General features: G+C 45.7%; 1 long non-coding RNA gene across 1 annotated transcript; it reads left to right on the top strand.

The window, feature by feature from the left end:
• The first annotated feature begins 16273 nt into the window (after positions 1 to 16273).
• LOC146855081 (uncharacterized) lies at positions 16274 to 49820 on the top strand. Its single transcript, XR_014980785.1, has 3 exons — positions 16274 to 16539; positions 29116 to 29181; positions 48794 to 49820. It is a non-coding gene; the product is annotated as an uncharacterized LOC146855081 (long non-coding RNA).
• The last annotated feature ends 22269 nt before the right edge of the window (positions 49821 to 72089 follow it).

The following is a 72089-nucleotide window of genomic DNA, read 5'->3' as shown; positions in this document are numbered from 1 at the left end:
CAATTGGAGTGATGGTGGCATGGGGATTTAGAATTGCCAGGGACAAGTGGTGAAAAGAAAGATGGAATGGGGATGTGGAGATTATGGGGCTAGATTACAATGAAGAGGAACTGAGGAGGGAGAGTTGGTCGAACATACAGTAGTTGAGATGGAAGTTGTGGAAGGGTGGATTAGTTAAGGGGAGATTTGAGTGGTTGTAGAGTGAAGGGGAAGAGTAACACAGAGGAGGAGAGGAATGCCTTACAGTAAGGTGAAAGCAGAGAACTGTGGCAACAAAAAGTCAGTGGTAGAGCTGGTCACAAAGTCACTGACAGGAAGAATGGGTTTTGTGCAGGTCCTAATCTTAAAACCAGGTAAGAAGATTGATGTTGGCGGTAGAACTGAAACTGTCTCGAAGGGGGTAGGAGTTGGGTGTGCCGGGGTTACAGAATTATCTGGTGTGACATAATACAAGGGAAGTTACATGGTGAACCAAGGTGTGGGTACCAATACCAAAGCTGGTGAAGTTATGAAGGATGATAAAGGTAAGGAGGTCAAATGTGGGGAAATGGAACATAAAGAGAAGAAGGGGAATAAGGAAATTAACATTAAGAAATTGCCTTACATGAGGAGTATGAAGCCATTGGGTGCTCACTTGATGGTGACAATGAAGGAGAGAATATGGAAACTGTAAATGAAGGGGTTTTCAAGCTGTTGCACAGGGAGGTAAGGGCAAAAGAGGGTTTGAAGGGAATTACCAAGAATTGGCCAGGAGACCAAGAGTCCTGTAACCTTTGAGAATTGAACAGCGGCATTTTTGATATATGGCAGTGTTTTTAAGCAAAATATATCCAGACAGATGTGTCCCATTGTCCAAGAATATTGGGGTAATAAGGATAGCACACATTATTTTGGGGGGTAATGCATGGGTGAGGTACAGTCAAGAGTTTGGACAAGGTAGGCAGAGGATGCTTAAAAGGAAATGGGGTAGCTGGTCAATGATCTCTGCTTTTGGGATGAGGGAGTACTGGGCAGCAGTCACTGGGATAAAGTTTATACTCCACTTAGGTTACTCAGACTAGATTATTGGTTACAATTTTACGACAACAAAGTGGATTCACAGTTATAGTTAATTGGTTTCCAGCAAGGTTTTACATTGGGGCACGAGAGCCCATGAGTTCTTAGGTGGTAGAAAATGTGCTGTCGTCCAATGAGCACTTAGAGGTTATGCAGGCAAAACCTGTGAAAGAGATTGGCGAGGGCAGGGTGACAGGAGCGTTCAAGGACTGGCCCTTGGTCAACTTGATGGTATGACCGATTAGGGTGGTTCCAAAAAAGGAGAAGGGAGAGCTTTGCTTGATGCAGCCTTTGCTATGAACAGAGGGCTTTTCTGTGAATTATTTCAGCTCAGAAGAGTTGACATTGGTGACATACTCTTCAGCAGATGTAGCAATTTAACTGGAGCAATAGGTTGTAGTAAGAGCTAGAATGGCAAAAAATGAGAACAAATCTATTTTTAGGCTTCAGTCAGGGCATCCAGATGATTGTGATGTGAACTACTGGACAATCTGAAGGCCAGTTTTTATTGAGAAAGCATTGCCGATGGATTGCTCTGTGCTGAGAAAAGCAGTACCTTTTTGGAGTGGTAGTTTACTTTTGCCACAGGAGTTACAGCTGTGGCTCATTTTTGGATGAGCTCTTCTTTGTGGGTACAGCCAGCTCTGCCACCAGATGCTGGTAAGTTTTAAATAGGTGATGGTGGATTTGGGTGTTACCTTGGCAGAGGTACAGACTGGGTCTTATCCTTTTTTGGAATTGATATTGAATCTGGGAGGATGGAGGTGAGGTTGATGGAGGACAAAAAGAGGGCAATGTTTAGGCTGCAATTGAGTGATGTGCAGGTGCTTTTTGGACACTTGAATTTTGGATGCAGAGTGATGAGAGCAGGCAGAACTTTTTTTTACAGGTGACTAGGTTTGTTATTGTCAGGTTAGTCGCTTCATTACCATCAGGTCTATCTATCAGCAGGTGTAAGAGCAGATCTGAGAATGTGGAGGACTTTTCTGAAGCATTTTGATAGAATATCATTGTGGGGCCTTGGTGAAAAGACAAAGTGGAATGTTCATTTTTTTACTGAAATGGCACGCAGAGCTAGTTTCAGCTTATTTCGGCAGGATAAGTGTTGTGCTGAGCAGTGGCCAGAAACATGGAGGAAGGAAGGATGGAGCATCGCATTTTTAGAAATTTTCCACCGGTGGTTGCTTTAGCACTTTGGGATAATTGTTCAGGAGCAAGAACGTTTTTTTAACGTTGGTGGAATGGCTGCGGTCAACATTTTAAACAAGCAGTTGTCACAGAATTGAAAGATGTTGAGTATGTTGCAGGACTTTGTGCTTGGCTGTTTTAAGTCCAATATTATTTCCAGGGTAATTCACAACGCAGAGTTAACAATGAAATTGTGGATACATTGTTTTGTTCCCAGTGATGCAGGTTTCATGGTCTTTTGCAGAAGCAAACGAGGAGAAGACAGTGATGCTGCAGGATATTTGGCAGGTAGGAGATCGAAAATGCTGGAGTCGGCGCATTGTTAATTGGCACAGTCAATGAGAAGAACACATGTTTGTTAAGAGGTTTTGACATCAACACCAGAAAGAAGAGGTCATAGCAGTGAATAGGTTTGGAAAAGGAGTGATGTTGTAGTGCTATTTGTGATATTGATGATTAAGAAAGGATGGTCTCAAGTCATTATTGCAGGCAAGTTGGTTGGAATAACTTTTTATGGGACGGGTTTGTGGGGCAATGTGTCATCTGAGGATAAGCTGGGGTGCAGGTTATTAGAAGGTTCAAACGTTGGGCCAGGGAAAGAAGGGATAGTGGGAGTCATTGCAGTGCTTCCTAAGGTTTGCTCCGATGTGCCTGAGTTGCTGATATTCTTGCTGTTGATAATTTGGATAGTCTTTGGATTCTTTAGGAATTCTGAGCTGCTAAGGTCTCGGGGCATGGAAGGTGTGATGAAGGAGGGCCTGCAGTGCACATCTGTGGGGCTGGTGATACAGTTGCAGAGGCCCAAAACAGATCAGAGAACAAAGTGTAGGATGGTGATGCTCAGGTGGTACCCTGTGACAACGCTGGTATCAGTGTATTGGTGGAGACATTATGGGGCTGAATTTTGTGGTGCACGGCAGTGCAGCAATTCACTTTGCTGTTTACAGGTTTCATTCCTGGTCCAGTGAAGGATTACAGGTCCATATGGTTTTGCTGCCACTCATTTTTAAATGGATGAAAGAGCAGGCAGCAGTAAGGCGACACAAGAGGCAGTTGAGTTTTGATGAGTTGTGGATACGGGTAAAGTCTTGTGGGAAAGAGGAGATGTGATGACAAAAATAGCTTCCCTTTTTTTAGACAAGATGCTTATTATGGACACATTTGGTAATTCCTCTGGGATAAAATGACCTAGTGAAGGTAAAGGGTCTTGTACTGATAAAGGTGAAGAAAATAGACTTGTCATTATTGAAAAAGCTATGGTTTGGTATGCTTTTCCTGTGGAACAAGTTGATGTCCAGAAGGGAATGACATGGGGCAGATAGGTCTGTGGCAACTGATCAAGAGAGACGGCAGGTAAATAAGGAGATGCAAAAGTACTACAGGGAGAAAGCTTAGGGAGACAAGGTGAAGGCCCAGGGATGTGATGAGGATGCTGTTAGTTAGCAATGTTTTAGGGAAAGGTGGGGCAGAAAACCTTGTTCAAAAGCATTTTTCTAGGTAGTGGGTTTTCAGGATGTTTGAGGAACAAAAAACTTTTATTGGATTTTGAGGTTGGTGAACCAGCGTGGGAGAGGGAAAATAGTGGGTTCGGGAAGTTTACAGTTCATTAGCCATGAGGTTTAATGCTTAGATGTATGTAGTGATATATGTTCTTTGGTGATCACTGAGAAGTGGGGATACATGAGGGTACAAGTTACATTGATGTGTAGTGTGGCATGTATTTAGTTTGTATCGCTATGTGCTATGGATTCATTGGCTGTGTTGCACACTTGCTTCATTATAGAAGCCTTTTTCACACTTTTGAGGGTCAGAGTAGTTCTGAGTGCTCTGTCAGGCCAAAGCAATGGTTATTTTGAGGGGTCCAGTGAGGTAACAAAGTAGAGTTTACAGTTAGAACTGTGGCTTTAAGGCAGAAAGAAAAAGTGTGCTGTAAAGGATATGGGCATACTCTATGTCAGTATATAAGTTTGTTAGGTTAGTGCTTTTGAGATTTTGAAGTGAAGGAAAGCTCTACCAGGGATTTGTTCAGCAAGTTGGTTGAGCAAGAAACACAGGAAGGGTGAAGTGGTGAGTGATGTATAGGATAGAAGAGGAGCTGGATAAGAGCAAGAAAATGTTTGATGAGAGCTTTCCATGTCAATGAGAATCTGTTGTAAGTTAGTTATATAATAAGTATACAGCTTCCAAGGTTTGGTGAGAAGAGTAATTTAGAATTCAGTAACCCCATGCAGGTGAGAGCCTTGACATACAATAATGTAATTACCAATGGTGTTTTGCTATAAGTGTATGTAGCTGGCAGATTTTTTTTTTGTCAGAATGAGACAGCAACTTGGAAAAACCATTTTGATTTCTATCCCCGCTTGTACCTGAATCACAGTTATGAATTGTGCAATAAGTGTCACACTCTCATAATTTTTCCCATAGTTTCACCTACGTGTCAAACCTGCCCAACTTTATTAGGGTCAAAGGCTATGAAAAAAGGAAAAAGATGGAATTCTATATTTTAATACTAAATTGGCATGAATGAATTAAAATTCAAATTATATATTTTTAGGAGGTATTTTCCAACTTGGCAACAGAAATGGTATGTTGTAGGTGTGGTAAATTCTTCACCCTCAATGTGCTTGGACCACCAGATCCCCGAGGACCAGGACAAGAAGAACCAGGCCCAGGCAGACCTAATCTATGAGGATCAAGTCACCAATTTCGTAAGGGAGCTGGAACAAATAGTGATAGTAAAAAACATCGGGTATCGGGACCAGGCTGAGAAGAACCAGGATGGCCAAGAGGACGAGGACGTGGACAGTGGGTTCTGGACTCAGTAAACAAGGGCCTGAAGAAACAGAAGGACAAGAGGTAGAAGGAACAGAAGGCCCTGGACCATAATTAAACCAGAACCAGAGGTACGAGGACAACCTGGGCCAGGAGTAGCAGACCCAAATAGACAGACAGAAGAGGACCAGTACCAGGAATCCAATGGAGAGAAGGACCAGAGGAAGAGGGCCAAGACCACAGACATCAGATCAAGGGGAACCAAGGGGCCTGAAGCAAAAGGACCAGGACCCAGAAGACAACAACCAGAAACCTGCAGCGCCTAGATTAGAATGACAAGGAGATTACAAATGACAAGAAAGTCTAGGTCCAGTAACACCAGGATCAGAAGCTTCACAATTGTCAGACTCAGGAAGCTCTTAAACCAGAACTACATGAACCCGGGTGACCCACAACCCAGGAACTAGGAGGACCGGTGCCAGAGGGATAAGGAAGACTAGACTCATTAGGACCATTACTAGGAGAACCATGATGGAGGGGCCCATTGTCCGACGAATCGAGAGCAAGGTAAAATAGGAAAACCAACTAGAGCTAAAAGGATTAGGATGAGGCAGGAGGAACGGGGAAACCAAGGCCAGTGGAACTAACATTTGAAGACCCGATACACGAGAGCTAGACAAAGGAGTATCAGAACAGATACCTGGACTACATGGACCAAGGTGACCAGGTCAGTAGGATTGGAAACAGGCAAACAAGCGTAATAGATAAGCCAGGGTAGCCAGACCAGGAGGACTCATGGACTAGAACTAGGGTGAAGAGGATTAAAATGTCCAGGGCTGGGAGCCTGTAAAACAGGAGACCCCAGGATCCAAACAACTAAAAGCAGGAGGACATGGAAATGGTGACCAGTCAAACTAGAACTAGGAAGCACAGGGCCTGGAAGTTCTTAGACAATCATGAACCATAGGTCAAGGAATATCAGAACTAGGAAAGGCTAGGATGCTCTGTGACAGGACAAGTAATTGCAGAGCCACACGGGCAAACAGCAGGAAGATAAGAGCCAGGAGGATCATGACCTGATTGAAGACGGCTGAGAAGATTAGGAACTGAAGGGCAATGGCCAGTATGTCCAGGATACTAGGATAAGCAGGACAGGAATTAGGAAGACCAAGGGGGCAGTATCAAGGGCACCCAGAAGTCCAGAACAGGAGGACTAGGTAAACTAAAAGGATCATGAGCAGGAAACAGTGCTAAGAGGGTAATGAAGATAAGGACCTAGGGGACCAGGGCTTGGATTATCAAGAGGGCAGGGCAATCATACATGTAGCAGGACCAGGGTGATGATGCCCTGAGGTAAGAAAGCCAATCAACATCTGAAAAACCAAGTGGAATGGACAGTAGTAGGCAGGAGGACCAGGACCAAAATGAGCAGGCTCAGGAGGACCCGAACAAGGAAAACCTGGATCAATGGCTACAGTGCCAGTAGAACTAAAAGAACAAGGCACAGATCCAGAAGAACGAGGACAACCCAATCTAGGTAGACAAAGACTAAGAGTACCAAAACACAGGAAGCAAGACGAATCAGGACCTGTGGTACCAGGGCTCGGTGGTGGATGAGGCGGAGAACTAGGACAAGGTGACTAGGACCAAGAGGACCACAAGGAACAGGGGCAGATGGTACAAAACTGAGACAGCCAGGAAAGGCCATGATGGCCAAAGGGTAACGTTTATAATAACAAGCAAAATAGGAAAAGAAAGACCAGGATGACCAGGGCCTAGGAGACCAATACAAAGATAGCAGCATTGGAGGGTGCAGAGTGGCTTGAATGGAGACTCCACACCTTGAAACATTTTTTGACTATAGGGCAATGTTCCCACTCTGGCTCCGGGTTTGGCAAGGCAATAATGAAACTCGGTGTAGAGTCAGTCTACCATAGGCAAGTATTGCCTATCACTCAGTGTAGTTAACTAGGAGGGAGTAGGATTGTTTTCCAAGGGATCTGGATCCTGAAGAAGGCCAGCGACCCACTAGGGTGAAAGGAGCAGGCCGAAACATGTTGATACTAGTGGACAGGGTGATGGAGACATAGTCTCTCTTATACACCTGCTCAATAGTATTTTTTAATCCTGTCCAGGGGCAGCCTTCTAAATAAGAAGAGGGGCTCCAGCTTTAACAGTTTTAATAATCTTTATTTTTCTGCAACTGGGCTCCCTTTCATGTTAAATTATTCCCAAAAAACATACATGCGCTCCACCTTGAGCATTGGTCTGCGCCATGGTATAGAAGCAGGCCTATGATAAAGCATGCCACTATTTAGTGAATGAGGGCAATTTTAACAACCCTATGGGTTTTCCAGTTGGTTCTCCACCTAGACTATCTTTTTGTCACAGATTCCCAGATCCCGATTAGGGTAACTGGTAGTTGATTTATTTATTATTTTTTGACCTTCCTGTTTGCTGAGTTCTATAAGATCTGGTCCAGGAGAACTAGATCCAGGAGAACCCAGATGATAAGGAACAGGATAAAGAGGATCAAGGCCAATGGGCGCAGAATCTCAAGAAGAACAAGGACTATGAAAAACAAGAATAGCATCACCTTGCCAGGAGTGCCAGCTAGCTGCGACCAGGGTCAGAGGCAGCTTGAGTCAGGAGGGAAAGTTTTAAGAGTACTAGGAGACAAAGAACTGAGGAGACCAGGAAGATATTAGCAAAGAGGATCAGGTACTTGAGTACCACGACCAAGAGGACCAGGGTAAGTTAGGGAAAGGGGGATTATGAGGATCAGGACCAGGGGCATCAGGACCAGGATTACCACAGACAGGAGATCCAGGACACAGAGCTAATAACAAGATGGCCAGAAAGATGAGCAACATGATTAGCAGGCCCTATAGGACTAGATAAAGGAGGACCATGATGATTTTGTGTAGCAGCATGAGGACAAGCAGAAGGAAGGCCAAGTGGACCAGAGCCAGATCCAGGAAGACAAGATCTAGGTCAATAGGACCAGAAGTTAGAATAAGCAAGAAAGATGAGTGTTAGACCTGGCACCTTGGCGTGAGTTTCCCTTCCACTTTTTGATGGTGTGCCTCGACTGTTTTGCTGGTGTTGTCCGCTCAGGGCACTGCGCCACGGCTAATCCGTGCCGCAGTGCAAGAGCTCCCTAAGTAAAGTGTACCTGTAATTGATGTCCACGATTGGTTTATTGGATTCACTGTCAGTCCCCAGTAAAGTGCACCAGGGGTGCCAGGGCTTGTGAATGCCAATGCTGCTGGTGGGCTTGCAGCGCTGGTTGCGCCACCCACGGAAGCGGCCTTGTAAAGTGTGTCTAGGGTCTGCCACCGCAGAGCCTGTGCGCGGTCCGGGACCGTCGCGCTGACTGCGCAAGTGCCCCCACTTGCCAGTCCCTAAACCTTCCCTTACCTACATATTAGCCACCCCTCTGGTAGGCCCAAGGGCAGGGTGCATTGTAGGCATAAGGTAGGACATGCCCTGATGTGTGTGGCATGTCTTAGTAGTGAATTACAGCCATTTCCGTTCTTCACTATTGAAGGCTGCCTGCTCTCCATAGGCCAGAATGGGCTGCCGGGATCACGCCAACGCTGTGACCCCAGTGGACTCAGAGAGCATGGTAGAAGTGTCAAGTTTAGTATGCCTGAACTCAGGATGATAAAATACTTCTTGTAGTCAAGTTTATTTTAATATCCTGGGTTTGTAAATACTACTTTTAGAAAGTTAGTATTTACTGACCTGACCATCTCAGTCCGCCTCTGCTGTGTGTATGTGTTCTGCCTGGCAACAGTAAGGAGCAGGGTTGGGGAATCCCCAGAGACAGGTTGGCTGCCAGGTGGTGGGTAGAGAGGTGACACCTGGATGGGTGGGAGGAGTACACCTTGACTCTTGAATAGACCTGTGCTCTGCCACCACAAAGCCGGCGCCACCCCCTGTGGGGCGGCTGATGTCTCTGCCCTGCTGCTGAAAGGAAAGAGCAGAGTCACCATAACAAAGTGCTCCAGAACTGGACTGAGCCAGGCCTAGGCCCCCTGGCGCTAAAGAACAAAAGAATCATGGTATAAAAGTAGGAGCCTGGCTCCTAAGAAATCAGAATCCTGTTTACCACAAAGAACCTCTGCCCGACTAGAAGGAGAAGAAGACGCCGGAGGAGCTGGCCTGCTGCTTGCCTTGCTGAGAGAGGAGAGGAAGAGACTTACTGAAAAGACGTTGCTACTTTGTGCTTGAACATTCTCCAAGGGCTTGATCTGAGCTTGCCCCCTGAACTGAACCCCAGGAACAGTGGGTTCTCTGTGCTTCTTGCTCGTCCTCCAATTCGAGCCGTGTGTGCATCCCGCTGGAAAAGAGACTGCGCCCCTCATCGCCCCTCCTAGGGCTGTGACACTCAGAAGCTCGCCTGCCTCCAACCCGTGAGAGCCCCGTTCCGTCCGGAGCCGCTCTCTGTTCCCGGGCCAGGCCGCCTGCATCCCTGTCACCGCCTGCCATTGGAGTGCGCTGAACGCGCTATCCCCCCTCCTGCCGGAAGCCGTCCGACGACTGTGATCTACGCCGGGTCATCCAGCTGCACTGACTGTGCCCTGTGACCCCGCTTCGCTATCCCCGGACATCTCAGGCCGCGCCGCCCCCGCTGTGGAGACCCTCCTGCACCGCCGTGCTAAAGGGTCGCTGGCCGCGCCTGCCTACGTGCCCACACCTGCTGATTGAGGACCCAAGAACACTTCCCAAGCTGAGAGTCGCACCGACCTGTGCCGACTCTCCTAATCACGAAAGAAGTCCAGTATCGGGCTCGGGGCCCGCAACGCCTTATTTCCCCGTTCGCAGGAACCGATCTCTGTGAGTACTGGAACTACAAGTAAAGAACCTACGAACTATCCATTTGAAACTACGAACCAAGAACATTTGCCTGCTGTATAACCTGGTGGCCTAGCGAAAACGTTATTGGTCTTGTGATAAGTCTGCTGAGATATATATACCTATTTTTACATAAAGAAGCGTATTTTTATATATATCCAAGTCTGGTGTCCGTTTCTGGGGGGATTGATGTATTTACTGTGTGTATGATTGTAAGTGCTTAACCAACAACGCCTGAGGAATTGCCTTGGCTGCTCACGCCACGCACCTAGAGGGTGAGCAAGGGTCATTCAAAAGGGGTTATCCTGCGCCCTGACGTGGAGGAGAGGGTTCCTGCTTGACACAAGGGCAACCTTGCGCCAACCAGAGATCCCCGACTCTAACAATGAGGTGATCAGTACCAAGACTACCAGGAGGATAAGAGCCAGGAGGACCAGAGCAAGGAGGATTAGAAGACCAGCACCAACAAGACCAGGAACAGGCCTAGGGGTGCCAGGGGGACATGACCATAAGAGCACAGCCCTGAGTACCAAGTGGAACAGAAATATCGGGACCTGGGGTTTGAGGGAGATCAGAGGATCAGAACAGCCAGAGCCAGGATGACTAAGGAGACTGTACCTGGATGTCTAAGAGGACCAAGACCAACATGATGAGGCCCAGATGGACCCAAACAAACAGAACCAGGAGGGCCTAGACTGTTGCGTGCAGTGCTAGAAGGACCATGAGGATAAGGTACAGGGCCAGGAAGATAAGGATGATCCAAAGCAGGAAGACAAGAGCTAAGAGGGCAAGGCCTAAGAGGGCCAGGACAAAACAGGTCAGGTAGACTGAGGGGACCAGCAGGGCCAGGAACTGACGTACTGGGAATCAGATGAGCAAGATGAGAAGGCTCAAAAGGACCAAAAAATGGTCAATGGTCAGGGAGAATCAGGAAAAAAAAGAAAGAGCTAGGAGAAGGGGTACTAAAAGGACCAATATGGTCAGAAGGCATTCAGAGACCTAAACAAGGATGACCAGAAAGAAGAGGGTTAAGTCTAGTGGCCACAAAACCAGGAAGAGAACACGGTCTGTGAGGACCACGAATAATGAGACCATTATTAGGCAAACCAGACTGAGAGTGAGGAAGACTTGGAGAAAAGGACCTGAAGAATAAAGGAGGGATGGCCAGGAAATCAGAACCAGCAGCACAAGACCTGAGAGGAGCAAGACAATGAGGACCAGTGGGACCACATCCAAGGGGAAAAGGAAGCTCAATTTACAGAGTCTCAGAGTATCAGGTTCTGACATACTGGCAAGCAGGACCAGGATGAGGAAGTAAAAGAGACCCAGGACAAGACAGGCCAGGAGTACAGGAGCCATGATGACCAAGCTGGGTGGCTAAGAATGGTTAAGAACAGGATGAGCTGAACAAGAAGGATCAGGTTAAAGTAGACAAGTTAGTCCAGGATAACAATGAGCAGGAGGACCAGGGCAAAGAGTATCATGACATGTTGAAGGTGAACCCGAACAACTAGTCAGGTCAGGAGTAGGTGGACATGGGCCTTTATGAAAAGGGACCATATTGGGGGAGATTAGGAGTACTAGAAGTATCAGAATAAGCAGGGACAGGAACAGGGTTAGGAGAACCAGAGAGATCAGAATCAAGGGACTAGGACCTGAATTTGCAAGTGGAATAGGAGAACTATTTACTGGGGATTAGAACCAGGCTAGTGATCATCAGGGGAACCAGGACAGCCAGAGCCATGAGGACCAGTTAAACCAGACTAGCACCAAAATGACGACCCAGCCCAAGATGACCTAATAAGGAGGACCAGCACCAGTGAAAGCAGTACTAGGTGGACCGCAAGGACGAGCGCAAGGAGGATCAGGATAACCCAAACCAGGAAGACTAGGAGTGCCGGCCCTAGAAGTACCAGGACAACATAGCTAGGTGGATAAAGACCCAGCAGACCAGCAGGATCAGGATGACGATCAGTAGTACCAGGATCAGGAGGCCCAGGTCGGGCTAATACAAGGATGAGCGAGGAGCAGGGCCAGGAAGACCAGGATCAGGAGAACCAAACAGTCAAGAAAAGGAGAACCTGGAACAGGACTAGGAGGAAAACCAATGCCTAAACACACAGAATGACCTGGAAGTGACGGTCGAAGACCAGGAATGGGAGTACATATATGTGAGTCTAGGTTACATGTATTAGGATATTCCTTTTGCAACTGGTTCTTATACTTGTGTCTTAAGCTGCCAACCCCTAAAAACCCCATCTCTTCAGCCCACATATTGAACTGGTAAGTATTTTGCTGAAACATCAGAGCATGCAAAGTGAATAAAAAGCCGGTACTGTAACACATTGACCTCTGAGTGTAGACGATCCGGTCTAATGCTGGCACAACAGCCTGGGGTGGATCTGATGGCATGGGACTGAGACTTGGCAGAGGAGTTTAAAGATGGATGGGTGAAAATTAGTGAAGTCGTGAATGATGTCAGAAAGGGTTTGAGAAGCTCAGATGGTTGAAGTGAGGAAAAAAGGTTACTAGCTAACAAAAGGGGGCAAAGGGAAGCTCAAGATCATAAAAAGGCTCTGCAGAGCAAAAGAGGATGTGATGGAGGCTCAAAATAGATCATCTCAGATGGCCCAAACACTCTGTGTGACCCCCCAGATATTTGTAGTGATATACCATGTGTGTGTGTGCAGCAAGGTGCAGATTTACTAAGAGGTCATGCAAAACAGGCAGTAAGACAACATGCTGCACTGCGTTGCATGACAGGGAGATAGCAGAAATGTGCAATATCTGCTAAGATATTAAGTATTTCTGTTCTCTCCCTGTGCTGAGTCACTGTGTGCTGCCTAGAGCCAACAGCATTATGAGCTGAAGAATGCAGCATGCATAGAAAGAGGAAATAACGTGGAGCAATATAGATATTTCTACTCATTACACCTCAATTAGGAAGGAGTACCATTTTGACGCAATCCCAGGTTTTCGCAGCTAAGTAAATCTGGGACTGTGTTAAAGTCCATGGGTGGGTGCATGAGAATACCCATGTTCCACCCATGCAATGCCTTCTCAATACAGGGTAATGCAAGACAGAGATGTATGCTGCCTTGCATCACTCTGGATTTACAAAGCCATGCAGGGCTAACCAAGGTGGCTTTGTAAATACTATTTAAGGCTTGTGTTGGCTGTTTCGCCTTGCTTGATGTAAGGTCAAATAAGCCCTTAGTGCATCTGCCCCTGAGTGCGTAATGGTAAGACTCCTTGTGTGATGAAAGTCTTAGTGAATGGACCAGTGGGATGCATTTTGCATGTTGTGATGGAGACTAGATACGGCTTTCTTACACAGTGGGAGGGTACTGACTGCATCCCTGTGGCTAGATGATGGAGACACAGAACTGAAGAGGGAGAATGGAGAAAAGGATGCTCCAAAACTCCAAAAACGTCTGTGAGGTAGTTTTATCAAAGGACTCCTGCTTAGTTTTTCCTGAGTGATGACATAGGGTAGATGTTTGAAGTAAGGGGTATGTCATAGGTTTCTCTTGTTTAAGGTGTCAAAGTTTCTAAGCAGGGCTACAATTTTATTTCTGCCAGAAGACTACTCAGAAAGGCTGATGACAGCCAAGTGCTTGGATCCTATGCTTCATGTTGTCTTTGTTTTGCATACATCTGCTTGGAGACAGCAGTATTGTTACTGCTGTGAGAGTCATCATCTAGCACAAAGTTGTGTCTGAGCGACAGCCAGAAAATGATATTTGAAACAGAAACACCCCAAATCAGTTCTGAAACCTCAACAGTAAATCCAATGGCCCTGTCTGGAAAACAAACATTAAAGTGGAACCGTGAAATGATCGATCAGTAGGTCACAAGATTGGAGGTAACAAAATGTTTCTGTTTATGCAGTATCTTATTTCTTACAATATTTGTAATAAAGTAAATGAATAAAAATCTCTGAATTTCTTTTCTTTTGTTTTGTTTCGATGATGCCTGTATGTCTTTCTCTGATTTAATGTGAAAATTAATTCTTATTCCAATGGCATTCAGTTCATAAATTATAGTCCCATTCCCTTGCTTGTAGCTTCTTGACAGAAGACTTTCTCTGATGGCCCGACAAGTACAGGCCATTGAAGGAAGGACTTTATTACATCTACCCTATTTAGAGTAAAACTTAGCTGTGAGGGACAGGATAAAAACATAATTGCCTGTCACTCTGGAAGAAAACTCCCAGCATATGGGCCAATTATTTGTTGTGATTTCCAAAAACAAAATGCTTTGGGAATTTTGTTTTGAAAGGCAAACACTTTTTTGACATTTGCTAGCCATCCATCATGTCTGACTATACTGTCCTTAAAACGTTTTATCCATGGACAGGAACTGCCATGACAGCAGTTCTTGTCAATGTACAAAGTTGTCCACATGGCCAGCGGACAACTCTAAATTTGGCGGGTAAATGTCCCTCCGGATGTCGGAGGTATTTTCCTCCTCCATCCTGATGGAGTGAATGCTGTGCTCAAAATTCTAAATGAAGCCCATAGTTGTTCTAACTTTTGTCATGAGATTGGAATGAAGCCTCTCAATTATACTATGTTGGCCGATTCATAAGGGGTCCTATGCAATTGTTTCTATTTTGATAAAATCACCCTAAGTATTAGATGACTCTATGTTACTTGGATACATTTCCATTTCTGTTTATTTGTTTTTACAAATCATTGTTTCCAGGTGTTTTAGTCTGATTTGTTTAATTGAACTAAACTAGAATAAATAATTTCAGAATGCGCTGATTTTCTGCAGGAACCAAGAGGTGTTCTCATAACATAGAGCCTTATATCTGGCCCTTGTATATTCGCATGACTTTGTGAGTAAGAGCGAATATATGGCTTTAGAATAGTAAACAGCTTTAACAAGTCTTGCAAAGGTTCTAATTATCTTTATCATTAGTCACACTTGCAGGTAAGTTATTGCATTTGTGCAGCAACAGAGAGCTCCATAATGGGCCTCCCAATTCTCTATGTTTTGGCACGCAGTGCCATGGAGTGGCATGCTGTGCCATGTCTGGCAAAATTGCTTGGAAACATCAAAACATTTTGCACATTTATACCTACCTGAGTGCCTGCATCTCAGCCAGTTTTAGCACTTAGGTCCTCAGGTCGCAAAATCACAAGGTTTGTGACCACGAACATAATTATCATAGCTACAAAACCCTCTATAAGAGCTGTAAATTTATTTAGACTAGTAAAAAGATGTTTGTGATAGTTTCTCAAATAAAAATAGGAGGGTTCATTAAAGGGGTTTCCTCCCTCCCCTTTCCAATTCAGTCAGGAATTTATTAATAGTTTGTGACTGCAATTGCTGTTGCAAACCGTTGCTGAGCTAACAACCTCCGAGGTGGGATGGTAACTAATTTGCAATGGAAAAGGAGGTCCCCTTAGGACTGGATGTTGGCAAAATATCTACTATTTATTCAGCAGCCAGGCAAATATTTCAGTTTTCCTGCTATTTGCACTGCCGCCAACAGGAAAGTGCAGAATCTCTACTATTTATACAGTGGCCATGTAAATAGTGAGGTCTTCCTTCTATATGTATGGCTGCTTGCCAAGTAGTTCGGAATCTCTGCTGTTTAGCCAGTGGCTGGGTAAGTAAAGTTTTGTCTGCTATTTGCATGGCTGCCTGCCAATCATGGCAGATTCTCTACTACTTGGGCAGGTAAATAGGGAAGTTTCTCTGCTATTTTCAAGGCCGCCGGCAAATGAGTAAATCATTTGGACTACTTAGCCAGTGGTTAAGTAAATAGCAGAAAAAAAGTCAGTATTTACCCAGTGGCAGGGTAAATAGCCCCTGCCATTTTTTTATCATGTGTGATCTCAGGTTTATCTGTGTTTTCAAATAAGGGACCAGTATGTTGTATCATAGCTAACATAGGCAGTATTTATTACTGGTAGCTGCATGCTCAGTTAACAGCAGTGAACCATAACTGCTAACGGGCATCTAGTTCATGCTTCAACTGGATTGTTCTACAGAAGCTACCAGCCGATCAGTCTTGCCAACATTTATCTTGGGAAAGTGCTTACAAAATACTGAGACATGCAGGTTTTGGTGCAGAACCCACCAAAAACTATTTCAGACGTACTTAAGTCGGCAGAGGCATTATTATTATTGAACCTGTTAAATTCGAATGCTGGTATCCCTGATATAAACATGCGCGATAATTAGCCAATCCGGGGCGGGTGTTAGGCGGCATAAGCAGGACCGGCCTTTGGGCGGTGCGACCGCACTGGGTGCCAAGGTCAGGGGGGCGCCGGGCGCCACAATACCTGCGCCTCTCTTACATCGGCAGTCACTGAGCCTGCACTGTTAAACAGTTGTCCCCTCTTTCGTTTCTACCATGTTAATCTTCGTAGAAATGGAAAGAGAGGAAAGAGAGGAAAACCGTGTCAACAGCTTTTGTTTTGCCCGCCCATGCGTTGCTCTGCCTGACTGCCTCTGTAAGTAAGTTTTGATTGGCCTGTAACTGAAACCTTCATCACAGGACACGAGACGCGGGCGGGCCCTGGAAAAGTCGCAGATACTGACTTCCGAATCCGGCGGCTAACGTTACTGGTGGCGCGCACTCTCCGACAGTCCACGGGATTTTTGGAAGTGGCACAGAGACTGAGTCTCCTGCAGCAGCAGCATAAAGTGAGTTAGGTGACGGTCAACTTTTTTTATTAATAAAAATTGTCCAAGTTAGTGTGAAATAAATTAAATGTGAACAAACAAAACAATATAGGGTAGTGACCTCCCCTCCTTCTGCCCCCTCCCACGCGGCGGCGGGTAGTATACTTGGACTTCCACCACGCTCCCCTTGGGACTCGGGAGCTCAAACCCCTGGTACAACTGTGTACTTTGCAGACAGTATTTCGAATAGACCCAGAACCCTCCTCAGGTGAAGACGGCACTCACCTTATAGATGCGCACTGACTTACTTTCCAAACCTAAATGAGAGAACGATCACATAATGGCCGGTTATGAAATGTCCTGCAGGCGCTGTTCGAGAATGATCCTGGAACACTTCCCAGGCACCGATACAAGAACTGGTGGAGCCCCATCATGTTTTCTGAGCCTTCAGGTTGTCTCATAGAAAGTAGTGTGGACTGATAAAAATTGCCTCACAACAATTCCTCTCATTAGGGCCGCAGGTGCAGTTGCTCTAGGCCCAGTGCAGCCCATAATTTCTATTAAAAAATAAAACAAGCAAGTGCCTAAAAATTTTTTAGGGGCCCACCTCCAGCTCCAGAGCTGAATATTAGTGCTGCTGAATACCAAGGCTGCCTTTTTCTGATTACTTCTTTCATCAAGCACCCCAGAGGCGGTTTAAGGAATAGACAAAGTGTGCAATTGCTCAGAGGCCTTGTAAAATGATTTACCACATGTAACATTAGCCAGATATATTATGCATTACTAAATCTTCTAAGTGTAGTGAATTAGCGATCTAGGGCTGGGGGAACTGGAAGTTTAGGAACAGCCACAAATGCGCGTTTGGGTCTTTGCGACAGCTATTTTCAGATGTTTCAGTGTTGTACTTATAAGGTCAAATGCCTCTTCCGTGCCCTTCACATTTTAGCCCAACTAAGCCCATTATACGCGCGGGAAAGTCGGAGTTGATTCACGTTCCTGGATAATTCGACGCTTTACCGAGACCGCTGAAGTAAAGCTGTTCACTGCTCTAAGAACAGTTTATAGTCGCTTCCTAGTTCTCCCTGCACAAGTTGGCGACTTTTAAAATGTCCTAATCGCCATGCGTAAAACCAAGACACCTCACTGGTTAGCTAACAGTGCGAAGGTTCTGGAAGCAATGGATGCGTCTTCCAGGCAACACTACAGCACACTCAGCCAATATGCCACCATCTAAGTTACATTGCTTTGGATTATGTGCAAGATCGCAGGATAAGAATGGGAAGATGTGTCAATGCAAAATATTTTTGCCCTGAGAGGTTGTGTAATCTATGTAAAATTATGCATGTGCAACTTTTCAGAAAAATGTAAGTGGAAACCGACAAATGCTTCTCTTAATCACAGGTTGCCAGGAGCAATCTGGGAGATCTTTCCGAATTTCTGAAATTCGTAAATAAATGTGTGTTCGTGCGTGGCAGTAAACAAGCACGTTTTGGAAAGTATTAGTGAATTGGGGCCAAATATAGGGTGACAAACTGTTGCGCTCTCTATATTAGCAGTTCATGTGACCATTTTCATCCCACCGTGTTCTCTGATAACGCCTAGAATGGAGTGTTTAGGGCCTGTAATGCATGTCAAATCACCAACCAAAAATCAATACATAAAATATAATCCTACAGGTGTGAAATTATAGTCAATTTGGCAATCCGTATGTTTAAACCGCCTCTTGTCAACTAACTGTTACAGTGTTAGCATTTTTAATTGGACAACCAGTGCACTTGTGATGTTCGACTTTGACCCCCCCCTCTTTTAACCTCCCCTTCTCACTATCATCTTTTTCTCTTTTTTCTCCCTCCCTCCCCCACCCTCCCATAATTATTACATTGTATAAGCACTGTTTGTTCCATTCTCTGCAATCTTGTCAGTACCTTATGTTGTGTAACTTACTTCAATAAAAATATGACGTTGGCATAAAGAGTGAATTGCACAAGAGGACACAATGGTTTAAACGAAAGCGATATTAGAACCACATTCAGCTGTAGTGTAGCAATGTATTGCAAATGCAACTTAGTGCTTGACCAACGACTAATAGGCTGCCCAAAAGCAAAAACACTGAGGCTGCAAAATCCGTGATGGATGTGTGCTATGCAGAGCCTCCACACACTCCTTCACACAACTCTTTGCAGTGGTTTTTAGCTCACCCTGTGCTCATCATCTGATAATGTTTCCCCACTGGTTGACCTTGTGAAGAGAGCCGATGTTGTGCGTGTGACACACATGGCACCATGTACATTGGGGCAGGACTGCAGCTTTGAAACACCAACTGCGCCTTGGCTCCAATACAGTGTAGAAAAACGTATTTCCTTCCACACTTGCGCTTAGAGGCACATCACTTAGATGTATCCTGTTCCCTCCTAAACAACACACATGCCACACTCAGGTACTCTTCACATTACCTGATACCTGACAAAAACAAGCATAGTACATGACCACCACCAACACAAGGCTCTCTTTTTGCACCTAAAATATAGAATTATTGCCCTTGTTATGTCGCAGCCTACCAGACAGGGCAATTGTCTAGTTTGCTAAAGACATCCTGCGGACATTCAGAGTGTTGACCAGGAATCCATTCTGCCCATTGCTTACTATATTGGCTTAGTGGTTTGTAATTTACATTTTCTGACTTTCTATTTGCTGAGTTTATTTGCTTTAGGCTGTCCAGCACTAATTTGTCCCTCCCATTGCCCAAACCTTGTTTACTGTATTCTTCCTCTATTCCGAGTAATTTCAAAACATTAGTGATGATAAGTGAATATTGTACTATTATTCCGTTCTCTCTATTGCAGTTAGTACTTTGAGAGTAGTATGTAAGTGTGACTATGAAGAGGGACAGACTTTGTGTTATCTATTCAATAATTTATTATGTACTGTTTGCACACCTAACACATTTTATTATGAAAAGATTCTCCCCATTTGCATGATCTCAGTCTGTAGTTCCCCTCTTCAACCAGGTACCCTTCTACAACTTAACCGCAAAGTAGATTGGATAATATCAATATGGATGCAATGTGTGGTGCAGTTATAATGAAGTTCAAGTTCTGAGACCCCCATCCCAATCCTACCATATTGCAATTAGCACATCAAACTGATGTAGACATTTTGTGCATTTTTTACAGCTCACTTCAGGAACTGTAATTTAGAAGACTGAGCCCAAAAAAGCTATCAGGAGCACAAAGTAGGAAGAGGAAAGCGGAAAGTGAAGCAGAAAAAGAGAAAGCTGCAAGAAGCCTTGAGAAATATTTACGGCTTGGTGGACCATCTAAAAAAATGTGTGATGAAGGAGAAGGGCCCTCGTTTGAGTGTAGGGATTCTAGGAATTTAGAATTAGAATCGTCTTTTGCTTCAACTGACAAAGAAGTTGACAATGTGGCAGCTTTGCTAAATGACCAAAATGCTAGTATCCTGTCTGCTGAGCACAATATCTTGTCATCCTCTGAGTGTCTGGATTCTACAAATTTTGTATTAGAGTCATCTTTGGCTTCAGTTGAAAAAGAAATTGAAGTCAACTCAACTGCTGCTCTAAATAGTCAAACTAGTACATTGTCAGCTGATCACAATACCTCGTCATCCTCCATATATGACACAGCTGATCCAGCACTGTGGCCAGAAAAATTGAATTCTACATTTGTGCATAATATTGTAACTTCTGGACCACCTGAAATTGAGGATATAACATTCCTTTTAGTTAAAAATAAACGTCATTTTTCTAAAATCTTTCAGATGAGGAAACTGGACAATGGTGAAATAATAAAGCGCAAATGGCTTGTTTATTCAAAAACTTCTGACTGTGCATATTGTTTTTGCTGCAAACTTTTTCCATCTGAAAAGTCACAAACTTCTCTAGGAAGTACAGGTTTTCGGGATTGGAGACACATTAATGTTCGTTTGAAGGAGCATGAAAAATCACAGGATCATATAACCTCTTATTGTGTTTGGATGGAAACAGAGGTAAGACTTCGGTTAAATAAAGGTGGGGATGTGTCACATCAGCAAATGATACACCAAGAAACTGTTCATTGGAGAGGTGTTCTAGAAAGGTTTATGTCAATAATTTCATTTTTATCGGAGCACAACTTGGCCTTCAGGGGATCCTCTGATAAGCCGTTTACGCCAAATAATGAACATTTCTTGGGATTGGTACAACTTCTTGGCAAGTTTGATGTTGTGACCCAAGAACATTTGAGACGTGTTTCTGCTAAGGAGAATACCGATCATTATCTTGGGAAAAACATACAGAATGAAATAATCAATCTTTTAGCAAACCAAGTGCTTAAGGATATTCTACTTCGAGCAAAGACAGCGCAATATTTTTCTGTTATATTAGACTGCACACCTGACATAAGCCATTCTGAGAAGCTATCACTGACCATAAGGTTTACTGATATCACCAAAAATGATATCCCTGTTAAGGAGCATTTTATTGGTTTTAAAGAGGTGAGTGACTCTACAGGTGAAGGACTAACTGAACTGTTATTAGGAGTGCCAAAAGAGCATGACTTGAATTTACAAGATCTACGAGGTCAAGGCTACGATAACAGTGCCAACATGAAAGGTAAAAATAAAGGTGTCCAGGCCAGAATACTTAGAATGAATTCAAGAGCATTTTTTCTTCCATGTGGATGTCATTTCCTGAATTTAGTGATATCGGATGCAGCCGCAGCATCTATAGAAGCTGTTTCACTTTTTGGAGTCCTACAAAGAACCTACACTCTGTTTTCTGCTTCAACTCAGCGATGGAAGATTTTACTAAATCATGTACCTACCCTAACTCTAAGGCCATTAAGTGTAACTCGTTGGGAAAGCCGAATCGAAAGCGTGAAAGCGTTGTGCACCCAAACATCAGAAATGTATGATGCTTTAACAGAATTACATGATTCAAATGCAGTAGATGCAGGTATCTGGCACAAAGCATATTGTCTGTCTCAGCAAATTATGGACTTTACATTTCTGATAGCCCTTTCTGTATGGTATGACATTTTATAGCAAATCAATATTGTCAGCAAACAATTGCAGAGCAATAAAGTAGATGTAACAGCAGCAACCACTTTAATAGAGGGCACTATACATTTTTTGTCCTAATACAGAGAGAAAGGATATGAAGAATCAAAGACAAAAGCAAAACTATTAGCCACATCTCTTGAAGCAGACACTACCTTCAAAGAGACAAACAGACGGAAAAAAAGAGGATGTTTGATTATGAAAGTGTGGATGCAATGAATAACAACCCAGAGGAAACATTTAAGCGAGAATTTTTTTTCACCACGGTCGATGCAACTTTAACATCTTTAAAGGAATGTTTCCAGCAACAAAGTGATCACACAAAGTTGTGGGGATTTTTATATAATTTGAAATCTCTACCTGAAGGTCTTTCTGCTCATTGCAGGGATTTACATGTAGCCCTTACAGATGGCGACTCTTCTGATATTAATGCATCAGACCTAACTGAAGAAATAAAACATTTTCAATTCACTCTTCCTGATGGTAAAAATACTCCTCGTGAAGCATTGCAGTTTCTTCAAGACATGAGTATGCAAGATATCTTTCCTAATATTTGGGTGGCTTTGCGCATACTTTTAACTCTTCCAGTGACAGTAGCTAGTGGAGAGAGAAGTTTTTCTGAGTTAAAGTTAATTAAAACATATTTAAGATCCACAATGAAAGATGAAAGGCTATCATCTTTGGCAATCCTATCCATTGAAAATGATATTGCACAACATCTGGACTTATCCACATCAATATTGGCATTTGCAAAAATGAAAGCCCGTAAAGTTAAGTTTTCTTGAAATTTGCAAATTGTATTATACAAAATTAGCAGTTAGAAAATGTTAATAATTACATCAACAAGATATGTATCTTGTTTTAGGCTATAAAATAAAAGTTATATTTGACTGGTGGTGTCGTAATATCTGTTCCCCATCTAATCCCTATTTAATTTACATGATATTTCAGCATACATTTTATATACTCTAAAATGTATCCTGTATATATTTAATATGCGGTTGAGAAACCATTCAACTCAACACAAAAAATGTTTGCTTGAGGGGGCGCCTACAAAGATTGTCGCACAGGGCGCCACAATCTCTAAAGCCGGCCCTGGGCATAAGATTGTAAAAAAGTCTATTTCTCAACATTTGGTTCAAAATACCTAAATACTGAGACAGAAAAGAATGTCAGTCACTCACTCACCTTTGGATAAAAAAACAATGACGCAGAATGCCGTCAATTATTTTCATATATTTCTTATGGAAAATGTGATTCACGCATTTTCAGTCCTTCGCGTTTCAGTTGTTTTTAGTACAATGAGAACTATGGGCTGTTATGCAACAATTTTATTTCACAAACGGGTTTTAAGCGGCTCTATTGAAACCATTTTAATGACACACGTAGATAAACGTACTACTTTACAAGGCATATTTGTTTTAGAAAGAAAAGCATATCGATACCGGTGCGAAAGCGCACGCCAAAGAAAACATGTCATTCCAATCTTTCAACAACATGGTCTATAACTTAATAAAATGTTAAGGGAACATGTTACTAGCAACAGCAATGGAAAGAAAAAAACACCACTTGAACACAGGAATGGAATGGTGTTTAGTCAAATAAATATTACATAACAGTTGAATTATCTTGTAAAATGATGTTTGCATAATGCAAGATGAAGCATATTTTTCGGCAGTTTAGCCAATTTGCCAAAATGTGCCATGCATTCTAAATTTGACTGCTTCACAAACGTAATCTTCCATAGTGAAGTTTTTTATAAGCATTGGCAAAGCCAATTGGTTTGCCTTTTGTGTAGTTTTCCAAACATGTATTGCCATAGATCATATAAACAGGCACATATAGAGATAGCGGTGCAGTCATGTAGGGGCATATGTAAGAAGCCCATTTCCCGTTCGCAAACGGGCCGATTCTCATCCCAAAAGGCCCTCGCAACATAGGGAATCGCTAAATTTGCGATTCCTTATTTTGCAAAAGCATTTAAGGAATCGCAAATTGCGATTCCTTAAATGCGATGTAAAAAGCACCCAAGTTTTACGATTGCTCCTTATGAAATCGCAAATTACCACCAACTTCAAGTTGGTTGTAATTTGCGATGGTGTTAATTTGCGATTTCTTTGAAAAATGCACTTTTTGCCATGTGGCACACATACATGCCCTTAGGGCATGTATGTGTGCCACATGGGCACACATGCACATTTCAGGGGTGCAACAGGATGTCCTTTTGACACTCTGGCACCCTTGAAATTGCATTCTCAATTAGCGATTCTCTAATTGAGAATCGCAAATTGAGAATGTCTCCCTATTCATTCCTATGGGCCTCTGGGCCCATAGGAATGAATGGGGAGGTATTCCTTAATTGCGAATCACAATTTGCGATTCACAATTAAGGAATATGTAGCATTCTCAAAATTATTTGCAAATCCTACACACATAGCGTTTTGCGATTCTCAAATAGCGATTCGCAAAAAATCGCTATTTGAGAATCGCAAAAGAACATTTTGATACATATGGCCCTCCGACAATTGTAACACGAAGGCCAGCACGCTTATGGTTAGACTCACACACAGATATGCAAAGAGTGACCCATGTCACATAGACCCTGACATGCAGTTAAATATGCACACTGGCCAACCGGACATATTATCACATATTAATTGCTTATGCTGTGTTTTGTGCTGATCTAATGCTTCTTCAAAGAGTTAGAGGAAACAGGAAAGCAGAAAAGAGGTAATGAGAAAGCCATGTGAATGGAATGAACTTTTCAAAATGGAGTGGTAGTTGGTAGCTAACCTTAGGCATAACCAAAGCTAACCTTAGGCGTCTGATTGGCAAGACGAAAGCAGGTTAGGAATGGAAACAGCAGGAGAGGGAAGCAGAGAGCAGAAGAGCGTAAGACGTATAACTCAAGGAAGAGCAAACAGTGCAATCTGATGGAGAGTTAGGAAACTTGGTAGGCTGTTGGAGGGATACACGACTAAACCGAGGCACAACATCTACACTGATCAGCACATAGTAAAAGACACACATACAACAAACATACAGATATAAAGACGGTCACAAAAAAAGAGAAAGGTAAATGAATAGATAGATGATGGATGGAAGGATGCTTGACGAAATTACCCACTTTGTGCATGATCTAAAGTTTGGTGGTCATCAGGCATCTGGCAAAAATTGCCATATTCTTCATCTTTCTAGCTCTTGGTTCTTCCTTTAGACTGGAAAGCCCAGTGTGTCAGACAGTGCATACAAAGCCTGTTCTGCCATTTGAAAGACCACGTCAGCTGTAGCTCTACTGACTGACATTATAGGCCTAATTGCAATGTCTGCCTGAAACTGGTGGGGAAAGGAACCGCCCTACCTTAGGTCGGGTGTTTTGACTGCAGTATTACAATGCGTCTGCCCATATGGCCAGCAGCACAAGCTTCCATTGACAAATGGAGGTTTGTAAACATCCCTGCACTGTGTGGCAGCCACCTCATGGTGCCTGCCACACGGTGCAGGGATGTTTAGTCGGGCACCATAGGTGGTCCCCCTAAGCCCCATTGCAGAGGGCCAGTGGGGAAGGGAGCCTGTTAGAGGCCCCCAATGTCACATTCCGACAGCCTTTCCATGTTGGAAAGGCCAACATGGAATCGCTGTCGGAAACCGACATCATAATCCTGACAGCAGAGCCGCAGTCATTAAGTGATTATGCTGTCTGTCCAACTCACCAGCGGGCTCCTTGTGCCCCTTTGAACCACATCAGAACCCCCCCACAGGTTTAACTCTAACCACCGTCATCCTAATACGGGTGTTGGGCTGTTAACCTACCATGTTGGGCAGAAAGCCTCCGACCCCTGGTCGGAGGCTTTCCGCCCGACATCAGAATAAGGCCCTATGTTGGAAGGCCACTATGAGAAATTGGGTTATTGGTTGACTGAGATGTGAGCCCCAGTCAAGCAACAGCCACATTCTCTTGTAGGGTGAAGCACAAAAAGTCATCAAGTTATCCTGCGTTAAACCTTGGGTAGCTCGGCACAAAAAGCACTCGGGCCTAACTCAACGGTAGTGTGTAAAGTATTTATGCAGCATACAAACAATAATAACATGAAAACATAGCACAAGAAAAAATCCCAACCAATTTAGAAAGATAAAGTAATTTTTATTGAATTACTTGACACTAAAATAACAAAAATCCAATCAGTAGAACCGGAGTTATGAATTTGTAAAGTTTTTAGTAAAAAGTAGTGTCTAGTCTCGCAAGATGGGGTCAAATTCAAAAGATATGGCTCACCGCGGTCGGATACAAGAAGTGGATTTGGCCCGGTCAGCGCTTATCTTAGGACTTAGAAGAATTCTTGAGAAAAATGTTCAGAGAAGGTAAAGCTTAGCAGAGGGAGGCTGCATGAGGTGTCCGAAGAGGCATTCTCATTGCCTTATCACCTTGGGTCAAAGCTGCAGGGAAGATTTCTACGTTCGGACTAAGGGCCTGATTTAGATCTTGGTGGGACTCCTGTCGTCCCTCTGTGATGGTGGTTACAAGTACTCTGCTGAGCTGACAGAGTATTGCCTGCCTTATTTAGATGTGGGCTGGCTGAACCACCGTCCACATCAACAGAATGTTTGCCGTTGAATAAGTGGCACACCTCCGTCGACATGGCAGACTCCTCTGCTGGCTGACAGTACTCTGTATCGTCAGGCCAGCAAGATATCGCTGAGCCGATTTAGATTTCCCTGTTGTACTGGTATTGTCCTCGCGGCACATTCCTGACAGAGTGAGTCCTTGGGGGAATGTACACTGGTAGGAACTACTGATTAATATATCAATAAACATATGTGTTTCCTTCTAAAATATAAATAATGAAAGTGTTATGCCCCTTTTTTACATATGGCATTGCACACAGACAACAGGCACCACAAGCCCAACACCCATAACCACCACAAAAACATATATATTTTTATCAAAAAGCAATACAGGTGTGTTCATTATACTTTGATAAGTTGTAAAATGAGCACTAATGCATTACACATGAAATAAAATGCATGTGGGAGCAACGTAAAATACACTCAGCCAAAGCAATTGTCAATGCACAACTCTTAGTAAGACAAGTGTAAAAGATGCTTACCTTAGATCCTGGCGACAATGGAGTTGATTACCATTGTGGTCAAGCAGACTCAGCAAAGGAAGGACCTGGACAACGGGGTTCAAGATGGAAACGGAAGTGATAAACAGAAAAAAGGTAAATTTCGACCTCATTTTTTTTTATTCCCCCAACTCAAAGTAGGAGGTACCCCCGCCACAGTTGCTTCAACAGAAAGGCACATTGTGGTTTGCCTGGCAACAATCTTGGGTGGATTCTCACCTGCAGCCACTTCTGCCTATGATGCCATTGACGCAGGTGATAATTCCTGGCAGATTCAGCAGTACTCGGACAGTCTTTCATCCACAGACCTGCCAACATCTAAATTGAGAGGGCGGTGAAACCCTAAAAAGACTGATGGCACGACCAGATCCACCAATATCTAAATCAGTCCCTTAGTCTTTGAAATGGAAGTCGAAAATCTCCAGCAGGATGAGGCAGAACGTATTCCTCAGTTTGGTCGATTGGACATCTGGCCACCGTTAGCACCACAACCAAGGGTCCAGGACTGGTGGCACGCCTCTTGGGGGTTCAGGACTCACTCAGGCAGGGTCCAGGTGGGGTTTCATGGTGGTGGGAGCCTTTTATGTCCCTGTGGCTCTGAACAGAAGGCCAACAAACTATCCCTTGGAGACACTTCTGGTAGTCCTGGGTGCAGGTGAAGTTGTATGGCTCAACAGCAGCGCTGACCTCTGAGGGTTCCAGAGAGCAAATCAGTCCTTCTGGGTGCAGCAGCAGTCTGGCAGAGGGCTCAGCAGGTCACAGCAACAGGTAGTCCTCTGAAAGTCCTCCCGCAGGTCCAGTAGTAAACTGAAGAGTAGGTCTGAAGATCCTGTTTTTGTAACCTGCTTCCCTTCTTCTGGAAGGTGGGAAATGCTTCTGGAAAAGTTGTTCGAGGTGCATGGAATTTCCTGACTCCCCTGCCCTGGCTCCAACCATGCTGCAGGGAAAATGTGTGTGTGTGTGAAGGCAGAGCACAAGCTCTTTTGTGGTAAGTGGGGCTGTACTTAGCTCCGCCACCCCATCCCGTCAGCAGATGGCCTATTGAGGCTCAGCTAATGCCTCTAGTGTGTAACTTTCTGGGATGTATTCACAAAGTCTACCTGTCAGCTACACACAGTCATCTGACCTAAGTCAGGCTGCAGGCACAATTGGCTAAGGGCAGGAACATGCCAACTTTCTAAAAGTGGTGTTTTCAAAATTGTCGTGGACAATCCAACTTAACCAATAAAGAGGGTTTATCGTTACAATTTCATAGGTACCAAACATGACATAACTACCTGCTCCCAATTTAAAATTACAGCTTAGGAATCCCCAATGTTATCCTATGGGAAGTGTAGGACTCAAGGTAGTGAAAAACTCAGTGTTTCACTACCAGGATATGTAAAACTTAAATGTACATGTCCAGCCTTTTAATTTGATGTCACCCTGCCCCATGGGCTACCAAGGGTCTACCATAGAGGTGACTTTTATATAAAAACGGGGAGTTAACAGCTTGGCAAGAAGGGTTTAAATGACATTTGAACATGGCAGTTTAAAACTGTATTCAGGCTGCAATGGCATTCTTGGTACATGTTTTAAAGTGCTACTTAAGTGGGTTGTACAATAAATAGTGCAGGCCCACTGGTAGCATTTACTGTACAAGCCCTAGTATGATATACCACTCTAGAAAAGGGACTTATAAGTAAATTAAATATGCCAATTGACTATAAGCCAGTTAAACCATGGTAAACAGAGAGAGAACACACACTTTAACACTTTAACACTGGTTACTAGTGGTGAAGTGCACAGAGTCCTAAGGCCAACAAAAATGAATTCAGCAAAAAGTGGAGAGAAAAAGGTGAAAGGTCTTAGGGTGACCCTATAGATTATTATTCAATCCCACAATGCATAGAATGGTGGAGCAGGAAAGATTTTCAGTGCCTCCCAAGTACTAGGACAAGACTCAGTGGACTAGTGCATCCGTTCCTGAGATCTGTATATTATCCCATAACAGCAGGATGGAATCCTGTTAGGTACACTGAGCCTTTCATCCTTTTGAGTCCAATTAAATAAATACCATTATGTGGGTAACAATAAACATTTCTGATATGTCAGTGGCCCAAAGAGACCTCCTCTGAGTTAATTATACAATCTTGAAATATGTTTATGTCATGTAACATTTTCTAGAAATAAACTCCCGGTTTAGGGATTTCTTTATGCAAAATAAAATAAATGCAGAATGGTTCATCATGTCCGTCAAGGTATATGGTGGCTGTGCGGTGCCCTTGGTGGCACTACAGTTGACAGATAGCAAGAAAGAAAGATCAGTATTAATAGCAATCAAATACTTTACCTTTCCTTCATAAAATCACTTCACTGGGTAAAGAATGCTCACATATCAATGTCTGTCTAATCCTTGCCTTCTTTGTTTTCATAGGTTCTGGAAGGAGGAGTGTGAGGGGTGCTGCAGCATCTCCAAAATTGCCATGCTGAAGTTCAGACGGTGAATAGCAAATAATGATGCCTTTAAATGTTATCTTTTATCCTGTCAGAGTTGCCTTGCATTCAAAGACAGAGTTCAGATGTCAGGCTGTGTCTTCTGGCAAATTGCTACTGTTTCTTTGATTGATATTTACTTTCTTTCTCTGAGTGCAAAGTGAGAGTTGTTTGTTAAGTGAACTATGCAACAATCTTGCAGGGTACTGGGAGTGTGAAAGGATGTTATTTTTTTTAAAACACAATTTAAATATCGGTGCATTAACTGAACAAGTATTTCTGACTGCATCCGCAGTAAGAAAAGAACAATGGAAGCATGTTTTTGTAATTTGGAAGTGTGATGGAAATACAGATTTCAATAGGATCAACATTAATCAATACCCTTGGTTCAAATGAAATAGTTGCTGAACCCGATTTCCACACCTTGTCATTTGTGTACTGTAAGTTTTATCAGTAAAACTTTGTGTCCTCGCAATTCAAATGGAAAATGTCTGCCCATAAGTGACAGTGAGATACCGCTCCATGATTTAGGAATATATTTGTGACAATGTGTTAAAAGATTCACCACCAGCTATGTACTATGCCCTCATTACTCTATTGCTGGATGCATTTTCTACACTTGTTCTTTGAATAACACTTCGATATTTCACAATTCCTATGACTTCAACAATGTACCATTGATGACAGGACCCTCATTCCGAAAGTTGGTCCAGGACAACTGATTTTATTTTATATACTAGCATTTCACAGATGAAGCATTGCCATGTGCACCCACAGGTTGTATCAGTCCTGGATTTACTCTTTGCAAATCATCATCAGGTGCATTGATTTAATTTAAGCAAACAAAACGAGCAACTCCCAGAATGCACTGTTCTATCCAGCTACAACAATGATTGTTGGTTTCTGCTATTGGCATTGCCAATCCGGCACAGGTGTGTGGCCAACTTGGATTGCTACTTTTATACTTCCCAGATGGCCACAGTGTTGCTTTGAGATGCAATGTGCTAACTGTAGGAAATTGGGGTACTGGTTGGCGGGGTGAAACTCTACTTGAGCAGCAACCACAATTCTTGTCAGGCTGAAACACAAGCAAACCCCAAATTAACATGCGCTTAACTCTCTGGTAGCTTGACACAAACACAGTCAGGTTTAACTTAGATGGAATGTGTGAAGTATTTTTGCAGCACTTCAAACAGTAACAAAGTGAAAATAAAACACAGGGAAAAATCCCACACCAATTCAGATAAATAGAGTACTATCAGAGACATTATTTGAGACCAAAAATCGAAAATCCAATCAGTAGAACCAGAGATATGCAATTTTAAAGATGTTAGGGAAAATAGTGCCTAAATGCACAAAGAGGCAACTGTGGTTATCTGGTCACGCTGGACCAGGACAAAGTCAGGAATTCAGGCTGACCTTGATGGATCGGGGGCCAGATACAGGGACCATCTAGAGCCAACTGAATAAAGTACCTTAAATCCGGGTTGCAAAGCATTGCAAGATCACACGTGGAGGAGGTGTCATGCAGCAGCAGTTCCAATGGACTGCAGTCTACGATGCGAGACCTGCGTTGAGGATGCCTAATGCAAAGCAATCCCATGGAGCTGAGGGGCTGCAATCCTAGGTCCTGTGTCAAGGATTTGTCACGCAGAGGCAGTTCTGAGGAGTTGCAGGGCTGCGATGCGAGGTCCTGCATCAAGTTGTCTATCTGGCGAGTGTGTGTTTCGTGGCGCTCGTACCTGCCTGGGCTGTGCTGCTGCACCTGGGACTTAGACGCTGTCTGTCTTCCCTGCCGCCGAATAGAGACCACCGGCCGCAGTTGGGGGAGACTACAGCTCCAAGGGTGCTTTGCGGCACCACGTCACTTCCCTGCTGCATCGCGCCCGGAGGCGCTGAAAAAGGAGAGGCTCCCTCGGTGGAGCGGGGGCTGTTGTCTATCTGGCGAGTGTGTGTTTCGTGGCGCTCGTACCTGCCTGGGCTGTGCTGCTGCACCTGGGACTTAGACGCTGTCTGTCTTCCCTGCCGCCGAATAGAGACCACCGGCCGCAGTTGGGGGAGACTACAGCTCCAAGGGTGCTTTGCGGCACCACGTCACATCCCTGCTGCATCGCGCCCGGAGGCGCTGAAAAAGGAGAGGCTCCCTCGGTGGAGCTGGGGCTGTTGTCTATCTGGCGAGTGTGTGTTTCGTGGCGCTCGTACCTGCCTGGGCTGTGCTGCTGCACCTGGGACTTAGACGCTGTCTGTCTTCCCAGCCGCGGAATAGAGACCACCGGCCGCAGTTGGGGGAGACTATAGCTCCAAGGGTGCTTTGCGGCACCACGTCACTTACCTGCTGCATCATGCCCGGAGGCGCTGAAAAAGGAGAGGCTTCCTCCGCGTCGCGGGACGCGCGCGGGTGTCGCCGGGAAAAGCCCTGGACAAGGGCGTGGCCGTCTGTGGCCGTCAGGGGCCGAAAGAGGATGGGACGGGCCACCCCCCTTCATCGGCGATCCTGGATGTATACCTTTGATGTGAGATACTATCATTTCCCCTGAGATCTCATTACGAAACTGTTAATAAGCTTGTGCCGCTTTGTTATGATACATTCTCATCCACATGTGTATGTGATATTCCTTGCCATATATTGTGCGACTTAGGCCCATCTGCTGTTGATATTGACGTGGTTGTAGTTATAATATACACGACACGTCTAAAAATGGCAACTTCTTTAAGGTCTGGGAGAAAGATCGTACAGGATAGTGTAGGGGGTACAGTATCTGGGACTCTAGATCACTTTATCTCCAGAGCAGTTTGTGTTCTTGAGCACGAAATTATCCTCACCGAAAAAAGATTGTCTCTGAACTTAACGGCAAAGAGATCCTCCCTGGGTAAAATAATGTCTGTTGCTTCCCCTGAGTGCTTGCCGATTCGAACCGAATCTGACCTGGCGTTAAGTACCGAGATTGTGGGGTCGGATATAACTAACCACAGCACCCTGGATACTACCCCCGATAGTATATCCATCTTAGAGAACAGACCTCTCATTGTGAAACATAGAATTATTCCTCCACTGCCCCTTGTAAAAATACCACCGGATGTTACCTTGGAAAAGGGGAGTATGACCCAGTCTACAGTTGGAAAAAGAAAACGTGCGGGAGGGATTAACAAGGGTAAACGCGCTAAAGTGTCTAAACCCGACTTTCCTCCTAAGTTAACCCCCCCCTAGTCCACTGTAATATACCCCCAGTCAACCCCAGCCCTATGTTTAACAAGACCATACCCTGCCAGTCTTGTGTTAACCCATCCACCAATGGCTTTTTGGAAACTCTCGAACAATTGTTAAAATCACTTTTGTTACCAATACTTGAGAGAGTTAAGCAACTTAGTACAAATATAGGGAAATTGGAAAGTATTGTGCTTGCCAACACGGCCATTTTGGAACAAACCCTAGAGCCCCATCCTGGCCTTGGGACTACATCACTCCCTGGTACTGCCGCAAAAGTAAAGATTGTTTCGAATGGTACTATCCACCCTACACTGTCTAGTAAACCCCCTAATTGCTCTATACCCTCCGTATCTAAAGAGCCTGCAAACACTTCTGCTTTGGACCCCGTAAGGGAAGATGCCCATACACAAATCGGAGTTGGTAGGAAGAAGTTGGCTACAAATGACTCTAATTCTGAGCCCAACATAAGAGGGATTACTGTCCCCCAGAGTGATGGTTCGCTCTCCAAACTCCCATGTATTAACCTACCTCCCGAGTCATCACCTTATACGGCAATCCTGGCAGGCGTCCCAAGGATTCCACATGATAAGACAGAGTCCCATAGAGAGCTTAAGAATAAGGTTATACATTGTCTTAATGGCAATAGGCCTCTCCCTCCCAACCTGCGCGCAGAAATTTTGTTGGTACGAAGGGTGAGCTGGTTAGGCACCAAACCTAAGGATGTGGAGGGTGATTGTATAATTATCAATTTTAGGGACCCTGAAGTAGTGAGGCACATATGTTGCCACCCTAATACTCAGAGTTCCAGAGGAATACTTACTTTTGACTTGTGGTATTTTTACTCTACCGCCCTCTGTGGCACACATCATGCTCAGCCAGTTGGGTGGGAAAGGGTTTACAGAGGCCAACAAGGTCCATCTAGACATGACTTCCACCTCCCTTTGTATAATTGTTTCGGACCACTGAGCAGCATGGAAGGGGTGGATTGACTGGCTTACAATAATATAGGCCTTGCTTGTGTAAATAAAAATGGGTATGGAAGTATTACCAGGACGGGGAAAGTAACCTGTAGTTGTTTTACGGGGGGACTCATAGGAGCTGGTGGTGAGCGATTAAATACTGCACCTTCTCTATCCCTCGTGCCCCGTAGTGAACCAGATTCTCCCTTGTTAGTCCTCGATTTCTCTGAGAGATCACAGGGTAGAAACTATCTCTGCCCTTTGCCCGCTGATCTAGTCGCAGCTCCTTATGTTAGTGTGGCTCGACTTGACAAGGTAAATCATATGCGCTTAGAACTTAGCCCCGGCGAGCCAGAGCGTTCAGTTCCCGGCAAGACCGATAATCATACTGCCCCCCAGGTTTTGTCCTCGGACCAATCGCCTGCTGACAGTGACCACCATTTCTTCACCTTGGTCTCATGGAATATAGCTGGCCCAAGGAGTAAAACCTCAATAGATGAGTGGTCTACATGGGTGGACAAATATGATATTCTGGTTTTCCAGGAAACGTGGGCAGTGGACCCGGTTTATTCACCCGGCTTCATCAACTTTTATAAAGCAGCTACTAGAGGGGCAAAGGGCCGACCCTCGGGAGGTCTTAGTATTTGGGTCAGGCAAACCCTTAAGTGCAGACCCTCTGAATTGGTTGTAGACAGCCCAGATCTCCTAATATTACTGCTGCACCTCCATGATAGTCCAGATATTATGATTATGAATGTTTACAATAGAGGTCAACCAGGAGGGCACGGCACTAATACTTTTTTACAACTAGATGGGTTTCTGGAAACAGTTAACCCCGGCATTAATGTAATAATTGTTGGGGATTTGAACTGTTGTTTTGAGCCTTTGAATACTACCGGGGATTCACTCACGATGGAAGTGGATGTTCTTTGGAACATCCCTCTTCTCGATCTTCCACCCATCAAGAAGTGGACCGAATCTGCCATCCAGTGGATGAGTCTGTGTTTGGGGCATGGCTTTAGGGCGGCAAACGGACGGACCGACTCAGACAAAATGGGTAGCGACACTTTTGTTGACGGTCTTCGCCACAGCAGAATTGATTATGCTCTCATCAAAGTGGAGTTCTGGTCTACCCTAAGAGATATGGTGATTTTAGATCGCCCTGAGAGTGACCATAACCCCCTCGTTCTAAGTTTTCTGCTCTGTGCTGATCACCGAAGCAACGAACAAACCGAGATAGTCACCGCAGACGCCTTCCTCACCAATAATCAACGGAGAGTGCGCTGGGAAAGGGTAGCTATTGACACTGAAGCATTAGCCGAAATCAGCACACAAGTTACTGGCGCTCTGGAAGCCTTGCACTCCCTCCCATCCCAAGAAGCTGTTAATAGGAAGACTACCCAAATTCATGACACTCTATTTTTGGGCCTAAAAACCTATTTCTCCAAACCCAGTAAACCAAAGAAACAAACTCAACCAAAGCGCAATCACTGGTACAACAAATTGTGCCGAGAGACTTACGGCAAATTGAAATCCGCAATACAATCTAAACATATGGCCAATATTAGATCAGCTAGGTGTAATTACCGTAAGGCCAAAACTATGGCCAAACAAGAATGGGACAATGACCATTGGCAAGACCTTTTAGTCGCCAGGAAACTTAAAAATTTGACCAAGTTCTGGCATATTGTGAAGTGGGGTAATTCCCCGAATTGGCAGGTCCCCTCTAATCATGTTGTTCCTGAGATATGGGTGGAGCATTTTGAGTCCCAGTTCTCTGGTACTAACTTGACTGATGAGACAATCCCCCAAATTTCTCTGGATATGTCTACCACCCAAAAGTTTTCGTTTGACTGTAGAGAAGTTGAGATGGCTTTAAGAAAGATACCCAGTGGAAAGCCCCGGGTATTGATTGTGTCCCGGCGGATCTTTTCAAATTTGATCAAAGCAGCTGGGTACCCTATATCGCCTTCTTGGCTACCGCTATAGCAAAGGGGGCGGTTATCCCCGAATCATGGAAAGGTGCCGAGATATTGCCCATCTATAAGAAGGGTGATCGCTCGAGCCCAGGGAACTATCGCCCGATCAGTCTAATCGACTCGATCCAAAAAATCATTGCCAGGATGATTCTGGCAAGAATTCAGTTATGGATTGAGCAGGAGGACATTTTATCGCCGCTACAGGCTGGGTTCAGATCCCGCATTAGCACCATTGACCAGGTCCTCAGGTTCCAATTGATCGTCTGGAAAACGGTCTATTTAGGTGGTGGCACATTATATGCCGCCTTTGTCGACCTTAGGTCAGCATTTGACCTAGTTCGCAGGACTAAACTATGGGGGGTACTAGATGGGCTAGGGATGCCCGCTGATCTCTTGAATATTGTGATTAGGTTGCACGATGAAAACTTTGCCCAAGTCCGATGGGGGAACCAAGGGCAGGTCACAGACAGATTTAAAGTAACACGGGGTGTCAGGCAAGGGTGCGTCCTAGCGCCAACTCTTTTTTTGCTATTTATAAATAGAGTTGTGCAGTATTTTTCATCCATTTCAACTGACGCCCCTTCCCTGGGTGGTAACAAGCTCCCGCTGCTCATGTTTGCTGATGACACCCTTTTATTGTCTCAGACACAGGTGGGGTTACAGGCGGCCTTGAACAAGTTTGACACTTTCTGTCTCGATCATGATCTGCAAGTAAATGTTTCTAAAACCAAGTATATGGTTTTTAATAAAGGAAGACGTGTGGCAGGTCATGTTACGATGAATAATGAAAAGTTAGAACATACAAACGTTATGACCTATTTGGGGATTTTCCTAGAAAGTAAACTGAGCTGGAAGCCCCAAATTGACATTTTATCCCTCAAGTTTGCCCAGCTTTCAGGGTGTTTGGTGAAAGAACAGAGACTGTCACAGACCTAAAGGATAGGTCCAGCAATAAAGATTTATAACTCCAGGATTAGTTCGGCGATTCTTTATGGTGCGGAACTATCTCCTTTGGTCAAGGTGCAAAACAAATTTTTGAAGAACCTTACGGGTCTCCCCAGTTCAAGCCCCGTGAAACCATTATTATTGGATCTTGGCTGTCACTCAATTGATGATATTGCCCGGTTCAAACCCTTGGCCCTATGGTGAAGATTGTGGACTACTCCGGAATTATCCCCTTATGCTAAGGCCTTCCTGGATGTTCGTTCTATCCTGGGTTCTGGAAATATAGCATGATTTAAGCAAGTTAGATTGCTTCTGGAATCTATGGGCTTGGGAAACCTGTGGTCTGACCCTGCTGACAACCCTTTTCCTCCCAATAAATTATTTAAAAGTTTATATTGGTCACAGTTACACCAGAAACAGTCCAACCAAATCTTGACAACGTCACTGACCGGCAAGTTCCTTGAGTGTAAAAGTGACCCACTACTAGAAGATTACTGGGATATTATTAGCAGGTCCAGCGACAGGAAACTTTACCACCAGCTAAGGGTTGGTTCCCTACCCACCAGATTGTTTACCAAAAATTGGAAGGGGGGGGTGACCGAATCCTGTCGTTGGTGTATTGATTGCAGGGAATCGGTTGGTCATATATTTTTTGAATGCCCGGCCTATGCAGCCCCTCGGGCGAAATGGCTTAAACCCATTTGCCGCAACTGGGGCACTAGGGTGGGGTTTGTGGCCCTAAGAATTTTAAGATATGACACTAGCGAACCCATTGTAATTGCTGTGGCCAAATTTCTAGGATGGGTTTGGATTATTAGAAATAGTATTTAATGGTAACCATGTGATGTGTTTTTATCTAGTTTTTATTCCTGTAATGATTTTACCCTTTTTGTATATTTATGGAACTTTTTTTATATTGTACTGTCTTTTATGATGAATTTAATCGAAATAAAGACAAATTGAATTGAGTATACATCTCACAGCAGAGGTTCCAAGGAGTTGCAGCACAGCAGCAGAGTAGCAGCTCTTTTTGCAGCAGAGCAGTCCTATTGAGTCTTCCACAGGTTTAGTGGTGTAGTGAAGATCTGGGTATGAGGGTCCACTATTTATCCTTGGTACCATCTTTGAAGTAGGAGAAGTGTCTGGATGTTTCCAGCCCCAGAGCCAGAGGTGTTTAGAAATTCCTTCCTCCCTGCCCTGGCCCGTCTTGCATTGGGGCACAAAAGACTAGTGTCAAACCCTTTGAGATGTGCAAGTGTGGTAGGTGACACCTCAATCCCCCTAACCAATCATGCCATCCTGGCAGTCAGGTTTAACTTAGAGGGAATGTGTTAAGTATGTATGCAGCACACAAACAGCAATAAAGTGAAAGCACAAAACTCGAAAAATTGCAAACCAATTTAGAGCAGAGAAAGAGGAAAGAGTAGCCAGGGCCGGCTTTAGGGCAGTGCGACTGGTGCGTCCGTATTGGGCGCTGACCTGTGAAGGGGGCGCTGACATCATGGGGGCGATGTGTTTAGCAATAACTTGTGATTGGAGGGATGAGGGGCACGTTTGCCCGTTGGTAGTGAGAGAATCAGAGAAAGCGGTCATTGGGAAGGGGGCACCAAAAATGATTGTCGCATTGGGCTCCACCATCGCTAAAGCCGGCCCTGAGAGTAGGTTGAGTCTTGCAGGGGGTCATTCCTGTAGTGCAAAGAGGTGGTCATCGCTGGAGCTTTGCCTTCATTCGTAGTCACAGATGGTCACTGTTGGCACGAAGTGTAGGTGTTGTGTTGCTGGTCGTTGCAGATGGTAAGCTTTCCAATGGCAAAGCCAGTGGGGGCACGTCAGTCAGAAAGATGATGATCTGCCCAACCCGAAATAGAGTTGGTAGATCAAGGGTTTGGCGGACAGGATATTTGGTCATGGTTGTGACAGAGAACCTTGTGAGCTAAACTATAAATTGACCCCTATTGCAAGTGAATTATAGCCTATGGCACTTGGAATATGGTGGCAGGTCCTTATCTTCCATTAATGCTGCAGAGAGGAGATCACTGAACCCTGATTATTTCTGTATTTCACTGTTCAAACAACAACCGGTGTGGGAGGAGCTATTTTCTCGCTTGCACTAGGGCCCAAGACAAACTGGCCATGCGGCTGTATAGTGGACAGGATATCCACCACACTTTGATGGAGTATCTTATCCTCTAAACTCTCATAAGTGAGAGATCAAGTAACAAATGAAACAACAATAGTAGACACCTGTGTAACAGATGTATGTTACTGTAGTTGTTTATGCAAGAAATTGGCTAAGATGTTGAAACTTGTGACATCAACCAAGGTCATGTAACTCTAAGCTGCATAAAGTACAAGGAACTTGCAGCTCACCTCACACCTAAACAAATTCAATGCAGAATCCATACCAGAAGTCCTAGGTACTCTTTGACATCTCATTGGACAATTCAATATAAAAAAGGTGAGATAAGAGCAATATTGAAATCATGCAGAATACGGATGAGAATATATTGACGCTGATTCATGATACAAAAACATAACCATTACCAATCAATCTACTATGAGAGAGCCTTGGGCACTGAAAAAAAACTTCCATAGCAACAGGACAAGGTTGGATTAGAACAGAACATATTGAAACCTATTCACAAATTTGAATGTATCTACCTGTCTAATTTTCCACTTATGCTTTGTAGTACATTTACTACTTGTGGCTTCTCACCATTTCAGAGTTTAACTTTACTACAAAGGGGCCAATTCCGATCCGGGTCGGAAAGCTCACCGACCGAGACAGATCCGGAGTGTTTTCCGACCGAGCCGGAGTCCTGCAGTCCGACCGAGCGAGTACGATGCAGTCTTATGCTGCCGGACTCGGTTCGGTCGGACATGGGCTCTCATTGACTGAATGGGTACGTCTCGCACAAGGGCGCCCCCTACAGTGCGTACACCTCGGTGCCATCCGCACCATACATGCCTGTGTTGGGGCAGGCCCCCCCACAACCCCCCCATATGTACGCACCATACCCCCACCCCCGTATGTACGCACCGTACCCCCACCACCCCCGTATGTATGCACCGTACCCCCACCACCCCCCGTATGTACGCACCATACCCCCACCACCCCCCGTATGTACGCACTGTACCCCAAACCCCTGTATGTTGGGGGTACGGTGCGTATATACGGGGGGTGGGGGTACGGTGCGTACATACGGGGGTGGCGGTATGGTGCATACATACGGGGGTGGTGGGGGTACGGTGCATACATACGGGGGTGGGGGTACGGTGCGGGGGAGTTGTGGGGGGGCCTGTATGACTGGGGAATCAGCTTTTACGGCTGTTTTTGGCTCCCATAAAAAAAGAGCCGTTCGGCGTGCCATAGGGACGGATTGTACTTGCTGGGCCGTAAAACGCTGCTTACATCCGTACGGACGGCGTGTACAGGCTGTTCCGGATCTGATTCGTAGGGTTTTTTTACCCGTATGGTCTTTTGTACGATTTGTACGTAGAAAACGCTCCGTACGACGATTCGTAGGGCCTTTTTACCGGATCAGAATCGACACCATAATAAAACAAAATTAAAAATATTACATAGCTAAGGGAATAAAATTAATATTCACACTCCAACAATTGCAAAAGTAAAGAATTTGTTGGATAGTGGGAGGATAAAAATTACTATTCCTACTCCAGTGAGTGCAACAGTAGGGAAAGCGTTGGATTGCGTACGGGTAAAAATTACTATTCCCACTCCAGTGAGTGCAACCGTAGCGAAAGCGTTGGATAGCGTAGGGGTAAAATTTACTATTCCCACTCCAATGAGTGCAACAGTAGGGAAAGCGTTGAATAGCGTAGGGGTAAAAATTACTATTCCCACTCCAGTGAGTGCAACAGTAGGGAAAGCGTTGGATAGCGTAGGGGTAAAAATTACTATTCCCTCTCCAGAGAGTGCAACAGTAGGGAAAATGTTGGATAGCGGGCGAGTAAAAATTACTATTCCCACTCCAGAGGGTGCAACAGTAGGGAAAGTGTTGGATAGTGTAGGGGTAAAATCTACTATTCCCACTCCAGAGAGTGCAATAGTAGGGAAAACGTTGGATAGCGAGAGGGTAACAGTTACTGTTCCCACTCCAGAGGGTGCAACAGTAGGGAAGCGTTGGATAGCGTTGGGGTAAAAATTACTATTCCCACTCCAATGAGTGCAACAATAGGGAAGGCGTTGGCTAGCGTAAGGGTAAAAATTACTATTCCCACTCCAGTGAGTGCAACAGTAGGGAAAGCGTTGGATAGCGTAGGGGTAAAAATTACTATTTCCACTCTAGAAAGTTCAAAAGTAGGGAAAGTAATGATTTAATATTTAAATAAGAATATATTAATTATCAATACCAATTAAAAATTAATTACAATTAATTACCAATCACAAAATATGTAATAATTAATTAATTATAAATACCAACACATCTTTATTGATTTAAAATTAATTACCTATTAATAATTAATTGCAGCCCAATTAATTTTCAATAACAAAAATGTAATAATAGAAAAAGACCAATAATAATTAATTAACAATTAATTATTTATCAATACACAAAAATAATTTCAATAATTATTTAATTAGAATTACATTACTTCCCACTCTATTCCCCTATTACCCACAACTCACTCCAAATAATACATTAATACAATGAAGATAATTATCAATTAAACAATTAATTAAAATTAATTACCAATTAATAAAAAATAATTAATAATTAAGTAACAATTAATTATCAATACATATAAATAGAAATAAATATTTACTTAATTACAATTAAATTGCTTCCCACCCTATTCCCCTATAAACCCACTACCCGCTAAAGAACTAAAACGCAAAATTAAATTAAAAATGATTAATAATTCATAAAAATGTATTTTTAATTTACTATAATTAAATTACTTCCCACCCTATTCCCCTATAAACCCACAACCCACTACGGAATTAAATTACGCAACAATTAAATAACATAAAATTCATTACTTTAAAAAAATTCAACATACATTGAAAAAATAATATATAATTTTAACACATATACTAGCATACATAACACACAAAAAAAAATCGATATTATGGAAAACTATATTTCTAAATTCGATATTATGGAAATCGATATTTCTTACCTCAAATTTTGTTTATACAACTATATTTTGGGAATTCGATATTCTGGCCTCTCTATATTTCGATATTCTGGACAGTCGATATTTCAAATACGATATTTTGGGTGTTTACCGCCTAGGTAGTCGGTGGAGCCACCCAGTGTGTGTTGGAATACATTTGGCTTTCCAATGTGTGAGAATGTTTTGTGTGGCAGTGCCCAGCGCAAGCGCGATCTGTTTTCCCCTCCTGGACTTCAAGGGATTGGTGAGTGGGTTAGGAACCCCCAACAGTACATACTCCGGGAGCCGAGGAAGCTCCGTATCTAAATACTTGTCGATTTCGTCGAGAACCTGGGTCCAGTAGGGGGTCAGATATTCACAATCCCATAACAGGTGGACAAGTGTGCCAACCCTCGCATCCTCTCCAGCAGTCTGGGTTATGTGCGCTGTCAAATTGGTGCATCCGCTCGAGGGTGTAATACCAATAGTACGCTAGCTTAGTAAAAGTTTCAGTAAGACCTATATGAGTCGCGGTATGACGCACCCTATAACAGATCCCTTCCCATTCCTTGCTGGTGAGATCACGACCTAAATCCCTTTCCCATCGGGCCCGACCAGCATGAAAGGAATGAGTGTAGTGAGAGAGAAGCATTCTGTAGAGGTCTGAAATTAGCTTCTTGTCCGAATAGCGTGTGATCAGCCATCTCTCATACTGGGTGAGATGCCTATGGGCCTGTGACTGATTCTCAGGGTGGGAGGCCCAGTGCCACAGCTGCAAATAGTGCAAGCGCTCAGATTCGGGGAGACTGTAGTGTATGCACAGCTGTGCAAAGGGCACAACACTGTCTGCATCGTACAGAGTGCCTAGCGCACGGCAACCTGTAGTCCTCCAAAGAGGGAAGGAGTGCTCCCCCACCCCCGGGCCAAAATCAGGATTGCCAAAGAGAGGCATGAGCAGAGAAGAGAAAGTCTTCAGCCCGTGTCTTCTGTTCATCTGATCCCAAACCATCAAAGTTGGACGAGTCACATGGGAAGCAAAAAGGTTGGGAGGATGATGAGACTTTCGAAGGAAGGGGATCTTCATCAGGGAAGTGCCTGCTATCACGCGGTCCTGAAAGAGCCAGTGTTTCTCAGACTCCGTCTGGCTCCACTCCACTAAGTGATGCAGCTGCCCGGCTTTAAAGTAAAGCGCGAGATCTGGGATCCCCAGCCCCCCTTCATTAGGAGGGAGAAAGCTGACCAGCCACTTCATCCTCGGCTTACGACCTTGCCAGATAAATTGAGAGAGTTCTAATTGCATCCTCTGGAGCCAGCCGTTGGGCGGCATTAGGGGAAGCATTTGGAAGAGGTAGAGGAGTTTGGGGAAAATCGTCATTTTGACTGCTGCTATGCACCCCAAGCAAGAGATGGGGCAGTGTTTCCAGCGCCGCAGGTCCGCGCCAATGTGAGAGTGTAAGATGCTGTAGTTAACTGACCTCATTGCTGGTAGTGTAGGAACCAGCCGGATTCCTAGATAAGGGATCGTGTCAGTGGACCACTGTAAGGAATGGCGAGCCTGCAGTGTCGCCAGCGTCTGAGGCGATAGGGAAAGGTTCAGAGCAGTGGACTTTGTAATGTTAACTTTAAACCTGGACGCCTTCCCAAAGGAGTCTAGCTCCTCCAGAAAGTTGCCCGGAGCCGGTGCAGGGTCTGTCAGGGTGACCAGGACATCGTCTGCATACAAGCTGATGGTGTGAGTGTCTCCGCCGAAACAGATGACCGTAATCAATGGATGTTCCCGCACTCTTTGCGCCAGAGGCTCCATGTATAGGGCAAAGAGCAGGGGTGAGAGCGGGCACCCCTGCCTAGTGCCTCTGTGGATGCTAAAGGGGGTAGATGTATGACCATTTACCCGAACTACCGCCGAGGGGCTGCAGTAGCAATTTAGGATACGGGTCCTCATCTTCTCCCGAAGGCCAAACCGAATCAACACTTGCTCCAAGTAGGGCCAGTGCACATGATCGAATGCCTTTTTGGCGTCAATAGTCAGAAGCATGTATTCTCCCGGGATGCGAGAGGCTTTTTCAATGAGATGGAGAACCAGCTTCGTGTTATCACTGGTCTGCCTTTGGGGTATAAAACCTGCCTGATCCGGGTAGATTATACCAGGCATAAAGGGGGCCAGACGAGCCGCCAGGATACTGGTATAGTGCTTGAGGTCAATACTTAAAAGGGAAATGGGCCTATATGCCCCGCAAAGTGTCTTATTTTTGCCGGACTTAAGAATGACCACTATTGCCGCCTCTAGCATAAAGGGAGGGATCGCCCACGAAGGAGCAAAGGAATTGAAAAGGCGTGTAAGAAGAGGAGCGAGTGTGGAACAAAATTGTTTATAGAAAGCCGCCGAGTAGCCATCCGGGCACAGAGATTTGGCCTGTTTTAAGCAAGAGATGGCCGAGATAACTTCTTCCGTACGAATCTCCTTCTCTATGTATTCAGCCTGAGCCTATGACAGGCTGGGAAGAGTAATCTGATCTAGATACGCATCTAGATCTTTCCCCTCTAGGTGCTGGGTATCATACAGTTGTGCATAGAAGTCATGGAACGTCTCGGCTATATCAAAGTCTTCCGTGTGCAAGTGGCCTACCTGACCTTTGATTTCCTGAACACCTTCACCAACCGGGTTTCCCGCAGTTTGTGCGCTATCATCCGGCCGCACTCGTCCCCGACGACATAAAAAGAGTGTCGCAGACATAACGCTGCATATTCAGCTTTATCGCAATCTATGGTAGCCAACTGCGACCTAGCTGCCTTCAATTGGAGCCATATGTGCGGGGCCCCAGTTAGTCGGTGGATCAGTTCTAGCTCACGAACTCTCTGGGTGAGGTCATCTCTCTTGCGTTTGCGTTTCACATTGTCTGCAGAGGAGATGGCAATAATTGATCCCCTGACCACTGCTTTCAGAGCTTCCCATCTAGTGGAGATTGACGTGTCAGAGTTGTCATTATGGGATAGGTAGTCATTGAGTGTGCGTTGAATCTGGGTCACGGTGTCCGCCTGATGCAGGAGTGAGTCACGAAAGTGCCACAGCCGATTAGGGTGCTGGACAGGGGGCAACATCATAGTAAGCACTACAGGGGCATGGTCCGATAAAGCGGCAACTAGGATGTCTGAGGAGATAGTGATGTCTCTAATAGCCTTAGTGCCTAGGAAATAGTCCAGCCTAGCGTAAGTCTTGTGTGCATAATAAGAATATTCCCTGGAGTGTCGGTTATAATGTCTCCACAGGTCTCTCAAACCCAGGTCACCTAACCAAGCAAGCCCTGGGCGGGAGATAGCACATACCTGGCCATAGCGTTACACTGACCTGTCCAGCTCATTATTAAGGACTAAATTGAGGTCCCCTCCCAGGAGCAGCCTGCGTTCAGAAGTGGCTGTGGCTTTGTGTAGTGCTTCGTGGGAAATCGCTCCTGTCCTTTGTTAGGGTAATAAATGGAACCTATAATCAGTGTGTGTCCCCCAATCAGAAACTGATAGGTGAGAAGTCTGCCTTTGATTTCAGCCTCCTTCAGTACTACTTTTCCCTGAAAAGCCCTTGAAATCAAAATCGCCACCCCAGCCAATTTAGCAGAACCAGAGGAAAAGAATTGTATCGGGAAAGCATGTGACCGGAGTTTATGACAATCTTTAGCCAGCAGATGCGTTTCCTGCAATAAGCATATGTCAGCCCCTGAGCTCTCCAGGTAAGCCAAAATTGCCCTGCGTTTGATGGGATGATTGAGCCCCCATACATTAAGTGTGAGGACTTTAAGACTGTGAGGAGGAATCTATGGCGGGAATACAGGGCTTGGAAAAACGCGCGTAGCCTAGGGCAGGGGAGAATGCACAGCGGCAGCAGCAGAGGATGACTAGAGGGCGCCTGTTGCCAATTCAGGAAGTCGATCCCAGCAATGGTAGGAGAACAATGGGGAGCGAGGGAGGGCGAAAAAAGAGAGACAGCCCCTGTAAAAGAGAAAGAAAACCCCGGCACAACAGGTGCCAAAACAAATCAAAAGTGTTGGTGACAGTCCGTCTTCCGCGGAAGATCAGAGTAAACATCTACATGGGAATTAAGTGGCCAATCGCATCCCCTGTCCCCCCTCCAGACCACCCAAGGAGCAGAAATGCTATGAAAGAGATATCTGGCTCAGGCCTATGACGAGGACTGTGACCTAGCAAGAGTCACTGGTAATGCCTCCAGAGCGTCCTGCTGTCCCTTTGCGATCTCATCGGGGTCTGGACACCACGGGTGGTTGGGGTGGCATCTGCATCGCTGCTTCCTCCATCGTGGCTGAATATCGCCTGGCCCCTGGTCCTGTGTGTCGCTGCTGTCCTCCTCGTCTGGTATCTTAATCCCCAGAATCCAACTGGCTTCCGACAGGGAGCGGAGTTGGTAAAGTTTGCCATCGTATCGGAATATAAGACGGAATGGGTGGCCCTAGGAGTACGCAATGTTGCGCTGGCACAGGGCTTCAGTGATGGGGCGGAAGGTGTTACGTTTTTGAAGCGTAAGGGCAGCGAGATCCTGGTAAAGAACCTGAGTTTGGTCTCTAAACGTGACTGGATGCTGCGTCCTGGCCTTCTGAAGAATTTCCTCTTTGGTGCGGAAACTGTGCACACAGACTAATATGTCCGCAGGTGGTCGATCCAGAGATCGGTATCCAAGGGGTTACCTAGGATGTGATTAAAGAGTTCACGCACACACATGAAGATATCGGCCGCTTCTGCATTTGGTCTCACTCCCCGAATTCGCACATTATGCCGGCGGGAGCGATTCTCCAAATCCTCCGAGTGAGTCTGGAGGTCCACCTGCTGGTCGTGTATGCGGATAAGTTCCTGCTGAAAGAAGGAGACCTCCTCATCACGTGTGTCACTTTAGTTTTGTCAAAGCCACCTTCCGGTCCACAATGCCATCCAGGTCTTTTGGAAGTCCTTAAGTTCTGCAGCGAGGTCCCGCTTCACCATGTGTAAATCATCCCGGAGGGCCTAGAACAAGGATTCCAGAAAGGCCTCCATGACTGGTTCCTCTTTAGGGCCACCCACGGATGTAGAAATAGTGCCAGTCTGTTTTGCGGAGCCTGATGGCGTTCGCCCCTGAGGATGTGCGAAGAGCTCCTGGAGGGACTTACTTTTCTTCCCCCACGTGGAGGCCACAGTGCTGCCCCAACAGGGAGGGGACGTAAGGGAGGTCGCAGGCTGAATGTCACTGGCTTGGCCGAGTATTGGGGATGGGTGGTAGGTCGCTAGTGAGCGGCCTCGTGGGGGAGGGTCGCCGCACAGGAAAGTCTCAGGGAGAGACAGATCCGGTAAAGCCGCCAAGTTGTGCAGATGACAGGGCCTCACCTCTCATCCAAAGCGGCCGCTATAATTCCCAACTGGAGCTTGCAGTTCAAAGACCCTTCACTGTTGTCGAGGCACGGGGGCCTGGGCGTACCACTAATGTCCACAAGGGTATAGTCACTGCCCTAGGTGCAAGTCTCTCCAGAGTGGTAGGCCGCTATGCGTGTTCTGGAAGGGGGTCAAGCGGGGAGCCTCCAGCCCACCACAAGCCACACCCAGACCGAGCCGGCCCCTTCCGCGTTGTGCCGGGCCCTACCCTCGGCGACCGCTTCTACCAGCTGTCACGCTCGTGCCCCCCTGTGCAGGCAGTCAACTTAGGGCCTGTGTGTGTAATACCCCCAGGGAACATTGGGCACCAGCTAAAAGATCTCCACAGGGCACTGTAAACAGGTGGCGAGCTCTGTCAGCCGGGCTGAAGGGCTCCATGTGTGGCAGTGCCATCCCAGGTGTCCCCTCTCACCTCCAATGTTCTCCAGGGGCCGTGCAAAGGTTCAGGCAGGCCCAGACCTCCTCGGCCAACTCCACCATCTGCTGGCTGGAATGGAGGCAGCGGTAGACGCGTGCGCTCAGCTGCGCTTGCCAGGCGCGGCCGCCGGGTGTTACGTAGGCTCACGCATAACTGCCTCTCAGCTCCGGAGTCGCCGCCAGTCGCAGCTCCTCAGGTCAGTGGCTGCAGCAGCGTTGTGGCGATCCCAGTGCCCCGGTTGAGAGAGGGGGCCGAGGCACCGAACTCTCTTGCCGTAGGGCCCTTCTGCCCTACGGCAGCGCTGGCTCGGTGCAGTTCCAAACTGGAGGCCGCCGCTCCACCTCCAGCCGCAGGCCGTGATCTCGTGAGCCGCTCTACTCCACCGCTCCAGGGATATTCGCCGGGAAAGTGGGTGCTGATGACCCCAGCGTGCTATCCCGGACAGGAATCTTTCTCAGCAATGGCTATAGCGGGGCCGAGCCTGGTGGATTCACGGAAGGCCAGAGGGAGAGACGAGAGGACACGTCTCACCTCGCCGCCATCTTGCCACACCCAAAAGTGGTTCATTTTAAAACATACAAGGGTATGGTAGCTTAATTAAAGTGGTTTAGTAAGTATGGGAGTAACGACCCCTGGCCTGTCTATTCTCCTCAGCAACTGTTTACAAGCTCCAGTTTCTCAGAACTCCACAAACCAGATTCTGGAAATTGAAGCCACAGTTGCTATGATACAGCTTCAGCACCAGGGAGGTTCAGAATACAACACATCCCCTTTCCTTACAAACTTTAATTACAAACTAACAAAATTGTATACAATAATATCTAATATAAACAATTCAAGAACATGATTAATCCTTTAAATTTTGGGGTATCATTCTCACACGTGTGCTTGGTTCTCATCTACCAAACTCCTGGTCAGCATACACTTTAACTGACCCCTCTGAAGCCAACGCATCCAGAATCGCAGACTTTGATCCATTACCATTGCTTAACAACTTCAACCATTCTTGCTGTTCCACTTCATTGCACACTGACACCCTTCTAGTATTCCACTACTTTCCATCAGACAATCCCAGGATAATACCTTTCATCTCCACCACCCTTCTTGGTTCAGAAAGTTTGGAATTCCCCTTCCTCACCATGATTCCTGAACACACTCTCACTAACATACCTTCCCTGAACTTCACAACAGTTTTCTTGATCTTGCCATTGTATCTCTTATCATACAGTGACTGATATCTTGCAACTCTTTCATTCAATCTACTGTGATCAATACTTTGTTGACCAAATCTCACCACCCAAGCTGGCACTGCCACGGTGCATGCCACTCTCCCTTTTAGCAAACAAATAGTGATCTCTCCAGTCACAGAATGTGGAGTGATTCTGTAGTTTCACAGCATATCCCTAACTTGATTCATCCAACTGGTATTGCTAGAGATGGCTAATTGAATGCTATCTCCCAGCACACGGTTAAAGTGCTCAACCATGCAGTTTTCCCTGCAATGATATGTAAGTGTTTTTAAAGTGTTTTAAATGTTTAGATTGTTTAAGTAACACTTGCTTTTCTTCACTTTCTTATTCCAGAGTTGTAAACAATCGTCTCGCCTAAAGAGGAGTTCATTTCACATATTTTAGGCAGAGTATGACTATCTAGACAAGTATATTTCTTCAGTCTTAAACCATCAGTAGATCTGAGGAAAATAACAACAGCTATCCAATCCAATAATTGCCTCAAAGATGGTCTGCTTACCATGATCATTTCCACTTGCTCTGCAATTGCAGATTGTAATAAGTGAAATTTTTTAGGTGTGTAAGAATGGGACCATGGTAAATCACGCATCTTGAACAATCACTCTCTACAAGCACACATTGGCACGTTGTGATATCAGAACACTGACACTCTATGGGGTCAAGAAACATGGTCTCAGGAGGCAGGTATTTCGATAATGTTATCTTAATCTTTGAAGTGACAATAAAGGGAATTACTAAGAGAGAGTTAATACATAAATACATACATTGCACCATGTTTTATATTCTGGAGTAGAGAGTAATACGTACAATACTAATCCAGATAATATGTCATAGAGTGAAGACTTCAGGGATAAATTCCCCTCATAGGGTGTAGCTATGGGTGTACAACCAACGTTTATCCTAAAACAACCTAAGCCTTTCCGGGATACTCCTGGAGATACACCCCTTACACAGCATGCGTGGAAAAAACAGCTTATAATTTACAGAGAGACCACTGAAGATGAGGAGATGACTCCTGGGCTGAAGAAACGAATCCTACTACACATTCTCATCCTTGAAGCACTTCACATTTACAATACGATGGAGCAAAAGTCCAGACCCTGTGGAGAAGATACTGTTTTCATTGATATGTTAGCTGATTTGGATGAAAATTATTCTCCTCATGCTTGCATTGCCACGAACAGTTACAATTCTTTGCACAGGAAGCAATCTACTGATGTTTATGTTTCTTTCTAAGGAGTTGGAGTAAGGAACAAGAACTACTATTGTTAATTTGCCTCTTGGATGACAGTAAAAACAAACTCACCATAGTTTCTGGTGACTCAATGCTAAAAACTATTAGTAAAATAGCCAGTATTAATCATACGTGTCTTCTTTTCTTCTAGGCTCATTTATGAAATTAAAACTATCACTGCTACACTGAGTGAATGGAAAATCTTATTAATTCCCATTATAATAACCGGAGATTTCAATGAATGCCTGCTACCAAATACACATGATTGCCCAGCAAATTGTTCACTTGATCTACACTGTATAATTTCACCAATGCAGATTAAAGGAAAATTGCATAAATCTACTAAAAAAAGAGAATTGATAACTTTTTCAATGAATTGGGTTTTAGATAATTGCATAGACGGCTCACGCAGGACTGTCCACCAAATTAAACTTTTAGGGCATACAACGCCAACGCCAACTCCATCATAGATTTCACATCTATTCATGCAGATGACTATACCTTATGTAACACATTAAAAATAATAGCAACAAAGAAAAGTGATCACAACCCACAACATCTCTGCCTGGATAACATAATGGACCCGATATAACAGCTCAAAACTACTCACTGACACCCAAGTAAATTGCTCTAACAATTAAAAACTGGCGACCACAAAGTGCTCCTGGATCCAATGGCATTCCAATAGGGGTCTCAAGCAGAGTCACCTTTTCTGGAGCACAATATTAGCTCATCTGTTTACCAACATTCTGGAAACAGGGCAATTTCCGTAGTCTTGGAAAGGATTGGTATGTTAACCACTTCATAAAAAAGGCCTCATGTGTTACCCACAAAGCTGTCTGCTAATAGTCCTCCTGGATGCAGATGGCAACATATTTGCAACGTTTTTGCAACAGAAAGAACAGCTAAATGGGCTGAAATCAAACACAAAATAAAATTCTGACAAAAAGGATTTAGACCAACATGTTCAAAACCCAGTAATATAATAGCCCTCAATTTGCACATAATGAAAACCATGAAAAGAAAGATAAATAATCTCTTTGTATACTTTATAGACTATTCCAGCCGTGACCTGCAAAGCCTGCAAACAAAATCTTGTTTCCTCTGCGACTTTACAGTATGCCCAGAATACATCAACGACACCCCTGGGGAGGGGGTGGCACCTTCTGATATTATGCAAACATATCATTAAACTACTTCTAGGTGCCTGTCATCAAACTCTGGTCTTTGGTACCTCCAGTTCACTAGCAACAATGCATCAAGTTCTGGTCAAACGAGACCTGGGTGTGGCCTGGTTGTGGTCCTGGTGTGGTTCCAGTGTGGCCTGATGTATAAGAGCATGGCACAGCAGCCCCCTTCTGTCCTTAGGCTATAAAAAACACACCCTGCACATGTGCAGGTGGTTGGCTTTCTAGTGTTTGCCTAGTAAAGGTATTCTTCTTACATACTCCATGGCTTCAGCAATGATTCCCTTGGTTCTAAACCAAGCTTCCAGTTACAGTGATCAGACTTCTGTCCCGCTCTTCTGCTCAAGTACTGCCTCTCATTGCGGTGCATCTGCACCAAATTCAGTCCTGCAAAAAACAAAAGGAACGTTAGTCACAGTCTCTACCGGTGAGCGTTATCATGCGCGGTGACTCGGAGGACGCCTTGTAATTACTAATGATATGGATGCATTATTATTGTAATGTATACCGGTTGACCTTATTTTTGGTCACGTATTTTCTTAACTCTTAAGATTTCCCTTACTTTAGCCATTTACATGGTGTGGACTTTTAACTACATATGTACTTATTTCTCTATCCTTGACATTGGACTCCATCATTTATACTTTCAATCGTAGGCCTTGAGAAAGTCTGTAGTACTGACAAGTACTGACGAAACACGTGTTGGCTGTGCTCTATCTTGGATATTGATTTTTCCAAGAAATAAAAAGAACATCCTCTACTGACATCACGTGGACCTTTTATCATATTTTGTTGGATCTTGGACTGTCACACATGACTTTTTGATATATGAAAATGCTCATTTGATTTTGAAAGACGAAAGGTCCCCATTATTTGTCATTCAGCTGGACCTTCTTACAGGATTTGTGGATGTGCTGCATTAGCTTCTGTTTTACAGTCTGATTTGAGTATAGACAACTCAGCACTCCGCATTAAAAGAAAGGAAATAATATTTTATTTCAAGAAAAAGCAAAAGCTAAAGATGATATTTATGGCTTTGGGTTCTAAAGCTCCAACCTTGCTACTAAGGGATCATCTTTAAGGACATATTGTATTTTCAGTGCGGAGGAGCAACAACCAAAGAAGGAATTTGGTGACAACATTCCTTGTGCTTAATTGCTTAAGACTTTCATGCATGAAGCAGGAGTAGTAAGGTAGCTTAGCTTTAGAATCATGCAAATTGTGATACCAACATGGAACTTTGCACAAGGCTTAATAATAAAGTAAAAAATGAGTAATGATATAGACCCCAAAAATCCTATGGCTACTTTGCCAGTATAATGTCATAAAAGAAAATGGCAGCCACTATGATTTGTATGGCACTTATGAATCTAATGTTAAGCATCCATCACATAATTTCACACATTTTCTGGCCGGGAATGCCAAAAGTGGTACAAATCCTGCATTTTAGTTGCCCCCTCACTGAGTATAAGAAATTTTTAATGGATCTACCTTATGATGTAGATAAAAAAGTATGTAATACTGCTCAAATCATTTTTTGTTACAGGTTTCTGAAATTGTGAAAAGATTATCTGCTGTCAATGAGTAAATATGTCTCCCAAAAGAAGATGTGAATTTGTAAATATTAATGAAAAGTGTATATCTAGTACACAAAGGTGCTGATTCCGATCCGTTAAAAAAATTTACCGTCCGACTCGTATCCGTATTTTTTTACGTACGAATCGTACAAGTCCCGTACAAACGGCGAAGTACGATTCGTACGTGAAAAATACATACGAATGACCTCGGGAAAAGTCTACGAGACGTCCCCGGACAGTGTTACGTACGAGTCGTAAAACTGAAGTACGAGCGCACAAGTCTGACCCGTACCAGCGTCCCGAATACACAAGCGTATGGATAATGTCCCATACTGAGCGAACTTTGTACGACCCCTACCCCGTTTACACTTGTGCCCGGAGTACGAGTCGTACAGCCCCCCCCAGCCTCCCACCCCTCCCGCGTACGTCCGCACCATACCCCCGACCCCCGTATGTAGGCGCCGTACCCCCAGCCCCCCGTATGTACGCGCCGTACTCCTAGACCCCCGTATATACACACCATACGCCCAGCCCCCGTATGTACATGCTGTACCCCCAGACCCCCGTATGTATGTGCCGTACCCCCAGCCCCCGTATGTACACGCCGTACCCCCAGCCCCCCCGTATGTACGCGCCGTACCCCCAGCCCCCCGTATGTACGCGCCATACCCCCAGGGTATGGCGCGTACATACGGGGGTGGGGGTATGGCGCATACATACGGGGGGGCTGGGGGTAAGGCGTGTACATACGGGGGCTGGGGGTACGGCGCGTGCATACGGGGGTGGGCTGGGGGTACGGCACGTACATATGGGGGTGGTGGTATGGCGCATACAGACGGGGGCTGGGTGTACGGCGCGTACATACGGGGGGGCTGGGGGTACGGCGCATACATACAGGAGGGCCTGGGGGTACGGCGCTTACATACGGGGGGCTGGGGGTACGGCGCGTACATACGGGGGGGCTGGGTGTACGGCGCGTACAACCTGGGGGTAGAGCGCGTACCGGGCCCCCTTTTCCTCGTACATCGCGGCGTACTTAGCTTTTCCGGCACTTTTTGGCTCCTGTAAAAATATAGCCGTGTGGAGTGCTGTGGGTACGAATCGTACTTGCTGGTCCATAAAACGCTGCCTGACTCCGTGCGGACGTCGCGTATGCGCTGTCCAGGATCGGAATTGTATGTATTTTTTAGCCGCACTGTGTTTTTTACGATTCATACGGAAATGGTATTTCTGTACGAATCGTACTTGCTGGTTTGTACGGTGGAATTCGCGGGTACGAGTCGTACGGAGAAAATGCTCTGTACGACTATTTGTACCCGGGTTTTACAGGATCGGAATCGGCACCAAAATGTTGGAACTGAGATTGATTAGGATCTGTATGCAAGGTGTCAACAAGATTTACCAGAAGTAACTGGCTAATAGTAAACATTCTGTTAAATGAATTGGGTACAAAAGTTGGCTTGACGATCTGCCAGCTTTTGACAAAATAAAAGGACTTCCATCAATCATCAAGACAAAATAGTGAAAAAATCATGATGTAGTTGAACAACTGTTAAATGAAAATTGTGGAAAGTTCCCTAAAACCTGTAGAAACAAATTTGACAAACACAAACTTGCACGGTTATAAAAAAAAACGAAATTAGTTCAATATAGTTTTCAAGAGAGTACTTGAAGGTGTACGTGTGCTTCATTTATAGTTGGTGAATTGAAAGATATGTGTTTCTTCTGTGACGAAGAGTCAGGGGCAGAGCTTATAAATGTGCATACACTTGAATTGAGCAATCGAGTTTGAGATGCTGCTTTTGCATTGAGTGACTCAAAAGTACTCGTCTAGTTAAGTGATGGTGATATGGTTGCGACCGAAGTGAAGTACCACAAAAAGTGTCTTGTTAGTTTTTATAACTGGCTTCGGCAAATACAGAACAAAGAAAAAAGCAAAGACAACAAATTGACAGTAATCTAAAGAGAAGATTCTTGCATTCATGCCAGAACTTACAGCTGAATCAAAAGGTAGAGATATTCTTCTAATGCTCAAAAACTATATAAGAGAATATATATTCAGCATTTGTAAACAAAATGCTCTTCAGGATGGTGTCTACCTGGCCAATGCAGCTGCTATTATTCGAACAGAAATCTTTCAACTTGAAGTAGATGGATTTAGTGGACATTTTGAGTAAAATTGCCAAGAAAAGTCAGTGGGGACCGCTATGCTAAATGTAATATGAATAATTATGGAAGGTTGCAACATTTCAGATTACAGCACAGTAAATGATAAGAGGAGTGCAGCTTTCTCAGGCTCACAGGTTGATCGGTATCATACCAGCATGTGTAAGAAGGCAAATCCTAAAGGAAACATCCCCCAGAAAAAGATAATGAAACTTCACAACCTCTTTCAATTGGATTATTGGTGCATGCTAAAAGTCTAAAATGGGAATTAGTTGACAAACTACAGACTCTATTCTGAGATTGTTTATGTGTGTGTAACAACTATGCATTTCAAAGGTGATTGTTAGCCTAAGACTCGTGAGCATTCATTGTATGTACACAAGTTCTTTGGTGTAAGTTGTTTTAGAGAAAAAACATTCAGGTGTCTGGGTTAATTACCGTATTTTATGTTTTGGTGTCTGGCAAGTATGACGGAAAGTACAAACAGGAAAGAGTCAACAAGTTGCGCATGTTTGGCCTAACAATTCCTAGAAGACTTAGAAGAGAACCACAACAGAAACCACAGATACCTTGGCAGCCCCTCCTCCCCTGGTCTGATTCCTCTCCTCAACTGTGTCTTCAGTTTAGGGTTGTGTCAGGTCAAGAGAGGAGTTGGGTTCAAGTCACTCTCGTAACTCCTGGAGATCATGGCTCTCGGACAAGGTTAATGCGAGTAGGAATTTTACAGCATTTGACAATATTCATAGAAATGGGCCTTGACAAAAATTGCAGGCCTGGTCCCTATTGACAACATTTTGCTACATGTTTAGTGGAATTGCACAAAAATCTCGGTACAAGTAAAATTATTGAAAGGGTTTGTTCTAACATAAAGAGGAGCAACAGCCAACAGACTAAACAAGGCTGCATACTACCAACCCCACTATTGTCCCTGTATGTAACTTATTTACCAAACTATCTTGATTCTTGGGAAGGTTTTTTACCAAGGCTGGCACAACATAAAAGCAGCCACCTAGAATATATAGTTGACGTGTTATAGTAAAACACATCTTAGTCTTTGACATGAACTTAATTGCCTTAATAATAAACAATTCAAAAATCGAACAGGTAGACTCATACCCATATCTTGGAGAAATCACTGATAAAGGCATAAAGTGGCAAGAACCTTAAAATAAGATGTAAAGTGACTATAATCACATTAAAAGGATTTTCTATTTAGGAAGAACTCTGGGCCAGAAATCACTGTGGCTATTTCAAAGGTGAATCCAATTCTGCTCCATGGTTCACTGATTTGTCAACCAGATTACTGAAAGTTTGATTTATTCTCATTAAAACATTTATCAAATCCTTAATTTCAGACAATCAACTCCATATAATGGAATTATATAAAAATTGAGGCTAACATCCTTAAATTCTATTTACAGCATGACTCTCATGAATTACTTTTGCGACTGCAATGCAGTGGCAGAATGCAGCCTAAAGAAATTGAATGTTTAAAAAATGACTGCTAGTAAAATACATAGCCCAAATTCAATAAAGAAAACAATTGCCTTGGCCATCAGCAAATTTAACTTACCTCCATTGGTTTCATTATTCAAACTTAACAAATGGAGTCACAAACAATTATTCTGCATGAAAAGAATATAGGGCCCGATTCACAAAAGTAATCTGAGACAAAATCCTAACATTACCACTTTCGGTATTCACAAAGGGCATTTAGGAGTAGTAAAGTTAGGATTTCGTCTCAGTTAAACTTAAATTTTGGTCTTAAGTCAAACTTAAGACCAAAACTTAAACTTAAGACCAAAACTTTGTCTTAGTTAAACCTAAGTTTTGGTCTTAAGTTAAACTTAAGACAAAAACTTAAGTTTAACTGAGACAAAATCTTAACTTTACTACTCCTAAGTGTGTTTTGTGACTACTGAAAGTCGTAAAGTTAGGGTTTTGTCTCAGATTACTTTTGTGAATCGGGCCCATAATGTTTCTACACTACAGACCTATCATTATATTCCTAATAGAGAATGGGGCTTATTTATGAGAGACCTGCGTCACATTTGCACCACGTAAAATGGTAGACACATGGCGCAGGGCTCTCATAAAGATTTATGAAGCTGTGCAAAGCCAACCTGAGTGGCTTTGAGCGGCCTTATAAATCAAGAATGAGGCAACATAGTACAAATCTCTGCCTCGCCTTACTCTGTGCCAGGGAAGTGTTCCATGTGCATTGCATTGGCTTTTCCCACACAACACCCATTGATGTTGACGCTGTCCCAGATATACTTAATCACATAAACCTAGGGCAGCGCCAAAACCTTATGCCTCCCCAGGGGAGAAATAACTTTATTTATCCTCGTTTTTTCCTCTTTCCATGCGTGCTGCATTTTGCAGCACACATAGAATGAGGAAAAAGCCACTCTAGTTTTTGCGCAGGAAAGTGCTCCTTCCTTCACAAAAAACAATCCTGTAAGCAATGCTACTATGGTGCCTGTGTTGGCGCTAGGCAGCATATTATGTGCCAGTGCAGGGGGAAAGGAAAGGAATTTGATAAATACGGTGCATTCCTGTCCTTTCATATTGGCGCAGGGCAGCTCAGCAAGACGACTTGCTGCGCTGCCCTATGCCAAATTCCCATAAATGAAGCCCAATATGTTACTGATCCAAAACTCCTATAGTCCTTGGAGAGAGTACTATCTGGAGTTCCTACTTAATGCCCACATAAATACATCTTATCTGAGATTCAAGTTGCTCTGTTTTCCAGTCCCTCAAATAGATGGCCAGTTGATTACTACAGGAAAAGAAAATTTGACTTGCCTTCCTGTAATCTGATAAATAAAACTTTAGAATATATCATCTGGACATGTCATAAACTATTGCAAATTTGAAAAAAGTAAGTCCTTCCATGTTTAGGTTTCGCCTGCACGGTGCTTGCACTTTGATTGTGTAATCTCTAATATTTATTATAGCTTAAAAGGGGTCTCTTGTCAATTCCCAATGCTGAATTACTGTGTTAATTCTCAGAATTATTATATTAATTTGCTTTTGTGTGGAACTTTTTTTTACCTTGCCCTGACTGCACACTTTTACGATACTTCTACTGAAGCTGTTCACACTGTTTAAGCACCATTCACTGTCAAGATAAGATCTCATACCGTGCAAAAGGCAGGCAGCTTCTAAAAGTATGCTGGAATGCTTGATTTGTATTACTTAGTTGTGTAAAGCAGATGCTTTAACCTTAGAACGTTTGTGGCATTTACTATTCATGCCTCAGTACCGTTCTTTGCACTTTGAAGGCATTATCGTATTGATTTTTTCAACTTAAAAAACTTGGTCATTATGATTGAATTCTAAATGTAGTAATAAACATTGTGCATTAAAAATAAAGTTAATATACAAGATCTATACTATATTTTACTACTAAACGGCCAAACACATATTGCTATATTTGCCTACTAAACAACCAGTCACAAATGCAGTTAATTTGCAGTTAAATGGGACTTGATTTGAATGGTGAAGCAGGTGCAGGGGCACCGGGGCCAAAAACTCTAGGGACCACACTAAACCCAGATTATTGCTAAAATTTAAAACTAAATAGGCAATCACAAGTGCGGTTATCTTGCAGACAACATAGTCATGATTTGAATGGTGCAGTGACAACAGGACCAAAAGCTCTAGGCACCCAAGTAAACACCTACAATGTATATATTTTACTACTAAACAGGCAGTCACAAGTGCAGTTACCTTGCAGTTGAAAGGGTATTGAGTTGAATGGTGCAGCAGGTGCAGTGGCACTGGGTCCAAAAGTTGTCAGAACTCCTCTAAACACCTAATATTGCTATATTTTACAACTAAACAGGCAGTTATAAGAGCAGTTATCTAACAAGCACTCGAGTCATGATTTCAATAGTGCAGCAGGTGCGGTGGCACCAGGACCAAAAGCTCCAGGCACCCCACTAAACACCTATTATTGCTATATATCATTCCTAAACAGGCACCCACAAGTGCAGTTACCTTGCAGACAACAGGGTCATGATTTGCATGGTGCAACAGGTGCAGTAGCACCAGGCCCAAAACTTGTTAGAATTCCTGTAAACACAAAATATTGTAATTGTAATTTCATTTATATGGTGCTTACTACCCCTGACGGGGCCTCGAAGTGCTTTTCGGCGAGTAGCGCGCTACTCGGGAACCCATAAAGGATTAGTGGTTGTGTCTGGCATTTCTTGGCATGGTTACCCCTGACTTTTTGCCTCTACCTCCTCTATTTTTGATGCTGTGATGGGTTCCGTTTTACTGGCTTAGATGCTCTGGGCACTTTGCCACTGCAGATCAGTGTCAAAGTGCAAGTGCTCTCTGTATAAAGTGTAATGGTAATTGGTTGTCCATAATTGGCATGTTTGTCTTACTAGTGAAGTCCCTAGTAAAGTGCACTATGTGTGCCAGGGCTGGTAATACAAATGCTACTAGTGGGCCTGCAGCACTATTTGTGCCACCCACATAAGTGGCCCTGAAAAGAGATCTGTTTCTTAAATTGCCTTGTTGTCCTGACAAGTGCACCCACTTGCCAGGCCTTACCCTTCCCTTTCCCTGCACATCAGACACCCCTATGGTAGACCCAAGGTACCCCCCTGGTCAGGGTGCAGTGTATGTGAAAGGTAGGACATGTACTAAGGTGTGTACCATGCCCTGACAATGAAATACTCTCCATTTCATGTTTCACTGTCACAAGGCCATCTTGCCCATAGGACAGAATGGGGGATGCTGTGTAAGATGTTTCCAGCCTATCTTCCCATAGGTTTAAGATGGAGAGGTGAAATGTAGTGTGCCTGAACACACAATTAAAAACACATCTTTTTGTGAAGGTGGTTTTTGAATTGTGTGTTTAGAAACCACGCTTTTAGAAGTGGCTGAAATTTTGTTCTAACAATTCTGGGGCCGATTCCGATTCCGGCCGCAAAACGAACCGACCGACACGGACCCTGACCGAATACGGACCGACACGGACCAGCGCCATACGACCCGTGCAGTACGATGCAACGTGAGTGAATTACAACCGACACGTACGGAATACAAGCCGTACGACCGAGCCTGAGGGAAAATAGTGATCCGGCTGGAAAACTGACGCGATTTTCACCGACCGACACGAACCCACGATGTACGATTAGCGCAGTACGATGCAATGCGTGTAAAACCAGACCGACTCGCACGGACACCAAGCCGCACGACTGACACGCACAGACAACCCTGCACACAAGCAATAGAGACCGCCGCGAATGACTCCTACCAAACACAGAAGACAGGCAGCGTGAACGAGGTGGAGAAGCCCGCACGAGACAACAGCAGCGTCCGTTTCCGTCACATGAACGTCTCCTACATGCCTACAAGACACAAAGGAAAAAACACAAAAAAAGGACCAAACAAGCAATGACTAAGCCAATAAATACCCAACACAAATTAATTGGACAAAGACACACCCACAACTACAACTATATAAAGGACTACAATCACTACCATCATCCCTTGCAAACAGGAGACACAGCCAGCAGCAAACACCAGTACACAGCAACCACAGACACACTCACAACTCACCCATCACATAACTCACACACCATCAGCACCTCATACAAAAGCACACACACATACACACAGCAAAACCAACACCAAACCAACATCACTTGCACCCTCACACACACATCCCTCACCACCACCACCACCCATCACCATGCCCCCAAAGAAGAATCCAAAGTTCACAGATAGTGAGTTAGAAGTGCTGGTAGACAAGATCATCAGAGTAGAGCCACATTTGTTTGGTACATTGGTTCAAAGGACCCCCATCTCACAGAAAACAAAGATGTAGGCGAGAATTGTGGACAAGGTGAACGCACAAGCACCAACGTTGCGCACAAAGGACGATATCCAGAACAGGTGGTATGACGTGCGCAGGAGGGTCAAGAAACTCATCGAGAAAGATCACACCTTGAGTCAGCGCACCGGCGGTGGCCCTCCTGCCAAACCAGTCTACTTCAGGACCTGGGAGGAGAAGGTGCGGGACATCCTACCACCAGAGAGCGTCCATGGCCTAACTGACATCCCAGAGACTGGTGAGTACACAAACAACAAACCCAAGATTGTTTGGCAAGGGGACAGTGAAACCATGCACCCCAAGCAAACCTACACTAACCAATAGATAATCAACCCAAGATGTGTACGCCAGTCACACAAACACAATACCTGCCATCTCATAGTGACTGGGGCCAGTGACATGACATGCACCAACCTACAAACAAATAGAGCAAGCCACTGGCACTAAGCCAAATACATCCAGCAAGACAGTTTGCCACCACAAATACACCACCTCACAGTGCAGCTGACTGTCAGGAAGGAATAGTGGGGATGCAGGTGAAGTGAGTGTAGCCAAAAGCATGATGGGGCCTGTAGTCACAGATAATGCTCCCCCTCCTCATTGGCCCATCAAGACATCTCTGAAACATGCCCACATCACAGGGAGTGGAAAATGAATGACAAGATGGTTGACACTGGCTCCTGCTAGGGGTTGTGTGCAAATCAGAAGCAGGACACCACTGACTGACATCCTGAAAGACAACTTGCACGCCCTACAATGGAAGCACGTGTCATGATAGGAAGGAGGACTGACAGCCCTGACCATACTAATCAGCATGGGGAGACACCCCCAACACAAACTCCACACAACTCACCGGGTACAGTGCTTTGACACACACCTCATTGAAATATCAGCAAAAGATCCCCCGTACTGGCTGCTGCTGTGTGAAGCACAGGGGTTCACTTGGGACTTGTAACCAAACAAACACCAGGATTTCACTGTCAGCCATCTTGCCATTGCTGTCACACCCCCTCACAGGGAAGCAGAGTCAAGAGGGAGGAAGCATGGGCATGCTGGGAAGGGGGGTGTAGCCAAGAGTATGATGGGACTCGCAGTCACAGACAACCTACACCCACCCACATGGCCCAGCAAGATCAACCTGAACCATACTCGCCTCACATGGAGTGGGAAGGGACCGACAAAATGTCTGACACTGGGCTCTGTTGTGGGGAGCACAAGGCCATGCTAGGACTGCTAGCCAAACAAACACCAGGATTCCACAGTTAGCCATCTTGCCATTGCTGTCACACCCCCTCACAGGGAAGCAGAGTCAAGAGGGAGGAAGCATGGGCATGCTGGGATGGGGGGTGTAGCCAAGAGTATGATGAGACTCGCAGTCACAGACAACCTACAGACACCCACATGGCCCAGCAAGTTCAACCTGAACCATACTCGCCTCACAGGGAGTGGGAAGGAACCGACAAGATGTCTGACACTGGGCTCTGTTGTGGGGAGCACAGGCCATGCTGGCAAATGGCCAACAACAAGATCAAACTCTGTCCGTGACAAGCTGGGAAAAAGCAGTGTACAGGCAGGCATCTGTTATCAAAGTAGAAAATGTCATGTTTGTGAACCAAGGATGCATGTAGAAACATAAATCACATTGTGTGTCTCTTCCAAACACAGGTCGTGCTGGGCAGCACTGACAAATGACGAGGATACCCAGTCCCAGACTCTGTTGGACACTGAGCTCTCTGGTCTGACTCTCTCACTGTCCTCTTCGGATGACGACGACCAACCTGGCCCCTTCGGTGTGAGCCAACATGCAGCACCAGCAGCAGCAACATCTGCCCCCCCTTTCCCCATGCCTCCACCATCTGGACACCGACAGGGCACCCCCGCCAACACGGACAGACGAAGGACAATCAATACCCACAGCACAGGGACACAGGACCCCCCGGAAGTTACAGCCAACACCACCAGCAACACCACCCAAGGGGTCCCAGGGTCACCTGTGCGTACTGCCGCTGGTCCTGCCCGTGTGGAGAGGGGTGCTGGGAGGGGTGGGAGGCACAGGGCACGCCTTGCAGAGGGGTCTGGACTGCATGATGACCCCCAACTGCCACGCATCATACAAAATGCGAAGTGGGTCGCACATCGCTCGTCATACTAGCAAATAGCCCCATAGGATTCTGGAGGATGTAGTGACAGCGGCGGGTACACCTATGCCACGAATAAAAAGTTTAAAATGCCATCCCTGGACACGTGTTTCGAGGTAATTGCCTCTCGTCAGCAGGGAGCAGGTACGTATGCGGGGTGCTGTAGACTGCCAAAAATTATCAGGCATAGTACCTCTCACGGCACGCGGGTGCGGGATCCGGGCTCGTCAACCCATAGCTCAGGGAGCTTTAAATACAAAATGCGAAGTGGGTCGCACACCGCTCGTCATACTAGCAAATAGCCCCATAGGATTCTGGAGGATGTAGTGACAGCGGCGGGTACACCTATGCCACGAGTAAAAAGTTTAAAATGCCATCTCTGGACACGTGTTTCGAGGTAATTGCCTCTCGTCAGCAGGGAGCAGATACGTATGCGGGGTGCTGTAGACTGCCAACAATTATCAGGTATAGTACCTCTCACGGCGCGCGGGTGCGGGATCCGGGCTCGTCAACCAATAGCTCAGGGAGCTTTAAATACAAAATGCGAAGTGGGTCGCACACCGCTCGTCATACTAGCAAATAGCCCCATAGGATTCTGGAGGATGTAGTGACTGCGGCGGGTACACCTATGCCACGAGTAAAAAGTTTAAAATGCCATCCCTGGACACGTGTTTCGAGGTAATTGCCTCTCGTCAGCAGGGAGCAGGTACGTACGCGGGGTGCTGTAGACTGCCAAAAATTATCAGGTATAGTACCTCTCACGGCGCGCGGGTGCAGGATCCGGGCTCGTCAACCCATAGCTCAGGGAGTTTTAAATACAAAATGCGAAGTGGGTCGCACACCGCTCGTCATACTAGCAAATAGCCCCATAGGATTCTGGAGGATGTAGTGACAGCGGAGGGTACACCTATGCCACGAGTAAAAAGTTTAAAATGCCATCCCTGGACACGTGTTTCGAGGTAATTGCCTCTCGTCAGCAGGGAGCAGGTACGTATGCGGGGTGCTGTAGACTGCCAAAAATTATCAGGTATAGCACCTCTCACGGCGCGCGGGTGCGGGATCCGGGCTCGTCAACCCATAGCTCAGGGAGCTTTAAATACAAAATGTGAAGTGGGTCGCACACCGCTCGTCATACTAGCAAATAGCCCCATAGGATTCTGGAGGATGTAGTGACAGCGGCGGGTACACCTATGCCACGAGTAAAAAGTTTAAAATGCCATCCCTGGACACGTGTTTCGAGGTAATTGCCTCTCGTCAGCAGGGAGCAGGTACGTATGCGGGGTGCTGTAGACTGCCAAAAATTATCAGGTATAGTACCTCTCACGGCGCGCGGGTGTGGGATCCGGGCTCGTCAACCCATAGCTCAGGGAGCTTTAAATACAAAATGCGAAGTGGGTCGCACACCGCTCGTCATACTAGCAAATAGCCCCATAGGATTCTGGAGGATGTAGTGACAGCGGCGGGTACACCTATGCCACGAGTAAAAAGTTTAAAATGCCATCCCTGGACACGTGTTTCGAGGTAATTGCCTCTCGTCAGCAGGGAGCAGGTACGTATGCGGGGTGCTGTAGACTGCCAAAAATTATCAGGTATAGTACCTCTCACGGCGCGCGGGTGCGGGATCCGGGCTCGTCAACCCATAGCTCAGGGAGCTTTAAATACAAAATGCGAAGTGGGTCGCACACCGCTCGTCATACTAGCAAAAAGCCCCATAGGATTCTGGAGGATGTAGTGACAGCGGCGGGTACACCTATGCCACGAGTAAAAAGTTTAAAATGCCATCCCTGGACACGTGTTTCGAGGTAATTGCCTCTCGTCAGCAGGGAGCAGGTACGTATGCGGGGTGCTGTAGACTGCCAAAAATTATCAGGTATAGTACCTCTCACGGCGCGCGGGTGCGGGATCCGGGCTCGTCAACCCATAGCTCAGGGAGCTTTAAATACAAAATGCGAAGTGGGTCGCACACCGCTCGTCATACTAGCAAATAGCCCCATAGGATTCTGGAGGATGTAGTGACAGCGGCGGGTACACCTATGCCACGAGTAAAAAGTTTAAAATGCCATCCCTGGACACGTGTTTCGAGGTAATTGCCTCTCGTCAGCAGGGAGCAGGTACGTATGCGGGGTGCTGTAGACTGCCAAAAAATATCAGGTATAGTACCTCCCACGGCGCGCGGGTGCGGGATCCGGGCTCGTCAACCCATAGCTCAGGGAGCTTTAAATACAAAATGCGAAGTGGGTCGCACACCGCTCGTCATACTAGCAAATAGCCCCATAGGATTCAGGAGGATGAAGTGACAGCGGCGGGTACACCTATGCCACAAGTAAAAAGTTTAAAATGCCATCCCTGGACACGTGTTTTGAGGTAATTGCCTCTCGTCAGCAGGGAGCAGGTACGTATGCGGGGTGCTGTAGACTGCCAAAAATTATCAGGTATAGTACCTCTCACGGCGCGTGGGTGCGGGATCCGGGCTCGTCAACCCATAGCTCAGGGAGCTTTAAATACAAAATCCGAAGTGGGTCGCACACCGCTCGTCATACTAGCAAATAGCCCCATAGGATTCTGGAGGATGTAGTGACAGCGGCGGGTACACCTATGCCACGAGTAAAAAGTTTAAAATGCCATCACTGGACACGTGTTTCGAGGTAATTGCCTCTCGTCAGCAGGGAGCAGGTACGTATGCGGGGTGCTGTAGACTGCCAAAAATTATCAGGTATAGTACCTCTCACGGCGCGCGGGTGTGGGATCCGGGCTCATCAACCCATAGGTCAGGGAGCTTTAAATACAAAATGCGAAGTGGGTCGCACACCGCTCGTCATACTAGCAAATAGCCCCATAGGATTCTGGAAGATGTAGTGACAGCGGCGGGTACACCTATGCCACGAGTAAAAAGTTTAAAATGCCATCCCTGGACACGTGTTTCGAGGTAATTGCCTCTCGTCAGCAGGTACGTATGCGGGGTGCTGTAGACTGCCAAAAATTATCAGGTATAGTACCTCTCACGGCGCGCGGGTGCGGGATCCGGGCTCGTCAACCCATAGCTCAGGGAGCTTTAAATACAAAATGCAAAGTGTGTCGCACACCGTTCGTCATACTAGCAAATAGCCCCATAGGATTCTGGAGGATGTAGTGACAGCGGCGGGTACACCTATGCCATGAGTAAAAAGTTTAAAATGCCATCCCTGGACACGTGTTTTGAGGTAATTGCCTCTCGTCAGCAGGGAGCAGGTACCTATGCGGGGTGCTGTAGACTGCCAAAAATTATCAGGTATAGTACCTCTCACGGCGCGCGGGTGCGGGATCCGGGCTCGTCAACCCATAGCTCAGGGAGCTTTATATACAAAATGCGAAGTGGGTCGCACACCGCTCGTCATACTAGCAAATAGCCCCATAGGATTCTGGAGGATGTAGTGACAGCGGCGGGTACACCTATGCCACGAGTAAAAAGTTTAAAATGCCATCCCTGGACACGTGTTTCGAGGTAATTGCCTCTCGTCAGCAGGGAGCAGGTACGTATGCGGGGTGCTGTAAACTGCCAAAAATTATCAGGTATAGTACCTCTCACAGCGCGCGGGTGCGGGATCCGGGCTCGTCAACCCATAGCTCAGGGAGCTTTAAATACAAAATGCGAAGTGGGTCGCACACCGCTCGTCATACTAGCAAATAGCACCATAGGATTCTGGAGGATGTAGTGACAGCGGCGGGTACACCTATGCCACGAGTAAAAAGTTTAAAATGCCATCCCTGGACACGTGTTTCGAGGTAATTGCCTCTCGTCAGCAGGGAGCAGGTACGCATGCGGGGTGCTGTAAACAGCCAAAAATTATCAGGTATAGTACCTCTCACGGCGCGCGGGTGCGGGATCCGGGCTCGTCAACCCATAGCTCAGGGAGCTTTAAATACAAAATGCGAAGTGGGTCGCACACCGCTCGTCATACTAGCAAATAGCCCCATAGGATTCTGGAGGATGTAGTGACAGCGGCGGGTACACCTATGCCACGAGTAAAAAGTTTAAAATGCCATCCCTGGCCACGTGTTTCGAGGTAATTGCCTCTCGTCAGCAGGGAGCAGGTACGTATGCGGGGTACTGTAGACTGCCAAAAATTATCAGGTATAGTACTTCTCAAGGCGCGCGGGTGTGGGATCCGGGCTCGTCAACCCATAGCTCAGGGAGCTTTAAATACAAAATGCGAAGTGGGTCGCACACCGCTCGTCATACTAGCAAATAGCCCCATAGGATTCTGGAGGATGTAGTGACAGCGGCGGGTACACCTATGCCACGAGTAAAAAGTTTAAAATGCCATCCCTGGACACGTGTTTCGAGGTAATTGCCTCTCGTCAGCAGGGAGCAGGTACGTATGCAGGGTGCTATAGACTGCCAAAAATTATCAGGTATAGTACCTCTCACGGCGCGCGGGTGTGGGATCCGGGCTCGTCAACCCATAGCTCAGGGAGCTTTAAATACAAAATGCAAAGTGGGTCGCACACCGTTCGTCATACTAGCAAATAGCCCCATAGGATTCTGGAGGATGTAGTGACAGCGGCGGGTACACCTATGCCACGAGTAAAAAGTTTAAAATGCCATCCCTGGACACGTGTTTCGAGGTAATTGCCTCTCGTCAGCAGGGAGCAGGTACATATGCGGGGTGCTGTAGACTGCCAAAAATTATCAGGTATAGTACCTCTCACGGCGCGCGGGTGCGGGATCCGGGCTCGTCAACCAATAGCTCAGGGAGCTTTAAATACAAAATGCGAAGTGGGTCGCACACCGCTCGTCATACTAGCAAATAGCCCCATAGGATTCTGGAGGATGTAGTGACAGCGGCGGGTACACCTATGCCACGAGTAAAAAGTTTAAAATGCCATCCCTGGACACGTGTTTCGAGGTAATTGCCTCTCGTCAGCAGGGAGCAGGTACGTATGCGGGGTGCTGTAGACTGCCAAAAATTATCAGGTGTAGTACCTCTCACGGCGCGCGGGTGCGGGATCCGGGCTCGTCAACCCATAGCTCAGGGAGCTTTAAATACCAAATGCGAAGTGGGTCGCACACCGCTCGTCATACTAGCAAATAGCCCCATAGGATTCTGGAGGATGTAGTGACAGCGGCGGGTACACCTATGCCATGAGTAAAAAGTTTAAAATGCCATCCCTGGACACGTGTTTCGAGGTAATTGCCTCTCGTCAGCAGGGAGCAGGTACGTATGCGGGGTGCTGTAGACTGCCAAAAATTATCAGGTATAGTACCTCTCACGGCGCGCGGGTGCGGGATCCGGGCTCGTCAACCCATAGCTCAGGGAGCTTTAAATACAAAATGCGAAGTGGGTCGCACACCGCTCGTCATACTAGCAAATAGCCCCATATGATTCTGGAGGATGTAGTGACAGCGGCGGGTACACCTATGCCACGAGTAAAAAGTTTAAAATGCCATCCCTGGACACGTGTTTCGAGGTAATTGCCTCTCGTCAGCAGGGAGCAGGTACGTATGCGGGGTGCTGTAGACTGCCAAAAATTATCAGGTATAGTACCTCTCACGGCACGCGGGTGTGGGATCCGGGCTCGTCAACCCATAGCTCAGGGAGCTTTAAATACAAAATGCGAAGTGGGTCGCACACCGCTCGTCATACTAGCAAATAGCCCCATAGGATTCTGGAGGATGTAGTGACAGCGGCGGGTACACCTATGCCACGAGTAAAAAGTTTAAAATGCCATCCCTGGACACGTGTTTCGAGGTAATTGCCTCTCGTCAGCAGGGAGCAGGTACGTATGCGGGGTGCTGTAGACTGCCAAAAATTATCAGGTATAGTACCTCTCACGGCGCGCGGGTGCGGGATCCGGGCTCGTCAACCCATAGCTCAGGGAGCTTTAAATACAAAATGCGAAGTGGGTCGCACACCGCTCGTCATACTAGCAAATAGCCCCATAGGATTCTGGAGGATGTAGTGACAGCGGCGGGTACACCTATGCCACGAGTAAAAAGTTTAAAATGCCATCTCTGGACACGTGTTTCGAGGTAATTGCCTCTCGTCAGCAGGGAGCAGGTACGTATGCGGGGTGCTGTAGACAGCCAAAAATTATCAGGTATAGTATCGCTCACGGCGCGCGGGTGCGGGATCCGGGCTCGTCAACCAATAGCTCAGGGAGCTTTAAATACAAAATGCGAAGTGGGTCGCACACCGCTCGTCATACTAGGAAATAGCCCCATAGGATTCTGGAGGATGTAGTGACAGCGGCTGGTACACCTATGCCACGAGTAAAAAGTTTAAAATGCCATCCCTGGACACGTGTTTCGAGGTAATTGCCTCTCGTCAGCAGGGAGCAGGTACGTATGCGGGGTGCTGTAGACTGCCAAAAATTATCAGGTATAGTACCTCTCATGGCGCGCGGGTGCGGGATCCGGGCTCGTCAACCCATAGCTCAGGGAGCTTTAAATACCAAATGCAAAGTGGGTCGCACACCGCTCGTCATACTAGCAAATAGCCCCATAGGATTCTGGAGGATGTAGTGACAGCGGCGGGTACACCTATGCCACGAGTAAAAAGTTTAAAATGCCATCCCTGGACACGTGTTTCGAGGTAATTGCCTCTCGTCAGCAGGGAGCAGGTACGTATGCGGGGTGCTGTAGACTGCCAAAAATTATCAGGTATAGTACCTCTCACGGCGCGCGGGTGCGGGATCCGGGCTCGTCAACCCATAGCTCAGGGAGCTTTAAATACAAAATGCGAAGTGGGTCGCACACCGCTCGTCATACTAGCAAATAGCCCCATAGGATTCTGGAGGATGTAGTGACAGCGGCGGGTACACCTATGCCACGAGTAAAAAGTTTAAAATGCCATCTCTGGACACGTGTTTCGAGGTAATTGCCTCTCGTCAGCAGGGAGCAGGTACGTATGCGGGGTGCTGTAGACTGCCAAAAATTATCAGGTATAGTACCTCTCACGGCGCGCGGGTGCGGGATCCGGGCTCGTCAACCAATAGCTCAGGGAGCTTTAAATACAAAATGCGAAGTGGGTCGCACACCGCTCGTCATACTAGGAAATAGCCCCATAGGATTCTGGAGGATGTAGTGACAGCGGCGGGTACACCTATGCCACGAGTAAAAAGTTTAAAATGCCATCCCTGGACACGTGTTTTGAGGTAATTGCCTCTCGTCAGCAGGGAGCAGGTACGTATGCGGGGTGCTGTAGACTGCCAAAAATTATCAGGTATAGTACCTCTCACGGCGCGCGGGTGCGGGATCCGGGCTCGTCAACCCATAGCTCAGGGAGCTTTAAATACCAAATGCGAAGTGGGTCGCACACCGCTCGTCATACTAGCAAATAGCCCCATAGGATTCTGGAGGATGTAGTGACAGCGGCGGGTACACCTATGCCATGAGTAAAAAGTTTAAAATGCAATCCCTGGACACGTGTTTCGAGGTAATTGCCTCTCGTCAGCAGGGAGCAGGTACGTATGCGGGGTGCTGTAGACTGCCAAAAATTATCAGGTATAGTACCTCTCACGGCGCGCGGGTGCGGGATCCGGGCTTGTCAACCCATAGCACAGGGAGCTTTAAATACAAAATGCGAAGTGGGTCGCACACCGCTCGTCATACTAGCAAATAGCCCCATAGGATTCTGGAGGATGTAGTGACAGCGGCGGGTACACCTATGCCACGAGTAAAAAGTTTAAAATGCCATCCCTGGACACGTGTTTCTAGGTAATTGCCTCTCGTCAGCAGGGAGCAGGTACGTATGCGGGGTGCTGTAGACTGCCAAAAATTATCAGGTATAGTACCTCTCACGGCGCGCGGGTGCGGGATCCGGGCTCGTCAACCCATAGCTCAGGGAGCTTTAAATACAAAATGCGAAGTGGGTCGCACACCGCTCGTCATACTAGCAAATAGCCCCATAGGGTTCTGGAGGATGTAGTGACAGCGGCGGGTACACCTATGCCACGAGTAAAAAGTTTAAAATGCCATCCCTGGACACGTGTTTCGAGGTAATTGCCTCTCGTCAGCAGGGAGCAGGTACGTATGCGGGGTGCTGTAGACTGCCAAAAATTATCAGGTATAGTACCTCTCACGGCGCGCGGGTGCGGGATCCGGGCTCGTCAACCCATAGCTCAGGGAGCTTTAAATACAAAATGCAAAGTGGGTCGCACACCGCTCGTCATACTAGCAAATAGCCCCATAGGATTCTGGAGGATGTAGTGACAGCGGCGGGTACACCTATGCCACGAGTAAAAAGTTTAAAATGCCATCCCTGGACACGTGTTTCGAGGTAATTGCCTCTCGTCAGCAGGGAGCAGGTACGTATGCGGGGTGCTGTAGACTGCCAAAAATTATCAGGTATAGTACCTCTCACGGCGCGCGGGTGCGGGATCCGGGCTCGTCAACCCATAGCTCAGGGAGCTTTAAATACCAAATGCGAAGTGGGTCGCACACCGCTCGTCATACTAGCAAATAGCCCCATAGGATTCTGGAGGATGTAGTGACAGCGGCGGGTACACCTATGCCATGAGTAAAAAGTTTAAAATGCCATCCCTGGACACGTGTTTCGAGGTAATTGCCTCTCGTCAGCAGGGAGCAGGTACGTATGCGGGGTGCTGTAGACTGCCAAAAATTATCAGGTATAGTGCCTCTCACGGCGCGCGGGTGCGGGATCCGGGCTTGTCAACCCATAGGTCAGGGAGCTTTAAATCCAAAATGCGAAGTGGGTCGCACACCGCTCGTCATACTAGCAAATAGCCCCATAGGATTCTGGAGGATGTAGTGACAGCGGCGGGTACACCTATGCCACGAGTAAAAAGTTTAAAATGCCATCCCTGGACACGTGTTTCGAGGTAATTGCCTCTCGTCAGCAGGGAGCAGGTACGTATGCGGGGTGCTGTAGACTGCCAAAAATTATCAGGTATAGTACCTCTCACGGCGCGCGGGTGCGGGATCCGGGCTCGTCAATTCATAGCTCAGGGAGCTTTAAATACAAAATGCGAAGTGGGTCGCACACCGCTCGTCATACTAGCAAATAGCCCCATAGGATTCTGGAGGATGTAGTGACAGCGGTGGGTACACCTATGCCACGAGTAAAAAGTTTAAAATGCCATCCCTGGACACGTGTTTCGAGGTAATTGCCTCTCGTCAGCAGGGAGCAGGTACGTATGCGGGGTGCTGTAGACTGCCAAAAATTATCAGGTATAGTACCTCTCACGGCGCGCGGGTGCAGGATCCGGGCTCGTCAACCCATAGCTCAGGGAGCTTTAAATACAAAATGCGAAGTGGGTCGCACACCGCTCGTCATACTAGCAAATAGCCCCATAGGATTCTGGAGGATGTAGTGACAGCGGCGGGTACACCTATGCCACGAGTAAAAAGTTTAAAATGCCATCCCTGGACACGTGTTTCGAGGTAATTGCCTCTCGTCAGCAGGGAGCAGGTACGTATGCGGGGTGCTGTAGACTGCCAAAAATTATCAGGTATAGTACCTCTCACGGCG

The sequence above is a fragment of the Triturus cristatus genome, chromosome 4_1 (genome assembly GCF_964204655.1).
Source record: "Triturus cristatus chromosome 4_1, aTriCri1.1, whole genome shotgun sequence".
In the NCBI taxonomy this organism is placed as follows: Eukaryota; Metazoa; Chordata; class Amphibia; order Caudata; family Salamandridae; genus Triturus; species Triturus cristatus.
This window is presented reverse-complemented; position numbering and strand designations above follow the sequence as displayed.